This window comes from Dreissena polymorpha, chromosome 1 (assembly GCF_020536995.1).
Source record: "Dreissena polymorpha isolate Duluth1 chromosome 1, UMN_Dpol_1.0, whole genome shotgun sequence".
NCBI classification, from domain to species: Eukaryota; Metazoa; Mollusca; class Bivalvia; order Myida; family Dreissenidae; genus Dreissena; species Dreissena polymorpha.
Window position 1 is genome coordinate 202,605,087 of NC_068355.1, and position 72,089 is coordinate 202,677,175.

A 72,089-nucleotide genomic window follows, 5' to 3' on the forward strand; every position below is an offset into this window, starting at 1 on the left:
GCTAAAATATACCTTCGGCGCAGTGGCCATTTGTACTGTGTTACGGTGCCTTCAAAAGATGTCGGGAAAACCATTGATCTTATAATAAATGGTAATTAAATATAAATTCTTAATTCAAACCCATATTTGACCTTGACCTTATTTGGGCTTTGTTTCACAAAACTCACTAATAAACATCCAATCCAGATCATGTGCATTTACTGAATGCCTCGTCTTGATTTTTCTTTGTTTTTTTTATCAAAAATATTATATTATTTCCTGGTATGTGTAACCTTTAATTGGAAACTCGCTTTTTTAACATATATCAGTCTAATCAGTCAGAGGTAAATTACAACTAATTGTATCTTTAAGTTATTTGTTTACGATGACAGCTTTTCTATTGTAAAAATAATTTTGTTTGGCTTTCAGGTGAAGCTGTCCGCATAAGAGTGCCTGAAGATTGTAAAACTGACGAAGCAGAAGATGGTGTGTTTTCATACAGCCTTGGGATTGTCAGAGTTGCAATGGATTTTATCATGTTCAATGATGCAATAAAATCAGGTGATATAGACATGATTACAATTCTTATGAAACGATTCATTCCACTGTTTGTAGGATTGTCATCCTACAAATCAAAGTATGCTATTGAGTGTGTCAACTTCCTTACTAAAACGGAATGCCTGTTGTCAGACTTTGAAAGTGCTAGAGTGAAACTGGGATTGTTGGTCAACAGAAAAGGCCGACCAGGAAAAAACAAACAAGCAGACATGGAACAGGAGAATAATATTCGTCTTGTCAAACACGTAATTAGAGGACTTGGAGCCGGAAAAAGTGATAAAGCTATGCTAAGAATATCGAAGGCAGCACCTGTAATCAGTGCAATGGTAAATGGACTAGAAGGAAGCAAGACACATAAAGATAGACACTCCAGAAAGTCAATATCAGAAGATATTTCAAGATTAGGGGATGCAATTCGAAAAATAAGGCCTTTCAACTATCAGAAGGGTAGACAAATGAATCCTTTCAAGAAAATTTCATCAAATGTGATTGGTGCTGTGAACAAAGACAAATTAAAGGACTTTATAATCAGGCACAGCTCCAGAGCAGTTAATAAGCTTGCTTTTGATGACAATGAAGACTAATAAGGGATGCTGTTAATGCCAATAAGGACTCGTTAAATTGATTTTTGTAGTCAGATCTTCAACACTTATTTTTGCAAAATTGAAAAAAATGTGGGTTTTTTTGCTTTTTGCTATTTGCACTAAAGTTTTGTATCCTTCTTTAACTTAAGTGCACATGAAAATTAAATTGTGTAAAAAACAACATAAAAAAACACACCTGAAGTCTGAGAAATGGTTTATGGCGCTTAATATTAATGGAACATTAATATTGTTTTGTAACCTGTAAAATAAATCATGTGTAAATATTGAGCACAGACCATCAAAAGTTTGATTTTAGCAACCAGCAATTCCTTCTACCAGATGCACAATATTTTGATATTAATTGTTGAAGAAATATGTATCAATTGTCATACCATTTACAATTTTTACAGTCTGATTGCTAAAATATGTCAGAAAAAAAGTTTTATTGCATTTACTGAACCTATAACCATGGCATCACATAAGAATGCATGTTATTACATTTATGTAAAAAGACAAGAATTCTACTTTTCATCTAACTATATAACATCCATTTTTTCTCTACCCAAATATCAGAAGCAAAAACAGTGAGAACTTTCTATGAATAGTTGTCACCATATGAACTTACTCCACTGGATATTTTTACCCAAAATTGTTGGAAAACATTAGTTACTAGTATGGCATTTGTATTATCAGGTTAAGTATTTTAAAAGGAGAAATCTTTTTGTGAGGGCACATATGTGCAATGGAGAGTGGTCTACTTCACTCATAGTAATATGTGATTGATGAAGCATATGTCAGTCTTGTTCATGCAATCATTTTTATGTCCCCGGATCGAATGATCGGGGGTATATTGTTTTTAACCTGTCTGTCTGTCTGTCATTCTGTCCCAAAACTTTAACCTAAAACTTTAACGTAGGTTAAAGTTTTGCAATAACTTTTGCAATATTGAAGATACATGTAGCAACTTGATATTTGGCATGCATGTGTACATTTTGTATCTCATGGAGCTGCACATTTTGAGTGGTGAAAGGTCAAGGTCATCCTTCAAGGTCAAAGATATGGATTCAAAGCGGCGCAATAGGGGGCATTGTGTTTCTGACAAACACATCTCTTGTTTAGATATGAGAAATATGCAAACACTTCCTTATTTATTTTCAATTTGTGTTAACTATTAAAAATTGTGTAGCTTTTAACTTGTTTTGCATGATTTATTCATTATAATGTTTTAAAATAGCCACTGGTGACAAAAGTTGTGTGAGTCTTGGTTGTTCTGGTCATGAGTGACACGTTTATTTTCTTAGCCTAACTGTGAATAATATTTTAACGTAATATTATAAATAAATTTGTGTTGTACTTTTCCGTGTATATAAATATAAGTACATGTATATGATAAAACTGTTTTGATATTGATGAAATTGAGGTACAAATAGTGTTATTAGTAAAATTTCCTGTCTTATTTGAATTATTTAAGTGAAATTCAATATGTGTTACTTAGACTTTTGTCATTCAATCTTACAATTGTTGCTACCTCACCTCATGTCAACTTGTATTATTGAATGTTTTTTATTTGTGAAAGAAAAACATGACATAAAATGCACAGGATTGGAAATCAATTATCTGTCAGGTTAAATGAGCCAGAGACATAGGTCCATAATACTATCCCATGGTTTTGCTCTTTTCAGTATGAAAGATTTTCAGTGAAAAAAATATGGATAATGACCCTGTTTTAACTTATTTTAAAAACTGTGTAGTTCTTACAAGTGTCAATTCAGAGTTGTTGAGCAGAAAACTGTATGCAGTGTCTCAAATGATTGTCAGCTGACCATCATTGTCATAATCATAAACCATTATAAAAAAGTACAGCATTATTGATGTCATTATTGTGTTTATCATTATACCTCTTTTGGACTTATATATGTATTTTATGTATTAATAAACACATATTATTCAGTTGTGTGTGTTGTTTAAAAAAAAATGCATCCTGAAGTGATCACCTGGCCCCATGTTCACAAAGGATCAAGTGCCAAAAGTTATATCGGGATCAAGTACTATCGTAACTCAGTCATACTTCATTAAAGATTGTTCTTCATTAACCCTTTGAGCGCTGGAACCGGAATTTGAAGGCCTTTGCAAACAGTTTGGATCCAGATGAGACGCCACAAAACGTGGCGTCTCATCAGGATCCAAACTGTTTGCTATTCTGATAGTATTCTTTGAAAAAAAAATCGAAGAAAATGCTAATTTTAAAAATTTAGCAGACAACATTTTAGCAGACGACAAATTTCCCAGCATGCAAAGGGTTAATTGTTCAGAATATCAAACGGAATACACATGTAAATTTTCCAAGCATTTCAGTAGTTGAAATTGAAATTGGAATTAGTATGTGATCCAGGATCAGTTTGAGGATCAAATTTAAAATCAAGATAGGTGATATAACTGCCAAACTCTGGAGTATTTCACATATCTTACTCATTGAATATCTTCATATTTGCTTAGTGAATGGCTATAATCATGTAGGTGAAATTTTGTTGGTGAGGTGACTTGGAGACCTGGATCAGGGGTGGATTAGGTAACTGTTTAATCACCATTTTTCAAGTGTTAAATCTACCAGCCATGTGTATATGTATTAAACATCAGTATAAATAATAGAAACAATTACCATTCCAGAATCATGTGTGCCTCGTCTACAGCTATGCACGAAATTATTTTTTTATTCTCCAAATTTTGTATCAAGGATTTCCCCGTATCAGTGCTTAAAAGCGCCTCAGGGTGAGAATACACCAATGTGAACTTTCCATCAGCAATATCGGACATAGGGACCGTTAATATTACATCTCCATCTGATTTAGCACCCCCTTCATCACCATCATCATCAAACAATGCTTGACCACCCTGACAGTTATAGTCCACACAACAGGCTTGTACTCCAATCTTTTGCAGTGCAATGATCTGATCTTGCATAATACTGTTCAAAGGTGTCAACACGATGCAAACAGACTTCTGTAGATTATAATAATCTTTAAGGATAAGTGGTGCCAGCTGGTAAATCAGGCTTTTACCATAACCTGTTGGGAGTATAGCCATAATGTCACGTTTTTCAATGACACAAAGTAACGCTTCGATTTGCAGTTCCTTGAGTGGCATGGGAAATCCTCCCTTTTTAGCAACCTCAAGTATGATATCTCTTGGACTTGCCATGTTTACGATTGAATTGTGAAAGCGAAAGAAAGACAGATAAACATGTTTCTAATAATTGCAATTCTTCTTTATAGACATTTGAAATCACCCTTAAACATAATTTAATAAAATTTCTTTAAATAACATTCCATTTTAAACACATATTCAACACCGTTTTTCTCATTAAAAAAAAAATTCATTCCTACGCGGAACTATTTTGGCGGAATCACAAATCCCCTAACCAGGGGAATGTGATGCGTCCTAGCATAGAGGTGACAATAACGTAGTGACGTCACCATCTATGTATATAATGATATAATTCAATGTAAAAGCGACAACTTTGAGCGAAAATAAATGCAACATTTTGCACATAAAGACCCCCATAACCATACCTTTTCTTAAAGGCCATTCTAAGCGGAATTGATTTATGCAATAAAAAAGATATGTCATGTACAATGCAAGAAAGAACTTGACACAAATCAAAATCGACTGTTTTTGCAACTTTTTTTTCGGCCGTTTCTTAGTGGAATGTAACCTTTTCTAGTGCAATGGTTTACTATAGTCTTCAAGTGTATAATATTTCAGGGATTCAGTAGTGAACACCTTTTCATGCCCTACCATTATCTCCGCAAGATAACACCCGAATAATGGTAAAAAGTGTAAAACATGCCTTCCTGTCAACTATGATATTTTTTTTAGAGAGTACAGCCCTGCATGAAGCGATCATTTAGTGTAATGTAACCTATAAGACAACGTTTACTGTTAACATCGCGGAAAATAAGCACTTCTCGATACTTATAAACCTATTTTCTATGTGCATGCCAATTTTCAGACCGATCTTTCACGTAGAAATGCTTGAAAATGCATTTTATTATAATGCCTGATAAGCCATGTGGCTTTCGCGTTCGGAGCTTTGATTTATAACGGGCGTTCATGCGTAAAACGATTACCCTAAATAATTACAATCGGTCAAAATACTGGAATATTGTTACAAGCTATGTAGAAAAAAGAAGTAAACAACTATTCAAACGTGTTCATGAGCTCTTTCAGCACAAATTGTTGCGATTTGAGATGCTCAAGACGAGTTTTTGTACGTTTTTTTTTCTTATTTTCCTCTGAAAACGTATTTTTTTCTTAAAAACTCACGATGTTCCTTAAATTCGTGAAACAAACGCATTTATTCCGTGAAATTTGCCAAAACGCGTCATATCCCACTAAAAAAATGATGATTTTCTGTTAATACAGTGCCTTTGTGACTAGGCCTGGTTTTGCGTTTAGGTCATAATACACTTAATAGTTTTCCTATATAATTCAATGTAAAAGCGACAACTTTGAGCGAAAATAAATGCAACATTTTGCACATAGAGACCCCCATAACCATACCTTTTCTTAAAGGCCATTCTAAGCGGAATTGATTTATGCAATAAAAAAGATATGTCATGTACAATGCAAGAAAGAACTTGACACAAATCAAAATCGACTGTTTTTGCAACTTTTTTTTCGGCCGTTTCTTAGTGGAATGTAACCTTTTCTAGTGCAATGGTTTACTTTAGTCTTCAAGTGTATCATATTTCAGGGATTCAGTAGTGAACACCTATTTATGCCCTACCATTATCTCCGCAAGATAACACCCGAATAATGGTAAAAAATTGTAAAACATTCCTTCCTGTCAACTATGATATTTTTTTAGAGAGTACAGCCCTGCATGAAGCGATCATTTAGTGTATTGTAACCATCACGATTGGAACGTTGCTTACATCTTTAACAAGTAATAATTTTTACGTCGAGACGGCAAGTTGAGTCGGTCTCAACTGAAATGATATTTAAAGGGATCTTTTCACAGATTTTGGCATGTATTAAAGTTAATCATTAAATTCTTTATATTGATCAATTTAAACATTGGATCTAAAAAGCTGCAATAAAAAACAAGAATAAAATTAACAAGAAATATCTTTTAAAAAGATATACGGCGTTGATTGTGGTCGATGTTTATGAACGATCAAAAGTTATCTCTATGAGATAAAAAGTAGCGGATGCCTTTTTTCTGCGCAGTTCTTAGCTACATCATAAGCAAATCAATTACGGGGTGTTGCGCCAGATTTCGTGGCTTATTTTGCTTTATGTGATATTATTACTCAGATATCTATATTTACAGAATAGAAAAACACAAGAAACATGAAAATAATCGATTGCATATAGGTCAGCCGGCAATACTCGAATCTTATTTAATTGCATAATTATAGTATAATGAATTATTGTGCTCATGCTTAATAAACTGGTCTAAATGGATAAATATTTCTAATTATTTTTATCAAAATTGGTCCTTATCATGCAAATGTTAAAACCATATTAAAAATCGATGATTGACATACCACAATAATATCGCCGAATATCTTTATTTAGTATCTTTCTGATCAAAACAGACTTCAAGTGCACAAAGTTTACGAGACGGCGTTTATATAAAGATTTCTGCAACTGACCACAAACTGACCTTGATACCTTGCGGATTGGAATGCAATGCATTACAGTCAGTACGTTATTGTCAGTAAGACCGGTGTAACACAATGATCGCAACCCCTTCTGCGAACTCCGGTGATGAACTGTATATAAACTCTGACTTCCACAAATGGCCGCGAGTTGACCCGAAACCTCGCAGGTTGAAATGCAATGCAAGTAAGTACTAAATATGACAACATAGCTACTAGTATAAACGCTTTTGCGCTGGTAATTCTCTGAAAATAAAAGGTGAACGCACAAACTGTATTTATGTCGAAAATTGATTGTAAAACTGTTCTATCTATTGAGCCTTTTCATTAGAGATAAAATTGTTTCATGCAGTAAAACAGTGTTACAAAGACGCGGATATGTTTCCAATGTTATGGTGTTATACTCAAGTCAGCCAATGGAATAAATGAAGTGTATTCATTCGTACCTAGCCGCGGGAAATTTTATTTGAGTATTATTGGACACTTACAAAGGTCAAGTCAGGGTGAAAAGCTGGCTTATTCAGCTAACGCCGAAAAAAAAAGAAAAAGTAACCCTCAACAGGGCTCGAACCACTGACACCAGGAGTAAAAGTCTAAGGCTTAGACCACTCGGTCATCCGTGCTCATAAAAATGATGTATTTTATACTTCATATAGCAATCCTCGTAGTGTCACATAATATAACGACAACAACAGAACTATCCAAATCAGTAAATCGTTTCGCGTTGCAACGCTTTATTATTTTCATGTTTGTAAATCGTCAAAAGATGCAAATAATGAATTTTTAGAGCATGTAAAATGTTCAGTATTACAGTTTCCTCACAAATATCATAACTACAACGAACATTTGCGTATCTGCAACCATTTTTTGTAATTTGTCAAATAACCAAAACGTGAAAATGCCCCTTTAATAGTATAATACATGTATAGGTATGTTTAATTAAATGGTGACTGTTTATTACGCCACATTTGTCGTGTATTTACATCGTATATACTCATGTTCAGTGATACCTGCTATTCATCTTAAAATCGGTGTATGTTGAATTTTGCCTCGCTCTGGAAAAACTGGTCTTGATTCAAGTGCGAAAAGCGACGTCCCAGATTAGCCTGTGCAGTCGGTCTGTGATTAGCCTGTGCGGGATTATCTAGAACGAAACTTTACGCACATGCATTAAGCCCCGTTTACCCACAGCGCGGCGCAATTCTAATGGCCGTTTTCAAAAAAGTTTGGGACGTGCGGAATACGCAGCATACCGATTAAATGCAACGGCATTATGATGTAAGTACTCTAAAGGATATATGCTACAAATACACAACTATACCAAATCGTTATTTATTGTCCGATTTCCTATGCGGTTTGTTAGCATGTTGCTCGGTTAACATTTTCTGTTTCAAAGCTTATGTATAGTGTGTTCACGAGCTTGTAAACCGATTCTTAACACACACACACAAATAAAACATAAAAAAACTGGAAAACTGGACTTCAGTATCGTCCCGTGTAAGTACGTGTGGGCTTCCGTTTAATAGAATTTTTCGTTTAAATGAAGTCTCTTTTGAGCAAACATCCAATTTAGGAGGAAATTCGGAACGAGTCTCAAATAAACCCTTAATTACTCTGTCTTATAAAAACATAACGGCTAATATGAGGTGCAATTTTATATTTAGCCCACAACATGATGAAAACTTTCCTAAAAATAATGTACACGTGAGATATTGTTTTAATTCGTATTGAATTCCTGAAATAACATCATCATTTAGGTTGATTTGAAATGATTAAATCTTTTCAAAAATGTAACGTGCGTGTTTTGTGTAAATGTAATTTAAATGAGTTGTTAGAATAATAATTATTTTTATTTTACATAGCTTAATATTACATTGTTATAATTTGAATTTATTTGTGTTTAGACAATCGTCTACGTCTACGTCTACGCATTCGCCATCGTATGTATGAGAATAAATTGGTAGAAAGACGATTATTATTTTTGCGCGTGAACAAGCACTGACGATAAAGTTATATATATTAGGGCGAATTTTGATTTAAATTGAGTTCATACGATAAAAACAAAATGTTCAAAAGAGATATTGAGTAAAGATATGTTTTTAATCACACTGAATAGAAATGTTTGAGTATCAGGACGCAACAAACATGTTTTTAAATCCAATGAGCACGTGTTCTGTGTTGATAATAACGTGAATGTTCTTAGGATGTAAGGTTTTATTGTTATTTCAAAAGATGTTTATTTCAAGTTGGAACAGTGTATGCAGACCTTTCAAATATACCGATGGGTCGAGAATGTAGAATTATTTTTTGTGAATTAGAAGACAAGTTTTTAATTTACTTATTAAGTCAGTTTTTATTTTTATTGACATAGGCATTTATTTTTTAAACAATTCAGTAGACAATATTAAAATTCCGTCAATTATAAAAAATGATTTATGCAGTATGCCATCATCAAACATATAGAACGTAAACAAAACTGTTTTGCCTGTACATAGGGACCTTCTTACAGACTGATAATTTAATTGATAGATTTGCATGAAGCGTAGCGTAATTGTTAGCTGGTAGTTATTTTTTACCCATGAAGAGTTTTACCATTTTATTTTTTTATTACTAAAAATCATTTTGCAGTTTGTCAAAGTTATTGTCAAAGCTGTATTACATCATTTGAATAGTTAAATAACAAGTTAAAGAACTTTAAACACACAATAAACAACTAACACTTTTGTTCTGAAACTCAAAAGCAACTTGTTACTCTAAAGTACATTTAAGTTTAAACAAATAAAAATAAAAATGCATTATTACATGCGATGATTTTATTAGATTGTATAGAGTTTTGAAGTCAACAGATATTTTCTATGCGTGAAATGAAATTGAGCTGCGTTCTTGGAAAACGGGGCTTAATGCATTTGCGTAAGGGGGTCGCCCAAAATAAGCTTGTGTTGTCCGCGCAGGTTAATCAGGGACGACACGTTTTTGTTTCTACGTAGTTTTCGTTTAAAGGAAGTCTCTCCTAATTGAAAATCCAGTCATGATGTTATTGTCGTGTCTGATGAGACTGTGCGGACTACACAGGCTGATCTTGCATGAGACATTTCGCACATGCATTAAGAATAGTTGTCACACAACGAGGCTTAATTATTGATTCCATTTAAGATCACGTGTCTGCGAATAAAGACTCCGAAGAAAGCGTGAAATCTGTCCTGAAGTCACTGACAAAGTATAGTATATTCATTGTCACTCGTGTCTTTAATTGTCAACATTTATTAACAGTTAAGCTGCCTTGGTAAGTTATTCAACATAAAATGTGCGATTTTGTCCTAGAAATTTAATAAATATCATTAAGGCGATTTTTTGGATTCGCAGCGTATGAGACATATGTGTAAGCTATAACACGAAACAAAAATATATGCATACAGGTCGCAGTGGCGAAGTGAATAATGTGTCCGCGATCAGGTGGCCACGGGTTCGAGACCTACTGTGGGATCGTTCTTTAGATTTCCCCAATATACACCAAATATTGGTTCTAGTCCCTGGAAGCGGACTTGAGAGCGTTTCAATTAAGCCTTATGCTTTCTATGCAATCGAGCTAAAATGAATATTTTTAACTAATACATGCATACGCATATTCACACACATTTTTCCTTCATTCAAAAACACAAGAATCAGCAAAGGAACCTGGAAAGTTGTATTCCAGTTCGCTGCGAGACGGAGGTTCCCTTTATGCCGACGGTATGACTAGAGCCTTCTCCGGCGCCATTTCCGGCGGTGGCAGTAGACCGGATACGATTGCTCTCAATGCAGCGAATCGAATAATTGAGAACATTATGCCCAGTGGCGACACCAATAAACGTCTCGTGGAAACCCTCGAGAAGTTGATCAACCTCCGAGACGTCGTGAAAAATAGACAGCAGCGCAATGGAAGTCGGGCGAACGCGGAACTGAATTCAGAACGAGTCGGCATGGAAAATGAACGGTCACTAGCACAAGGCGAAAAATCGGGACCGGCTGTTGCTAAGCGCGACTTCCATAACAAAAACTGCTTCAAGCTTGGGCAGATCTGCGGCTTCTAACGAGACTCTTGCTCCGCGCGCGATACAAAATACTGCTCAAACGCACCGCTGTGCTGCATCGGGCTTTCCGGCGGCGGAAATTTCCTCCTGGGTGACAGTTACGGGAACTGCGTGCCGATCTACGACTCCTACACGTGCGAAGAGGATGCACATGATGTACAAAGATTGGCAGCATTAAGCGGTCGTTGCACCGGACATGACACCATTTATACGTGTAGGTGCCTGCTAGCGCGGTCGGTTGTGTTTGTATCATAAGCTCGTTTAACAACACTTTAAACGGTGTTCTTCGCGTGCGTTAGTTTGATCGGGGATATTTCAAGAAGAATACTGTACATGTATATGATTTGTGATCACTTACTATTTAATGTAGAATGTTCATTATGATTTTGTTGTTTGAACTATTATTAAATGAGTGCCTTAGTATTAGAACTACACATACGCAGGATGCATAGGTTTAGTACAATCGTCATTATTCTGTGACATCGTGATTACTCGTGTGACATCGTGATTACTCGTGTGACACCGTGATTACTTATGCGACATCGTGATTACTCGGGTGAAATCGTGATTTCTCGTTCTACATTGTGATTACTCTTGTGACATCGTGATTATTCTGTGTCATGAATTTTCATTAATTTCGTGGGTTAACCGATTCTCAAATTGAAGACCACAACGAACCCTCTTGTTAGTTTTTTTTTTAAGGAGGGGGGGGGGACACAGTTCAATGAATTTACACATGAGTCCACAAATTTGTAAGTTTTTCATCCACGAGTTTTATACCGCCGTATATCAATGATTCTATAGTATTTGCTCGTTGGTGAAATGGACGAGTGTTCTGAGGATATTCCTATAGTCGTGCTAAATTGAAATGAAGTTTAAAAATGCTGTCCTTCTGAGGTAAGAACGTACAAATCAGAGCCTCGCTCTGGGAAAACGGTGCTTAATGCATGCTCGACAAATATCGTCCTAGATTAGCCTGTGAAAATTGCACTTATCAGGGTGGATACTGTCCGCTTTTATGATATCGTTTGGTTAAAGGAAGTCTCTTCTTAGCGAAAATCCAGTTAAGGCGAAATTGTAGCCCTTAATTAGCATGGGAGAACTGTGCAGGCTTATTTGGGACGACACTGTTCACACATGCATTAAACCCCGTTTTCCCAAAGCGACGCTCATTTGATCAGTTTGTGAAACTCTCGTTTAAATATATCCGTAAAGATTTGATTTTTTATTTAATTTGCTTTAACGCTCTGCACGATTTCGAAACATCTCATTTAACAAAAGTGTAGAAAAAACAAACAGCCGATTAAAATGTGTATACTTAAATTCCCCTTTTAAAGCACATTTCATATACAAAAGTACTTTTTACGTCGCTTACAGTCATTTTTAATGTGTATTTTATATGATGTCATGTTTATTATTCCCATGTGTGTCGTATGTCACATTTAACTCCAATGTTTACACTTTAAGTCATGTACGTTGAGTGTCCATCTAGTTAATAAAATACTGTAACGAAAAAAAATTGTTTTATCCCGATACCTAAATAATATCACGACTATTATTGATGATATCCCGGTATCTAAACGACATCACGACTATTATTGATGATGCTGTTATGTAAATGAAATCACGACTATTATTGAGGATGCTGATATCTAAATGAAATCACGACTATCATTGATGATGCTAATATCTAAATGAAATCACGCCTATTATTGATGATGCTGATTCTGTAAAAAGTAAGCCTCGCTCTGAGAACACAGGATTTAATACATGTTCGTAAAGTGGACTGGGAACACAGGATTTAATGCATATTCGTAAAGTTTTCTGGGAACATGGGGTTTACTGAATGTTCGTAAAGTGTTCTGAGAACACAGGATTAATGCATGTTCGTAAAGTGTTCTAGGAACATGGGGATTAATACATCTTCGTATTGTGTTCTGGGAACACGGGGTTTACTGAATGTTCGTAAAGTGTTCTGGGAACACAGGATTAAATGCATGTTCGTAAAGTGGTATGGTAACACGGGGTTTACTGCATGTTCGTAGAGTGGTCTGGGAACACGGGGTTTAATGCATGTTCGTAAAGTGTTCTGGGAACACGGGGTATAATGCATGTTCGTAAAGTGTTCTGGCAACACGGGGTTTAACGCATGTTCGTTAAGTGTTCTGGGAACTCGGGGTTTACTGCATGTTCGTTAAGTGTTCTGGAAACACGGGGTATAATGCATGTTCGTAAAGTGGTCTGGGAACACGGGGTTTAAGGCATGCTCGTTAAGTGTTCTTGGAACACGGGTTTTAATGCATGTTCGTAAAGTGTTCTGGGAACACGGGGTATAATGCATGTTCGTAAAGTGTTCTGGCAACACGGGGTTTAACGCATGTTCGTTAAGTGTTCTGGGAACTCGGGGTTTACTGCATGTTCGTTAAGTGTTCTGGAAACACGGGGTATAATGCATGTTCGTAAAGTGGTCTGGGAACACGGGGTTTAAGGCATGCTCGTTAAGTGTTCTTGGAACACGGGTTTTAATGCATGTTCGTAAAGTGTTCTGGGAACACGGGGTATAATGCATGTTCGTAAAGTGTTCTGGCAACACGGGGTTTAACGCATGTTCGTTAAGTGTTCTGGAAACTCGGGGTTTACTGCATGTTCGTTAAGTGTTCTGGAAACACGGGGTATAATGCATGTTCGTAAAGTGGTCTGGGAACACGGGGTTTAAGGCATGCTCGTTAAGTGTTCTTGGAACACGGGGTTTACTGCATGTTCGTAAAGTGTTCTGGTAACACGGGGTTTACTGCATGTTCGTTAAGTGTTCTGGAAACAAGGGGGTTTGATGCATGTTCGTATAGTGGTCTGGAAACAAGGGGGTATAATGCATGTTTGTATAGTGGTCTGGGAACACGGGGTATAATGCATGTTTGTAGAGTGGTCTTGGAACACGGGGTATAATGCATGTTCGTAAAGTGGTCTGGGAACACGGGGTTTAAGGCATGTTCGTAAAGTGTTCTGGGAACTCGGGGTTTACTGCAAGTTCGTAAAGTGTTCTGGTAACACGGGGTTTAATGAATGTTCGTTAAGTGTTCTGGAAACAAGGGGGTTTGATGCATGTTTGCATAGTGGTCTGGGAACACGGGGTATAATGTATGTTTGTAAAGTGTCGTCAGAAGCAACACTTTCCGTTTTTAATGTTCTTTTCGTCCGAAGGAAGTCTTTTTTTAAACGAAGACCATGTATTAGGGGAAAGTGTCATCCCTGATAAGCGGATCTGACGTTAATAGACTAATTTAATACAAGTATAAAGTATATTTTATCCAAGCTCGGTTTCATTTGTTGAATATGAAGCAAGAACATGAAGCATATATGTACCAAGTAAATATTCTTTCCTTTATTATACTAATACATAGAACATTCATTCGAATATTAAAACATGCTGGTAAATAGGAAAAGGGTCCAGGATTCCGTATGTTAATTTTCCAGTGTATGTTGCATCACTTGACACGTTTAAAACCACATCTGAAAAGTAAAACAATCAACAAACATCCTCAGCTAATGGCAATATTGTCATTATAGTCCGCGTATCTAAATCACTTTGCTTTTCATTCGTTAAATGACGGCTAATAAACTAGTTAGGCGATAATGTTCAGCTCACCGGTGACGTCGGCTATCAAGCCGTAATAAGCTTGCACGGAAGCAGTGACGCAAGGGACAACATCGTGCAGGCAGTTTCCGAAACCGAAACGGATTATTTCTGTAGCTCCCAACTTCCAGTCCCCAGCCGACACAGCAGCGGACCGCCAGAATCACCCCGTATAGGTCAGACAGTTTGGTTTAGCATGTATTCATTAAAACAACAAAAATAGAAACAACAACAATATTTATTCCGTAAAAATAACAAACTCATAGCCTACAACCGAGCTACTATGTCGAAATCACAATCGTATTTTGCAATGTTTGGTGACATTTGCGTTCAGACTCTGATAATTATTAAATAGCCTGTTTTCATTGATCCGCATGCATACAATTCGTTTTTCATGATCTTATTTTTGATAATTTTAAAATGTGGTCCATTTTGATCTGATTCTTTACGAGAGTGTGTCATCACACCAGGATGTCGTTACACTGTAGAACGGCTTTACATTCATGTTATAGAAATTGTAAGTTGGAAATGAGCAGTCTCACTAATAATGACGAATATCCCCCCACACACCTAACAACCGCATTTAAAACGCGCCAGGATATTGAACGTTGTTACAACCATGTTAAACAAATTGTAATATACGAGATCGGCAGTCGCAATCATGAAGCAAATACTTTCCCAAATTTTCACATGCCAAGCTTACACGATAAAGCTTCGCAAAAAATGCGTCAAATAAACACTAGCCCCTTTTTTACATTTGAAGCTATTTCTGGTCTCAGTTTCACTTACAGACCTTACACGGAAAAGCATTAGGGATTGATAAACCACTAGCTCCAGTAAAAAAAGTGTCGTCCAAGATTAGCCTGTGCGGACAGTGTACGCAAACACATTAATCCTCGTTTTCACAGGGCGAGGCTCACATACATTCATCATAATCATACAAGTAAGTGTTACTTTAATGAAAATGTAAATATGGCACGTGTACAAGACTTGTCGCACCTTTATATATACATTTTTATGGTTTCAGCTGTTAAGTTTGAATGACTTAAATAAGTTCATTCCAAATGGCATAGTACATGTATTGTGAATCATCCAAACGTGAACAGTTATCAAGCCGTTTCGCAGAAGAAAATAACGCGAACATTTTAAACAAGTGTATCCGTTTCAAACTGAGAACGTTATGATGATGTTGATGATGATGGTGATGATGATGATGATGATGAAGCTGATTATGATGATGATGATGATGATGATGATGATGATGATGATGATGATGATGATGATGATGATGATGATGATGATGATGATGATCATGATGGTGATGATGATGATGATGATGATGATGATGATGATGATGATGATGATGATGATGATGATGATTATTATAATCATGGTATTCATAGTGCTGCTGATGATTATAATGATAATAAGCATCATAAAGAGTTCTATTTTGGCGATAATAACGCTGTTGTTTAAAATGTATGTTTTTCCTCAACGATAATTACGTTACGCCATCCTTAAATGAAACCAATTTACGATCTCACCATCAAGGATGTCTTCGGTCGCTCCGTGCCCAGTAACGTAAAATTCGGCATCAACGTAAGCATCATAAACGGTCGACACTGACGTCACATGCGCAACGCCGCTAACCGGAAGTAGCGGCGATGAAAAGGCACACCGGGCAGTTGTAGCTGGAGAGGAAGGCCGGATATTCCAGTCGCAGTATCGCGATTTCGTTCGCCGGGTAGGGTTCGCCTATGTATCCAGTCTCTTTAAACAATATAGATATGCGTGATAGTAGTAACGCGTGTACGAACGTAGTTTTATGAAAAGGCATTTACATAATGACTCTTATAAATGAAAGTTAAATAATAGCCATTTAGTTAAGCGCTTAGTTATAAAGCCCTTTTAGCTGTATTTATAAGACAGCTTTTTTGGTGATGTAGCGCTACAATACTTTATCGTATGTGTTGGTGACCCGAATCGTCTGCATCCAGTCATCGGAAGTGAGCAAAGAGTCGACGCTGAGGACTACCGAGTATTCTTTATCCGAAGGCAGCCTGTTTATTATACAATAAATAAGCGACTTACATTGCAAAATGTATCATTCACATTGTGTTTATATATTATACGTATTTTTTTTAATTACTTAACAACTCAATTTGTGCAGGCGTTTAATGATTAATTAATCAGGAAAATCTTCAACAAAAGCACACATTATTTTAAACTTTAGTCGACGCTTTTGATGTTTTTTATTTATTTAAAGGACATGAATATAATTAATACATTAATTTAATATAAATGAATCATTGCACAGTTAATGTATGATTGTCGTTTTCAATTTACTTGACTGTCATGAAATGTGAAGCGGATGCGTTATATCCCGTTATATCAAAATGGCGACGTCCATGCCGAGACATGTTTTTTCCGCCGTTTATACCCTTTATTTCGTTTGTTTAATTTTTTTAAATGACGCTCACTTTCCAGCTATATCAGTAAACATGTGTGTGTTTTGCATATCTACACTTCATGGGCATAGCATATTTTAAGTTCCAATTTAATCTACTGAGACATTTCCAGACCGAACTTATAACATTTCATGCGGAATAAAACTAATTGATATATAATCAGGTTGATTTTTGTTTACGCGTTTGCGTTTTGTGATAATTCTGGGCAAAGTATGGGGTGAATTCCTCAATCGTTTTAAACCACAAATGTATGTAGTGATTTTTCAAAAGCAGTCACATCCACTGTATTCATTCGTTTATGTTTAATGTATTGTATGCATTTCCTCTTCTTGTAAATAAGCAACCCGTTTGTAATAACGGGGCTTAATGCACGTGTGTAAAGTGATGTCCATATTAGCCGCCCACACAGTAGGACGGAACTTACCACTGAGTCTTGATTTTGGTTTAGAAGAGACTTCCTTTATATCGAACAATTCCATATTAAAGGAGAGTGTCGTCCCTGATTAGCCTGTAATCCCCTTTTTGCAATAGTGAGGATCATATGAATATGTCATTTGCATTAAATAAATGAATATCGCACAACTATATACTCATTATGATACTGGAGTTTCATTTCTCATATATATCTAATGGATGTTGCATTATATTGAGAACCTACGTCTCATAGATTTAAAGCCATACAACATATTTTATTACTTTATTACTTTGATATATTCCATTTCAGGTTTCAAAATTAATAAGCAATCCGGCATTCTGCATTCACAAGATATATGACCGATACAGGGAATCTAGATGAACAAATATGACTATCAAGAAACTTTGAATAATAACATATAGTATGCAAGATAATATAATGCAGGTGTGCGTTATGGCATGCAATTCTACAGCAGCTAGACGATTTATATTCTCTCATCTACCAGAAATGTTGCATTGAGTTTTAAGCTTTAGAACATTTGTGAACGGCTCATTAATATTACGTAAAGCAACATTAACACATTGAATCGCAAAGTAACAATTATGATTTGTCATTCGGATTAACATTACCGTTTGAGTTTATGAGATTGACACATGGGAAAATGCTAATATTTAAAATCATAAGATTTAAATTATAACAAACATTGACGAATACGTAATTCAGTTACAAGTCATGTACATAACTCTTCAAAGCGTTAAAATAACGGACACATAACATTTTAAAGGAGCTTTAACTTTTTAGTAATGAATCAAACAAGCCTTCTCATTACGTTAAACAATTGTTAACAAATCGTAAATATGTAATATATTATGAAACATTGTAAAGTATCAAATTCATTGGTCTAGCGTACTAGTAATAATGTTTTCCATCTTAAGCATATATACATTTCTGAAAAAAAAATTGCCTCAAAGAAAAGTTCTGATATATGCTTGCGCTATCAATAAATGTCATGGATATTAATAAACAAGATAAACGTTTTAGTAATATCACAACTAGATAGTTACCTGTTAATTTTGATAAGACATTTGTCATTGACAGATATTTGAATAATCCAGTGCTTCACTATTCTTTTCGGAACACCACAAGAAGCGGGAATGTATCGGCCGGCTAAGATTCGCATTCCGAGTGATAGACAAACAGTTTCCTTTCGTCGCAATAACGCCAGCAGAGAAGCCGACTACATTATTTAAAACCAAAGCGATGAAGGCACTGAATTTGTTCGCTGTTGTATAATCTTAAACGCAACTCAGTTTTCAAAATTATGTTATAGCTATTTATATCGCAAGTTTGAAATGAACACAACCCATTCACATTTATAAAGAGTGTGTCTTAAAGCACAGGTCGAGATGTGTTTTTTTCTAATCATAAATAAAAAGGTAATTTAAGCATCATTTTGGGAAAACAGGACTTAATGCATATGCATCAATTTTCATTCCAGTACCAGAGACTGTCTTTAAACGAAAAACACCATAAAATCAGAAAGAATCGTCTTTGATTAGCTTGTGCGCATTGCACAGGCTAATCAGTGTGCACAGGCTAATATTATTATTTTGACATGCATTATGCCCCGTTTTCCCTGAACGCAGCCAATATGTACAGATTTCAATGATAAACACTAGACTGACCAATGCCGTCTTACAAGCTGTTAAACACTATTGATAAAATGCACACTGCAATAGTAGAGCAGACGCTTCTCGCATTCGTCGTCTGCATAATTTTACTGCAAGTAGTGAAGACAGGCAGAGGTTATCGTTCATAGCTTAGCAAACAACAGACTGACTTGCAGTTATCGTTCCTAGCGTATTTAAAATCAAACTGGCTTGCATACTGCGTCTCTACATAAGTGTGAGCTAACGCTCATAACTAACAACAAGCAGCCGCGCTCTTGGAAAATGGGGCTTAATGTATGTGCAGACATTGTCGTCCAATATTAGCATGTGAAATCCGCACACGCTAATCAGAGAAGACGATTTCCGCTTTTATTGTAATTTTCGTTTAAATGAAGTCTCTATTTAGCGATAATACAGTTTAGACGGAGCGTGTCGTCCCTGATTAGCCACGCTTAAATGGGATGGCATTTTATGAACATTCATGAATCACAGTTTTCACAGAGCTCAATAAAAACAATGCAGCAACAGCATAACTCGTGCGCTATTGCCACAAAACAGCGGGGTAAATTATGACATAAAATACGCTATAAATGATATGATTTTTACGTGGCGTATAAATAATTTTGACAATCCATATTCTTATCAGAGATGCTTTTGGTTTTAAAATTTAAGCCTGAAACATTAGCCTAGGGTGCGACGGAGGTGTTGACTATCAGGACGTAGCGGTATTCGTCAGGGTCTAAACGAAACAGAGACTTCAGCGATATCCCCGGGGATCCGATTTCTATTGTCCAAATGGATTCCACAGGGATTCATTTGTCATTTGCAACTGATTGTATTTGTGCGGAATTTAGCTGCTGACCACTACGTTGTGATAGTTTTTTATTTGCAGAGTCGCTTCCCGTGTCAATGGCGGTGTCGACGTTTAGGATCCGATTGAGCCTCGTTCTGGGAAAACTGGATTGTATACATGTACATAAAGTGTCGTCCCAGATCAGCGTTAGCAGTCCGAATTTGGTAAACAGAAGGTTTTATACATGTACGTAAAGTGTCGTCCCAGATTAGCGTTGGCAGTCCGCAAAGGGTTAACAGAAAGTTGTATACATGTACGTTAAGTGTCGTACCAGATTAGCGTTAGCAGTCCGCATTGGGTAAACAGAAGGTGTTACACATGTACGTAAAGTGTCGTACCAGATTAGCGTTAGCAGTTCGCATAGGTTTAACAAAAGGTTTTATACATGTACGTAAAGAGCCCGCAAAGGGTAAACAGAAGATTTTATACATGTACGTAAAGTGTCGTCCCAGATTAGCTTAAGCAGTCCGCATAGGGTAAACAGAAGGTTTTACACATGTACTAAAAGTGTCATATCAGATAAGAGTAAGCAGTTCGCATATGATAAACATAAGGTTTTATACGCGTACGTAAAGTGTCGTCCCAGATTAGAGTTAACAGTTCGCATATGGTAAACAGCAGGGTTTACACGTGTACGTTAAGTGTCGTCCCAGATTAGCGTAAGCAGTTAACATATGGAAAACAGAAGGTTTTATACATGAACGTAAAGTGTCGTCCCAGATTAGCGTAAGCAGTTCGCTTATTGTAAACATAAGGTTTTATGCGTGACGTAAAGTGTCGTCCCAGATTAGCGTAAGCAGTCCGCATAGGGTAAACAGGAACGACACTTTCCGCCTAAGTTGGATTCTTCTTTAAAGGAGACTTTCCTCAAACTAAATATTCCATAAAAGCGAAAAGTGTCGTCCCTAATTATTAGGCCGTTCGGACATGCCTAAGCCCCGTTTCACAGAACGCGGCACAAGTGAATACAAATGTGTGGTCCGTGCAAGCAGTCAAATGTACACGTTTAATCATTTCAACGATTCGTGTTCTACTATAAAGTAATGGTAAAATTGCATAAAGAAAAACAACTATAATCAATTCAGGGCCACTTCGCGTTCAATTTACCGTTGGTTTTCTATCAACAAATAACTCGTATCGCTTTACCTCAACATCATGCAAACTTCGATTGTGTTTTCATGTAAACTGTTTAACAGTTTATCAGTTTATTTAAGACTAACCCACAATACATTATAACAATTATAACAATAAATGATGCTGACATGTATGAATGTAATATAAATGATATATGTGCATCAACCAAATAAATGCTCTTCCAAGTGGTGGGGGAACTATTGAGACGGCACTAATACACAGCCTGGTTCCTACAAACATATACGTGTTCGTATAAATCGTAGGTAAATTTAAGGTAAATTTAACTAGTTCTATCAAAACATCTTTCGGACTAATAATCTTTGGGAATATCGAATACCTATCTCACTAAGAATATGATTTCATGATGAAAATTCCCTGCACACAACTTTTAATTTTTGACACAATATACAAATTCAAAACATACAATAAGATAATTGATGAAAATAAATATGCCAGCAATACTTTTTACTCACGAATTAGGTAGTCATAAAGACAGCCCTTTGACCCGTACTTTGTTGTTAATGCATTACTCGTTCCCTAGCAGTTCACACGGTGTCAACAACTCTGACCTAAACATAGGTATAGAGCACTAATGCGCTTTTTCGGCATAGCTGTTTACCCATTTTTTTCACATTAAATGACTTTTACATAACGCCAGCAGACACGCATATATATTTTCGAATATTTCATAGGCTGATTCGAGATAAAACCTCTGAACTTTGGCTACATTACTATGTCTGTGCTCAGCGCAAAGGATGCAGCACTGTTCAATGTAAGGAATTCCGGACTACTGTATGTTCAAACGACACAAATTGTGGCCCAGTTACGCGTTAACATCTATCTCCCAGAATTTCAGTGTCAGTACTCGTTCACTAAATCGTCCGGTGAATATATAATTGACTATCGATAAACACAGTTTTGCTTTCAAGATGAGAAAACATACATTTGCGAAATAGTAAAGTGTCACGATAAGAGGAAAATCGTTTAATTATCCAACCACAATATTTGCCGTACTCGGTCAGCACGTGTGGAAATTGTTCCTGAACGCCTTGATAGGCCGCCATTATTTACAAGTTTGCTATTTTGAATTCAATTTTGTATCGAAAAGCATTGTGCTAAAATGTGCCATTTACAATTCGCAATGAGATTTTTAATAACCCTCGTCATGCAAAAATGGATCTTTATTTCGTATGCGCCAATCCTATATATAGCCTATTGAGTGAATTTATAGCCAATAGCATCGCCTTTGACCAGACTGCGAAAAACACACATGTTGGGTTTAAGATACCCTGAACAAAACGCATAAGACCCATTTTTGCATGACGCGGCTATGCAAGTGTGGTTTAAATGTGTCAAAGAAAACTGCGTTTATATCAAATATTAACATACGATTTATATTTTGATAGTGAAGAAATATACTCATAATAAGGCATGTGAGAACACATATGACTTGCGCTCCCGTAGTATAATTTTATCTACTGACACTAATGTGTGGTTTGACAATGATATCACACATTTCATGCGACAATTATGCGTCTTTCAAGTAAAAAAAAAACGTATGGTAATATACAAATGCATGCATTTTAGTGTTCTTTAGTGTAATTTTGTAATAATATTTTGGTTGCTTGTTAGATAAGAAGTAGTGCAACAACAACAGTAATATTGTTCACATGTGAATACGCATTTAAGAGTACGTGTAGTCGTGGTCAGAAGGTATTCATGTCATCGATCACGCCTCCCTAACTTTTTCTAACAAATTATTTTAAAACAGATGCGAATACGTCTCTCATGTTCGCTCTAGCCTGTTACGAAACATTTATGCCGGTTTGTACTTTGTAGCCATATACTTACAGTTACTGGTCACGCGATTTTCCAAAATGTTGCTATATTATTTGGTCAGCATTCTTTTCACAAAACATTGTTTTCGATTGTTTAGAGATTGAGAAATTCTTATGGTGTATAATGTACATCTCTTTTTGACCAACGTAAATACAGTGATTCATATTGTTTAACCATTTAACGACCTTGGACTAAAATATAATATAACTTATTAAAACAACATAATAAAAACATGTTTGATATAAGTTTGTATTCTGTTGAATATATATGTGTGACATTTCATCACTTCAGCAATTATACTTTACATTTCAACAGAATGACAGACAAGACCAAATCACTATAATCCCCTGACTTGGAAGATATGACATGTAAATATGTTTGATACGAAAAATAAAAATTCATATAAATGTGTACTAGATGTTAGCTTTAAGAACGAAAACAACTTTTCAGAACGAACACATGTTTCTCCCATTCATTTAGCCTGATTTCAGATAGTGGTCAACATTTGTCTTAAATAATCCTAAAGTGCCACATTGAATCAAGTACAAACTAAAAATCACATATTTTATAAAACGTTCTGCCTGACATACTTAACCTACTCTCAATAGGAGTGGGCTTTGTCTACTGAAAATACCAATCATGGCGTGAAATGTACGTGTGCACAGATTAACGTGTACGTTTTTAAGTTTGTCATTCCCATGAATTAGTGACTTGTTCCCATGATTAAGAACGTCATTCAATTGACTTACTTTCTCATTCCCATGGGTAAGCTTTTTCATTCTCAATACAAAGTTATCTCGTTCCCACTACCTTATTAATCGTGGGAACAACATAACAAGTCTTTGGAGCGACATACATAATATCTGCATGAAGAACAATCCCCAAGTGAAGATCTGTCAGAATAGAAATTAAGAATTTGAAAGGTATCCGAGTCTGACCAAAGAATGACGGGGGACAAACGAAAAAACGGAGAGACAGACTAAATCACAATATGCCATCGCCAAATGGGAAATTTATATAGAAGTGAGGAAACAATTAACATACATTTTTTATTTGCAATAACAACATTTTTTTCACAGTACAACAATATTCCTGCTCTATGCATGGCTATATACATTAAATGGAGTGAAACAACAAGAAATGGATCAGCAAATCACATACATTAACATGATTATATCCCTAAACATACCAAAACTACAATGATACTATTTTATATGACATGTGCTATGTCTTTAAAAAACAACAACAATTAATGTGCACCAAACTACAGAAATAATTCAATTCAATAACACAAACATTATAACCGTGCATAGGCAATTATTTATCCTGATTAAGTCCTGATCATTATTGATACACAATCAATGGTTAAAAGACCTGGTGGTATGTTGCATAAAGTTTTCTTTATTCAACAAGTTTATCTTTTGCAAAATTTTAATTTGGGATAATCGAACAAATTAAGACATGATTTTGAACCTTAAATCTACTTTTAACAATATAGTTTATTGCTTATAAATAGGTTGTTTATATATTATAGAAACAATTTTATTATAGCTAAGTATACATACAAATAAACAAAATATATTTTTGTTGGAAATAAAAAATCGAGAGCAAAAATTTGAAATATTACACAATTTTGTCCAATAAAAAGCTGTGTATAATTGTTCAACAACAAAGCAGACATGTTTAATGCAAAGCAAGCTGAGTATAAACAACCATGTGTGTATGGAATCAAATCATAGATTTGTTGGGAGTTTTACGGAACCTGGCCGCAGTGAATGCGCGTCAACGACATTTAATATGGAGAGGTCAACATGAAAACAGCTTTTACAAAACTTGTAAACAAGAACCTAAAAGCAACCATTCAAAACTGGAAAATAGTCACAATCAATTAACAGCTATAGTTCAAAATTAGACACCTTAACAAGCAACAACAAGTCAATAAATAAAAATTAATATATTAACACATATTGCTTCAGTGTTAAAATATACAATGTGATTTTGTATAAGAACATGCACTTATAATATTCAGAATACCAAACTTTAAGCACTGTATGGCCAATTTTGGCAATTAAAATATGATGAACTTAAATTGATGCCATACTGGTGAATTTGGTATAACGCATAGAAATAAACAATTATGCAAACCATATTTCTTTAATGATTATTGAATGAATATAATATAAAGTTTATAGTGTGGAATAATTAAAAAAAAAGATTCAATGTTCTTGTTACGTTGAGCGGTACAATTATACTCTAACAAGGGAGACGACTTTTATTTAGTATATCACAGTTGCTGTCCCTTGAATCGTTCTTCACTGTTTTCCAAATTTCCAGATAATAGTTGCTTATTATAATAACTGAAAAGCTTGACATAAAACAAGGTGTTTTTAATGCTTAAAGTATGTTAATGATCTGATATTCTGCATGTCTGAATTAACTATACAGGTTAATTTGCACAATTATCCGAAGCAATTCTTTTGTTCTATTGCCTGATATGTTAATGATGTTTAATATGAAACAATTTTGTACAAATGAATTCAAACAGTGAATGTATCTGTTTGAAATGGCAACATTTCATGAATAATGTACAGACAAAAACATTATCTTTGCAGTTGATCTATTTACAAATGACAAAATAAACTTATATACAGTGACACATAAATCTGTGTTACGTTATTCACTTATTACATTAGAAAAGCTGGTCGCAAATGTGTACATACAAATATTTAAAGCATAATGAACTTGTAATGCTAGAATGAAAATGTCAACACAAATGATGAGCCTGTCAGAATATGATACAACAAGAACAATCTACAACCATATCTAGGATCATTATTCATGAAAATACTCACTTTGAAACAAAATTACTTGTGGAGGAATTTCTTTTCAACAAAGAAAGCATCCTTTTTTTAATAATTAAACAAACTCTATTACAATTAAGATGCACTTCTAAATTCCACTTTCTTTAAATAGGTTTTCCATTAATGTGTGCATTAATTATCGCAATATTATGCATGTAAATTCACACAATTTTTATAATTATTGTTAATATTAAACAAATTATCTGTTTTCAATAACTAAATTGATAATTAACAGAAGGTTAATATAGTTTGAATAAATCAAATTATTATTTGATATTTTACTATTACATCACTACATGAAATGCTTGACAAAATACTTCCTCAAAAGAGCAAACTGATGAGAAATGTACACAGACAGAATGACAGACATATCAAAATAGAAACATCACAATTATGAACCGTTCTGATAAATTATTTTACCTAGCACATATTGCTATTTTATAGGTAAAAACTAAAAATAAATAAGTTAAATATTGTCAGGTGTTTTCCTGCCTTCCCAATATTTCAAGATGAGGAATTCCATCGTAAATGCTCAGGACTGCGAGTCTCTTAAGAAACCAACGCAGGCACTTATTGACTATCATGCTTAAATTGTATGTATACATGCTCTTCAAAGGCATGCATGGCGTCAATCTAATGACAAGTGCTGTACCAGGCTATCTTTTTGATTGGCCGGTTTAATTACAGCGATTGGAATCTGAAATAAAGACAGGTATGTTAATGTTAATTTCAGTTCATTATTCTGATTTTGATTCTTAGGAAAGCAGTGAAAAAGAACAAAACTGACATATGGTGCTAAAGCTTCTTTGATTTGAATTTATAGATAGGTGGTCCGAGATATATTCCTTAATTATAAATATTTACGGCAAAATAAAATGAACATGCAATGAAAAAAAGTTTTTTATCTCCAATTCCACTAATGCAAAAGGAAGCTGATATAACATACACAACAGTGTTTGGAGAGCTGCATAACAATATAAGAAATATGTTTTGACGTTATATATGCCACACAACCTGACAGGAGGAGAAACGTTTAGACGGACCAGCGTTCCCTTAAACTGTCTCTGAAAGTAGGTATTTACAAAAAGCCTACACACGTCTCACAAACTCACAAAGGTTCTATGTGCAGGATGTTCACAGGTAGCAGGTCAGATAACATGGAGAGGAGAGAATCTCAATACATTGACAGCTGCTGGCTTGAAAGCTGTGACTGTAACTGCATCCAGAAGAAACTTAACGCCTTGATATTCGGGTTGTCTGGAAAAAGTAGATTGTGTGTCAAACTTGACAGATAATTGTGCATATATATCAAGCATTTTTTGCATTAAAGAAATTGTCTTTGTCAACCATAAGCTTCCATATTGCTTAGCCAACAGATTTGAACAGAACCAATTTTGTGGCAACAACGTTTCAGAGATGGAAAGCTTCTGAAAATAATATAGACATGCAATTCAATCATTTTAAATCAACAGAGAATATGTGTTGAGTTAATTTCAGTATATTCTTAAACGTAATTTCACAGGTGGTTATAGAGAAACAAATATGTTCACCAGGTGCATAGAAATGGGGGAAAGGGACTTTCTCTTAATCCCCGAGTGTTATAAATATGATATCCTAATATTTCATCACTTTACATTGACACTACTTAAAAATACATGAAAATTGCTCAAATATCATGTTTTTGCGTAATACTGTATTAATGTGGGACCTTAGTCAAGTGGTGGGATGTTGGTCTAGGAATCGAACGGTCCCAAGGTAGAATTCTGCTCAGACCACAGAACTGTGCATATCAAATAATTAATCCCATTCTTGTTCTATTGGGTACCTGTGAGAAAAATAAGCAAATCTGCTGTGGTTGCATACTGTGCAGAATGTAAACGGACGACTTATATCCCAGTGATCTGGTGCCACAGTGTACGTTTTGCAATGGTTAGGGGACTTACCTACTGAGATGTAGTGGTTGAGTTGGAGTTGTTAGGATATTTCTCTGTGAACAGAAAACCAGCTCTTTGCGCATCACTGACATATGTCCCTGTAAACCAAATAATTAATGCATTCTGAAATAGCATCAGTTGTATTGGAGGTCAATCAATGTTATTTGATTAAATAATATAAGAAAGACATTATGTTTGAAGACTCTTGATACAAATGAGGTATACAATAAACATTTCACACACACAGCCTACTATATACTGTACACTTGAAACAATCATTTTTCATCCATATCTAACCAATCTGCATTAAGTTACGTGTAACTCCAAAAGAGTTGGACGGACATAAGGAAGAATGGAAGGACGGAGAGAATTCTACAATTCTATACAACCTCCCCCCTGCACCCTTTCAAGGCAATACAAAAAGGCAACTATTATGAATATTTACAATTACGTAATGAATTAAGTTTAAGTTACCAGCAACGATAGGGTATTACCAATGTATAACACGCACACACTATTGAAATAAAATTTTGAGTAGTAACACACTGCACATTATACAAGGTAAATTACAGGACCAATGTACCTTGTAATATCAGCCCACTTGACAGGAAAGTTTGGAGCCCCAGCTTTAGACTGGCTGCACCTATCCGGGCCCAGCTTACCAGACAGCCTGTTGTTCAGCTGGGTACCGATCTATGACTGCATGGGATCCTGTAGGAACCTCCTCTTAAAACAAAATTCAGGAACTTAAATAAATATTGAAGGGAATAATTGTATAATGTGCTGAAGTCGTTTAAATAAATGTTTTGCTAAAATTAAATAAAATTTAACAAGTTTATTATTACAGCAGATTTTGTATGCAAGGATAAACGCTTCGTTCAAGGGCTGAATTTCGGCCAAAACATAGACAAAACTATGCCTTGACCTTCTATGATTAAACCTGATATTAGATCAATTGCTATTTGCTATTTATTAACCAAGTTGATTAATTTTAAAAACACATACTTACCATTTGATGCTTGGACCTTTTTCTCAATCAGGCAGAACAAATACTGATGTTAAGTGAACTATATGAGCCTCATTCTGGAAACATAGGGCTTAATGTATGTGCAGTCTGCACAGGCTAATCTGGGATGACAATTTAATAGGACTTAATGTATGTGCAGTCTGCACAGGCTAATCTGGGATGACACTTTAATAGGACTTAATTTATGTGCAGTCCGCACAGGCTAATCTGGGATGACACTTTAATAGGACTTAATGTATGTGTAGTCTGCACAGGCTAATATGGGATGACACTTTAATAGGGCTTAATGTATGTGCAGTCTGCACAGGCTAATCTGGGATGACAGTTTAAGCACATACATGAAGCCCCATATCCCAGAACACCTCTAAGATACTACTTATTGTTCTTGTTGCTGCTGCTGCGACTGGGCCATGGACAGAGATGGAGTGAGTCCTGACGCTGAAGTCGCCACCCCAAACCTGAGAATTGCCAATAACAACTGTTGTTGAATGGCGTCAATCACATACTGCTCTCCAGGCCTAAGGTTCACATTATTCGAGAACAACATATCGAGGTCAGTCACATTAACGGACGTGTCACGCAACGCTTGCTCTACCTGTTGGATCAGATCGTTTCAGTTTGAGCGACTTGTCCGGCCTAATTTGTCGACGCCCATCATTCAATTGTTGCTAAGCGACATGGATGCTGAGACGGAAGTCAAACTCACCAAGGCTCTGCTGTTGGAAGTGTTGATGTAGCCAACATGGGAGGATATATTGATAGGAGGCTTGGTAGTCTGACGCAAGACGTCTTCATGCTGATTTTCTTAAGCAAGTTGTAGTATTTGTGCAAGAAGGGGGTTGTCATCGACTTTCATTTCAATGACGTTTGTCATGTTTGCTAGTAAAGTTCACTGAAAAGGAAATGGAAAGTAAACTAAAACCGGATTGTTTAGTGACACATGAATAAGCCTTTAAACACCTTACCTTACAGACCTGTTTTTTAAATGCCAAACATCGTGCCTATAATTGATATTTAAAATATTGCAATTAATTTTTCACCAATTAGAATTCAGAATAACGTAGTATCAATGTTTTACGCGCACCAACTTGAAATTGGAATTTTTGGGTTTGTAGCGAGGTGTTATATCTATTTTTTGTAAATCAAAAACAGGCATTACTTGAGCAATTTAGAATGTGAGACTGTACACCTTTAATTGTGTGACTAAAGAACTTTAAATTTGAGACTACATAATTTTAAATGAGATTCTCAGCAATTAAAAATGTGTGACAACACAACTTTAAATGTTACAATCTACATATTTAAGTGTGAGTCTGCACACCTTTAAATGTGACAGTTTATGACTTATACCTGAGACTTAACAACTTTCAATGTGAGACAATACAACTGTTTGGCATTTAATAAGAAACAATAGATGTGAGTTCAAAATAGTAATTAAACTTAGTGAAATAAGCAAACTAAAGCTTTGTCACAGATGTGACGAATACCCCCACATGCCGCATTGACACATAATATTTTGCATGTCGTCTTCACAAAAAAACAGCGGACACCATGCTCTATTCTTAAAACGCAATAGTGACCTCTTGACCTAGTTTTTCACACAGAAAGGCCCATGTTCTGACTTGGCCTTAAGATCATCTCCATAAAACTTCTGAACAAGTTTGGTGAAGATCGGATGTAAACTACTTGAATTAGAGAGCGGACACCTTGCTGAATGTTAAAAATGCACAAAGTGACCTGGTGACCTAGTTTTAGGCTTGGAATGGCCCATGTTCAAACTTGTCCTAGAGATCATTTAGAAAAAACTTGTGACCACGTTTGGTGCGGATTGGATGAAAACTACTTGAATTAGAGAGCGGACAACATGCTGAATGTTTAAAATGCACTAAGTGACACCGTGACCGAGTTTTTAACCCGACAAAGCCCATGTTTAAACTTGGCCTATACATCATGTGGTAAAGATCGGATGAAAACTACTTGAATTAGAGAACGGACACTAAATACGGATCGACACACAGACTGACAGACTAGTTCACTCCTATACTACCTATATACCCCCCTAAACTTCGTTTGTGCGGGTATAATTAAGCCAGTTATTCTGATAAAAAACTTTATAATGTGCTATAACTAGGGGCTAGCTCTATGCAGAGTTTATTGTAACCATTTTTGGATTGGGACAATTCGTAAAAAATCATAGTGTTTTGAATTAAATTGGGAAAATGGTTGTAGTTTTTGCTAAACATAATTTAAAAATTGAGAATAAGTGCTATCAAGATAAATTGCACTTAGGTTCAACTTATAGAGCTGCATAAGGAAACAAACTCAATTTGTAACCTATTAAAACATTGTTTCGGGTCAAACCTTGAATTGAGAACTTTAGCCAGTAATTATGGAAAAAATAAACTGTTTAAGATTACGACTGGGACTTAATTTTAGCCAAGATTTCGACAAAATGAATAACACTGTATGATCTCACCTGAAGCTCAAGAAGCTGAGCTGATATGCTGGCCTCGCTGATATTGCCAAGGGCTGAATTTGAGTTCTGATTAACTCAATGTTGCAACCTATCAAAACATTCTTTTTCTTTCGGGGAAACCATGAATTGAGAACTTAAGCCAGTAATCATTGATATAGACTTTTTGAGATAAGAATTAGGCCCCAATTTCAACAAAATAATTAACACTGTAAGGTCTCACCTGTGCTCAAGAAGCTAAGATGGCATGCTGATCTTGCTGATATTGCTAAGAGCTGAGTTTGAGTTCTGCTTTATTCAGGTTGCAAGTCAAAGGGCGTACTGGACCTCACAACAAAACTGCTGTTATTTTTCAAAGCCTTTTCTTGCATCAATTCAATGCGAGGCCTTTTGGGCTCGGAGTGCTAAGTGCTCATAACAAAACCAAACATGTTCAATTTAAGCACCTTGTTCACAATAGTGGGCGTAATTTGTGTCTGTGGCACACCCCATGGATATATGGATCTCTTAGTGTTTACAACAAAGTCTTTACTGCCTTTCTGTGTCAGCATGGATGTATTGTGCTCTGGGTATTTACATCCAAGTCATAACTGCCTTTCTGTGTCAGCATGGATGTATCGTGCTCTGAGTTCACAGCAAAGTCATAACTACCTTTCTGTGTCAACAAGGATGTATTGTGCTCTGTGTTCACAACCAAGTCATAACTACCTTTCTGTGTCAACAAGGATGTATTGTGCTCTGTGTTCACAACCAAGTCATAACTGCCTTTCTGTGTCAGCATGGATGTATTGTGGTCTGTGTTCACAGCCAAGTCATTACTGCCTTTCTGTGTCCGCATGGATGTATTGTGTTCTGTGTTCACAGCCAAGTCATTACTGCCTTTCTGTGTCAGCATGGGTGTATCGTGTTCTGTGTTCACAGCCAAGTCATCACTGCCTTTCTGTGTCAGCATGGGTGTATCGTGTTCTGTGTTCACAGCCAATCATTACTGCCTTTCTGTGTCAGCATGGATATATCTTGCTCTGGGTGTTCACAACCAAGTCATTACTGCCTTTCTGTGTCAGCATGGATGTTGTGTGGTCTGGTTGTTCACAGCATAGTCATTACTGCCTTTCTGTGTCAGCATGGATATATCTTGCTCTGGGTGTTCACTGCATAGTCATTAATGCCTTTCTGTGTCAGCATGGATATATCTTGCTCTGGGTGTTCACAGCATAATCATTACTGCTTTTCTGCGTCAGCATCAATATATCGTTCTCTGGGTGTTCACAGCATAGTCCTTACAAACTTTCTGTGTCAGCATGGATATATCTTGCTCTGGGTGTTCACAGCATAGTCCTTACTTCCTTTCTGTGTCTGCATAGATATATCTTGCTCTGGGTGTTCACAACCAAGTCATTACTGCCTTTCTGCGTCAGCATGGATGTATTGTGCTGTGGGTGTTCACAGCATAGTCATTACTGCCTTTCTGTGTCAGCATGGATATATCTTGCTCTGGGTGTTCACAGCATAGTTATTACTGCCTTTCTGTGTCAGCATGGATATATCTTGATCTGGGTGTTCACAACCAAGTCATTACTTCCTTTCTGTGTCAGCATGGATGTATTGTGCTCTGGGTGTTCACAACCAAGTCATTACTGCCTTTCTGTGTCAGCACGGATGTATCGTGCTCTGGGTGTTCACAACCAAGTCATTACTGCCTTTATGTGTCAGCATGGATGTATCGCGCTCTGCGTATTCACAACCAAGTCATTACCGCCTTTCTTTGTCAGCATGGATGTATCGTGCTCTGGGTATTCACAACCAAGTCATTATTGCCTTTCTTTGTTAGTAACATTGCCAAAAGTCCGTTCTATTATGATATTTTGGCCGCTGAGAGGACAATCTGGGGCAGTCCGTAACCCTACTGTTGTCCAAACTATCAACAGCAGTCGAAGTATCCCATAGGAAAGCTTATGCTTTTATTGTTCCTTGATTTTCTCCTGTTCAATTTCTTTTTGTCCCATAAAGATTGGAACAAGTTATTGAACTTTTTATTCTTCATGATATTTGTTGTGATGTCCAACAGCAACCACCGACTGTTAGCGTAACCATAACTACCGCTATTTTTTTCTTTAACTTTTCGTGTCTGTAACACTCGTCCCTTTCAGGCCCACGCGGAACTCTAGCTTAACAAAACTACCCAGGCTTATGTGTGGACACCTTGATGTGGGCATTGCGTTTGTTCAGAACAGAATTGTGCTCAGAATTTCCTGCAGAATGGAGTTGTTCAACGCTGCTGACTTTTTGAGTCAGGAGGTCAAGGGGGATGAGTTAGAAGTCAGGGGCGGGGAAGGGTGGTTCTGGACTGGGTCTCTTGCAGGCGGGACTTGTGCGGTTGCTGGGTCAACTTGATATCAATGCTGGTGCTCTGCTGAAAACAACAACAACACAGTGGGTGATAGGAACTTGTAACAAATTATATTACAATCTATAACAAACTATGCCTCTTGACAGGTTGTGAAGGTTTTCAACAACATGAATTTCTAATCTGGCATTTTATTGGTTCCTTGTCCTTAATAGCATGAACGTAAAAACAATTAAGTCATTTTGTATTAAAACAAGAAAAGTGTTGGCTAATGCTTTACTTATCTGTAAATTTATATCTTTAATCTTTACTCCATTTCCAGAAATGTATTTTCATAAGCCAATATGCGTATAACTGATGTTAGAAAGTGTCGTCCCAGATTAGCATGTGAAATTCACATAAGCTAATAAGGGAGGGTACTTTCTGACTAGACTGGATTTTCATAAAGAGGATTATTTGTTCAATGAAAAATACCTTTAAGAGGAAAGTGTTGTCCGTGATTAGCCTGTGTGGACTGCACAGGCTAATCTGTGACAACAATTTAAGCACATGCATTAGGCCCCATTTTTCAACATCACAGCTTATTTATCTATTAGACAATTTTTTGCTGCATAACACAAAGAAGGAAAACCATCTGGTTAAAAATTTAATATTTTTTAATTGTACTTATTCTATTAATCACATTACTTTTAAAATGCCATTAGATATGTTTTATTGTTAATATAGGTTTCAATAAATGGGAGGCAACAATATTAATATTTAATAATAATATTTATGTCTCACCAATGTTGAAAAAAAACACACACACATATTATCTTACCATGCCTTTACAGATCTTTGATGGTTAAAATCTGTTTAAATTCACACTAGAATTTTTTTTTTAAGTCAATCAACAAGTAAGTTGTAAGGCATAATAAAAATAAATAAAACTTTAAACAACTTAAGGGCAACAACTCACTGCTGGTGCAGATCTACAGTTCTCTCCCTTGTTAGTTTCAGCTAAAATGTCCTTCATGTTGCAATACGAGGACATGGTAAGGCTGTCTCACCCTCACATCGCTGGACTTTGATTTGGCTGAGCCTTTCACTACTCCTTTGTCTTCTATGCTTAGCAGGTGCTGTAACATTGAGAAAACCAATATGAAGTCTTTTGAACTAGTAAATTAGTAATACACAGCAATTGTTTTGCCAAATTGAAAAAAGTATCTATACCACACCAATGAGGAAAATTAGCATAATAATATCAAACATCGAGAAAATTCTATCTTTTAAATTGGGAATTATATGTATTTTTAATTGCATGGAACTTAATTGCACAAATCCGATTAAAATATATTCTTTGACATGCGTTTTTGTTGAAATGTTCAGTTTCAGTGCTCATTTTATTAGTCCACATGCATATAAGAAAGTGCCTATTACGTGTACTTTATAAAGATGGAAAGAAAAGGCTTTTTTTCACATACACCTTGGAGTAAAAATTATGTTACAGGCCATTTGTGCTAAATAACTATCATATCACAATACTAGTTTGTCTGTACTTTGTTAATGCCCATTAATCTATATTATCACAGTTACCAATAACAAAACAATATTTTGTCCAAGTTATTTTAAACATTTACTGTGTTTGATATGATATTTTATGAACAAAATACGGATCGAAGTTTTCAATTTTGTGAAAAAATGAGTAGCCAACTCTTTAAAAATGGCAAACTACGTTAAATTGGGAAATTGGGAGCTACTATTAGAATTGCTCAATGTGTATGTTAAATTTGCATTTATATGTACACCGATGTCGCAATTACCAGTTTTTAATCATAGTGGTTTTTATACCATATTTGTTCTAATCAGAATTTACAAATACCAACAGACTGAAAGCAGACTAAACTTGAGCCATATTCAGGACAACTGGGCTTAATGAATATGTACAGTACCACATTAGCCTGTGAAGTCCACACAGGCTAACTTGAGACGACACTTTCCACCAAGACATGATTTTTGTTTAGAAATAATTTCTTTAAAGCGAAAATTTCCTCAAAAATGGAAAGCATTATCCCTGATAATTCAGAGTGCGCACTGCACAGGCTAATCTGTGGATGGTACATAACATGCATTAAGCACCCTTTTCCCATAACAAGGATCACCTGGTATCATCTTGTACAACTCTGTAACAGACTGTAGGGGGATTTACTTTGAGCCTCATACCGAGAAAACAGGGCTTTATAAATTGTGCACAAAGTGTCTGCCCAAATAAGCCTACGTAACAACTTAAAATGAAAGACTACATAATTTTTAATTTGATACTCGGCAACTTTAACTGTAAAACAATACAACTTTTAACATGACACTGAACAACTTAAAATATGAGACTGTACATATTTAAATGTGCACAACTTATTACGGGAGACTAAACAACTTGCAATAGACAATACAACAAGTCATAAGACACAATACTGTAAGTATATGAGTACTTGATCAAACACGTATTGCCTATGGATTAGACAGAAATGCAAAAACAGATGAAAGTCTATGGTGAATTAAGTATATGATACTCCGTCTTGCTACCAGGGGCCATTATACTAGTAATTATAGCCTATTATGGTTAAATCTATTATATGTACGTGATATTGAATCGATACTAGTTGATGTCTACATTTATGCCATTGTTTTTGTAAGACAGACCTTAGATGTAAAGTTTAGTCACTGGCGTTGAAAGTGTGTGCATAAAGATATGAAAGCAGTATAGTGATTTTGTCTTTGCAAACATCCGGTTTCTAATTTAAATAAAAATCATATTAGATCATAATCAATTATACGTGAACACAAATACTTAACAATTTAGAATTTTTTATTTGTATTTTAATTGTACTAAGTTTCAACTTATACAGCTTAATAAGGCAAGTAAATCATTGTTGCAACCTATCAAACACTTTTTTTGGCAAATATTGCATTGTAAATTTTAACCAGTATTAAATATTAATTTTTTTATAGAGTTTTTGAGGGATGGGGCTGAATTTAGGCCCAATCTTTGACAAAATTAATAACACTGTAAGGTCTCACCTGAAGCTCAGAAGCTGAGCTGATATGCTGGCTTCGCAGATATTGTTAAGGGCCAAGTTTGAGTTCTGATAAACTTCGGGTTGAGAGTCGAAGGGCGTAACTTACAACAAAACTGGTGTCATGTTTTTAAGCCTCCTTTAGTCTCAATTCAATGCGATGCCGTTTGGGCTCGGAGTGCAAAACCGGACGTGTTTACTTTTAGCAACTTGTTTTTAATAATGGGGGGAATTTGCGTCTGAGGTGCACCACATGAATAAATTGTGCGCTGAGGACAGTCCGTAACGCTACTACTGTCCTAACTATCTACAGCAGATATTCTTCTGAATGAATCGTCTCGATTGTTCCTTGATTTGCTCCCGTTCCTCGCTGAATATATAGCTGTCTTATAAAGAATTAAACAAATTATTCAACGTTTCATTCTTCGTGAGATTTTTCGTGATGTCCACAGCGAGAACTAACTGTTAGCGTTAACTGTTAGCGTTACCATAAGTACTGCTATAACGTCTCGCTTCTGTAACACTCATCCTAGTCCGGCACTAGAGCTAAACAAAACTACTCGGGCTTGCTTGGGGAAATCTCGACACAGACATTTCGGTTGTTCATAACAGCGCGTGAAAACTTGACGTGCTGATGATTTATTGCAGAACAGACTTGTGTAACGATGCTGACCATTTGAAGCCGGAGGTCCAGTGGGAGGAGCTAAGGATCAGGGGAGGGAAAGGATCGTTTTGTATTGGGGCTCCTGCAGGCCGGACTGGTGCTGTTGGTTGGCCAACTCGATATCAATGCTGGTGCTCTCCTGAAAACAACAACACTAGAGTGGGGGATATGAACTTGTAACACATTTTTATATTACAATGTATAATACACTACATATATGCCTCTTGATTGGATGTGAAGGTTTTCAACAGCAAAACATAATTATCTGAATTTCTAATTTGGCATTCATTGGTGCCTTGTCCTAAATAGCAATTAATGAAAATTAATGCAATTAAATCTAAATTAAATTAAAGCATCTTTTCTCTCCCTTCCAATATATCCAAGAGATAAAGCAAGAACACCAGTCTAAAGTGTTAATCATGGCTTCGAGTAAAATATTATTTTTTGTGTGAGTATAGCCCTACATGAAACGATTATTTAGTATAATGTAACCTATAAGGCAACCTGAACTGTTTAAAATGCAAAAAATATGCACTTCCTTATCATTTTTCATCTATCCTCAATGTGCATGCCAAATTGCAGATCAATCCTTCACGTAGAAATGTTTGAACAATGAAAATTATTATAATAATGCCTGATAAGACATATGGCTTCCATTGTCGGTGCTTAGATTTATAAAGGGCTTTCAAGAGCAAATAACATTAACTTATATAACAGAATACAGTAAATATACTGTAAACTTCTTATATGCTATATCGTAGAAGAAATATAATATTATTAAAACGTGTTTGGGCTTCTTTCAGTGCGAAATTGTGAGTTTAGAGGTGCTCAATACGAGTTTCTTTACTTATTATTATCCCCCACCATAGGCGGAGAGATATTGTTTTGGCATTGTCTGTCAGTCCTTCTGTCCGTCTGTCCGGAGCCATATCTTGTAAGTGCTTTGGCGGATTTCATTGAAACTTGGTATGAGTATGCATATGGATAAGAGGATGATGCATGCCAAATGGCATTGTACACCATCAGTTAATAATAGAGATATGGCCATTTGTTTCTTGAAAAATGCTTTTTGTGTGTCCGGAGCCATATTTTTAAAGTGCTTTGGCAGATTTTATTGAAACATGAAATGAGTATATATATGGATAAGAGGATGATGCACGCCAAATGACATTGTACACCATCTGTTAATAACGGAGTTATGGCCCTTTGTATCTTGAAACCATGTTGTTTTGAGTGTCAAATATAATACTTTTGTGTCCAGAAGCATATTGGCGTGGGCAGCAATTCAACGAAATGCTTGCTTTAATTATTTTCCCATACAAATTTTCCCATTTAATTATTTTTCTTTACACTTTTCAATACTCGTTAACTCCATAAAACAAAACACATTTATTCCATGAAACTAACAAGATCGCATAATATCCCGTGAAAAAATGGTGGTTTTATGTAAATCATGCTCCTTTGTGACGGGGCCTGTTTTGACAAAAAAAAACAACACTGTATACACAATGAAAACTTAACACCTCCTCGCAAACATACTCTATACGGCATTAGATGGAATAGATTCCAATCAAATAGGCATAATTGAATATTTCACAGCTTTATAAAAACTCAAAGCCTGCATGGGGATGAAAGAAATTATTGTGGTGTTGTGTTTCTGAGGTGTCTGTATCGGTAAGTTGGAAAGCATCAAGCTGGAGAAGGGTTTGAGTTATTGATCATCAAGCAAAATAAGTTGTACTGTAAACACGATATACACAAAAATAGACGCCATTTTACCTTCTGTGAAATCATATCATATCATTCTCGTCCACTTAACTTTTTTATACACTGCAAAAAAAAAATTATTTGCGGGACATTATTTTTTATTGATTTTAAGGGTTGAACAATCCACAAATTAAATACAAATATACTGGAAAATAACTGACACAAATTCCATATTTATTGTTTCCGAACTGAGAAAGACACGCATTAACTACCACGTCCATGAGTCTTTTTTAACCACGAAATAACATGCGGACGAGTATATATGATTTTACAAAAAACAAACAATTTAAAAGGATATTTTACCTTATGTAAACTCATACCATTATTTTCCACTTCATCTTAATAAACAGGAAATACACAAGCAGGGCTTTTCCTTGAGTATTTATGGGTCTGTTAAACGGACCCATACCCAAAGCGTGTTATATGCTGTTCCTTATGAAAATTATATCTCAATTATGTTTCAATTAGATCTAACAAAGTTTATAACTATTATAATAGGATTTTATTCCTATCATTTGAAGTATTATTAATACTTATATTAAATGTGTTTTTCCCAAATCAATGGACTTTTAGTATGAAACAAATTCAAAATCCCAAAATTGCATTTTTTCCCAAAGTGGAGAAGAAAGGGCCTGACAAAGCGTCTCTTTTACCTTCTGCTTCATGCTTGTCCCCCACATCCTCAACATCGTTGTCTCGACCCAGCAGCAACTGGAGCAGCAGAGTAGCTCGATGTATTTCTTGTATGTATATTTAGGACTCACACACATTTACATAAATGTAATAAAAAAAGTATAAGACATGTTCAACATCATAAAATATGGCAAATTAATCAATCTCACATCAAGTGTTACCTTTCTGTAAACATTGCTTAAAATATCAATATACACTCCTCCAAAGATAACTTAAACAATGTCATACTTTATTAAAAAAGTATTCATCCATATACATTTCTTACATGGCATGGTGTTTATAGAAATGAAAGTCTAAAAATAGCCTCAGTTGCTATGTACATGTACATGTGCATATATGTAGAAATATGAAATTTTCAGTTGAAATGCTTTGTTTTTTTCATGCAAAGTTTACAAGAACTAAATGTTAGGACCATAATGACACAAACGTTATGACAACATAACATAATATGCATTACATCTAATGTTCCAACAAAAACAACCCTCACATTGTGTAATCAGATAACAATATGTGCACATAAATTATTTGTATCTTTAACTACACACTAATGTTGTATTGTAACATCACACACTACTATGTTCGTATGCTAAACAACACATTGTCATTGAAATACTAATCACTAATAACAACAACTAATACATACATGTTTACTATTCCACTCTGAACACCAGGATGTTGTCCCCCAGCTGTCCCACAATGATGGATGATGTTGTGCTGCTGTAGCAGACTGACCGTGGCCACCTCACTCCATCCTTCTGAGTAGCAAGATTAGCCAGCTTACTCTCTCCCTCCCAGCCCACCTGTAGTACAGTGTCGGACAGGTATCCACAGACCAGCACCTGGCCTGCAGGGGTCACATGTAGACCACGTGGCCACCCTAGTGCTGGGTCTGAGCATGTAGCCAGGAGTGTGCCATCCCTGGCCAGGGTGAGAAGCTTGTTGTGTATGGAGCTGGTGATGTACAGCATGTCTCCTGTGGGACTCACAGCACACTTCCTTACTGCAAAACAGAGTAACATCAAGATATTGAATTACTGTCAATGTTAAATAATCTTATTAAACATACTGCAGTGATATTGTATTACGCATATGTTGCTATAAAGAGGCCTTTACACATCTAAAATATATGCATACATTTCAATAATTTAATAGTTAAGCGTGACAATAAACTTCAGTAGCAGAGTTTTTTAGTTAACGTTTGACATGTTGAAATGCGACTGTTGAGTAAGATATGAATTGAAGCAAAACAAGTACACAGATGGAAACAATTACACATACTGAAACAATTGAACAGTTCTATCAACAGGTAAACATATTGTACATGTACAATCATTTTACAACCACAAAATTAAGACAGGGTCAGAAAGTGTCTCTCTCCCAGGAACACAGTTTCTATTTATAGACATGTCATGTAGTTACTGTCAAAATATTTCATTACTCATGTTTATAATCAATATTTCTGAATCTTGTTTTGGCTACAATGTACTGTAGCATTCAAAGGGCACATATGAATTAAAGAACAATTTTTTTATAATACATCAGCAGGTTTTTTGCTATTACATCTGAATTTTATTTTATTATCATCTCACAAAGTATGTAACTATAATTTATATTATTTTTTCAAAATAACAAGATAAAGGCCTAATGGGTCAATATTTGTTGATTAAAAAAATAAATCCCAACTCGGTTCATTTAGTCAATAAAAATTCCCAAATTTGTCATTGTATGAATTTAAAATAACACAATTTGACTAGACTCCTTTTCCAACAATGGCTAGACAAATCCCTGTACATAATACACATGTTATCAGGATGGATTCACCATGATTCTTACCTGTCCAATCAGCTGATCTATCTTGGTAGAGTCTGCAGAGCTGTTTGCCATTCAGCGTGTATTTGTACAATTCTTTACCAGAGGTGACAAAAAAGTCTCCTTGGTGATGGGTAATACATGTACATTCATGTTGTAACTGAAACTTCCTGCCGGAGACAAGCTTTCCCTGGTTGACAGTGATAAACTGGACCTCATGTATCTTGCTATCATGGTCATTCACAGCCACTGCAACCTCACTGGGTGTGATCAAACAAATGTCAACTGGCTGAGCATTCACATCCCAGTGACTCACCACCTGGTACTGCTGGTTCAGCAGCTTGACTCTCTTATTATAATAGTCTGCAACCAGCACCTGCCCATCAGTCAGAACACATATGCCTGCAATACTCCATTCATATGAATCACTTGGTATTCTCACATTGTGCACAGACTTCCGCTGGACGTTAAACGCCTTGCCTGACTTTCCTAGCAGAGTCAATGCCTGCTGTATTATATGCTTACATTTTATGCTGGCTATAAGACAGAGCTCCTTATTATCTCCAATTTTCTGAACAAGTTCATGGAATTGTGACAAGTCATTGTGAAGAGTGGTGCATTTATGAATAGAACTTGTAACTGACCCTTTAATGCTTATAACTTCATCTTTCATCTCGTTAAGTTCCTTCGCAGTAATATTATCAAATTCATTCACGATAGAGAGAACACTCCTACACATCTCTTCTTTTAAATATTGTTCATTTCCGCCTGATGTACCCACAGAACTATTATCACATTCATCTATATAAGTATTTAAATTGCCACGCATTTGCTCTATCATAACTGCACTATGTTCCTTGTATGTTTTCTGCAATGACTGAATGCTGGCCTTCTGTCTGATCTGCAGGGTTTTAATTTCCCCCAGGACAGTTTCCAGCTCCACTGACATCCCCTCCAGGCCAGTGGGCTGCGAGTTGGTCAGCTCCGAAATCTGGGTCACTTTACTGCACTGGCTGAAATAAACATGTACCAGCAAGAAATAGTCAGTGATATTATGTAATGCTTCAAACAAGTATAAAGTGTTAAATAAAAACATACATGGACAATAAATTAACGCTTCTTGGGCTGAATATGGGGGTATATAGATTTGCACTTTTCCATCCATCTGTGTGACTTTTCTGTCATATATAACTCAACATGTATCCCTGCAACTTTACAAGTACAGTAACCAGGCATGTGAGCTAATGCTCACCTCTATATGTTGTTTCTGTTGTTTTCATCATAATTGTAGTAATGTCTTATATTTATACAAAAATGACATTTTAACATATGTGCAGTGTAAAATAAACAGTATTGCTTGCTACAAGAGGACTATCACTTTACATAAATATTTATCATTGTGTAATTTTACCCACATGCATAGTTTGATATGTCTTTTTCAACATACCCAGAGTTATGGCCCTGTTTAGCAAAGAAATCACATTTAAAATTGTGTTGTGAGTAACTCAAAGAGTACAGCTGATAGAGGGATGAACTATTCTTAAAGTATAGCCCACCATGTGAAATTATGCACCTTGATATTTTTTTTAAGTTTTTTTTTACATAAGAAGAGTTATGTGACAATCCCTTTAACCAAACAATAATATTTTTTCAATTGTGAGAAGCGTTACTCAAATAGAGGGATACTTCTACAGTAACATAGTAATTGTCAGGTTAACTTGTGCAACTCCATGTTTGTTCATAATTTAAAGACATTTGTGCAGTTGTGGGACAAATTGGATTGTAGAGGTATCAATGTACTAAGAATACATTTTTAGTAGTTAATATTGTTTTCAGTTTTAGTATCATTGTACACCTTGACCACACTATCCATAATAACACATGCAAGAAAAGATCATTAATGCTCTTCCATCCCACAAAAAACAAGCATGACGTATATTTCATGTCTATTCCCAAACTCAGTATGTACAGTCTAGCCTGTGATGAGCGACATATGACATGCAAACTGGTCTACTATCTCCCAATATTTGTTGTTATTTAACCTCTTGTGATTATTTTGCTTTTGTTGTTGTCATGTGATCTATTTGTGGAAAAGTAAAGACGCCATTGTTAAATGTTTGAATGGTCAGGTTAGCGTGTGCAACTCCACATGTTTGTTCAAAATGTTCCTAATTATTCTTGAGTAATCATCAGGAAACCATTTTACTGTTTCGAGTCACTGTGACCTTGACCTTTGATCTAGTTACCTGAAAATCAATAGGGGTCATCTGCCAGTGATGATCAATGTACCTATGAAGTTTCATGATCCTAGGCGTAAGCATTCTTGAGTTATCATCCGAATACCATTTTTCTAAGTTGAGTCACCGTGACATTTTAATTGTCAGGTAAACTCGTGCAACTCCATATGTTTCTTCATATTTTTTTGACATTAATGCAGTTGTCTTAAATGGGTTAAAATTCAATGATTAAATGCATTTAATAATAGCAGTACTGTAATATAACTTTTATCATCATTGAAAATCTGCTTATAATATTATGGGTATAACAGGAACTAAAACTGCAGTGCTCCAGCTAGGCCTAAATCGAAGGGCGCCGCGCCGCACCCTCCCGAACCTCCGCCCTGCCCCCCCCCCCGAACCCCCGCCCTGCCCCCCCCCTCTAAAAAAAAAAAATTTTTTTTTTTTTTTAATATATTTTTTTTTACATATGATAATTCATAAATCTCTTATTTCATTGTATTTTTTTTAATCCTCATTGTAGACATTGTATTTGAATGGTTTAATAATAATGGGAATAATACAATTATTTATAACATATAAATTAACATGCAATAGGAAGCATTCCTACGCGCGCTCGAACGTGCCCTTTTCACAAAATACTGCGTGTCGAAAGTGCCCATTTGACAATATACTGCGCGTCGAAAGTGCCCTTTTGACAAAAAAGCCCCCCTGCCCTTTTCAAATCCTAGCTGGAGCACTGAACTGACTACTAAGTCTTTATAATTTCATGTTATAATCTTCTGTGACCTTTGACCTATTGACCTTAAAATGGATTGACCTCTTAATTTTCCTCAATGTATACACAAAACATGTTGCCTGGCTGTAGGTCAAAGCATTCCCTAGATATACTGTGGAACACAATTGGTCTACGGACCAACGGACTAAAGAACAGATGCAAAGCAAAATAACCCTGCTTCTTACAAAAGGGTCCTCTATTTCTAAATATAGTCTGAGTATTAACATTCTAGCCTGTGATAAGCATCTTATGACATGCAACCCAGCGATTTTTTTTCTTCCTTATAAAGTACCTGTAAAGGTATACTTTCCCAATTGAAGAAAAACTACGAAATTCCAAATTGCTGTCTGAAAATTTCCAAAAAGAAAGACAAATTCATTCTTTTTTTTTTGAAGAAGTGCATTTTCTGCAAGTTAACAAACAAGTACAAGAGGTCCATGATGGCCCTGTATCGCTCTACTGCTGAAAATATTCTTGGCGTGTGCAAATACTTAAATATAGGCCCTATTTAAGCACATGTACACTTTTGTGACACCCGGGGCAGGGTCAAATTTGACCCCAGGGGCTTAATTTGAGCAAACTTTGAAGAGGACTACTGTATCTCACTACATACAAAATGTGGTAGCCCTAGGTCCTAGAGTTAAGGACAAGAAATTTTGAAAGTTTTCACAAAATAAGCAAGATATAAGCATACACTACGGTGGTCGGTGATTTAGGCAAAAATCGCGGGGCGCGTAGTGTATTATAATCTGTCTATTCCAAATTAACATTGACCAACTCTAAAATATATTTGACCTCTGACCTTGAAGGATGACCTTGACCTTGAACTTTCACCACTCAAAATGTGCAGCTTCATGAGATGCACATGCATGCCAAATATGAAGTTGCTATCTTCAATATAACAAAAGTAATTGCAAAATGTTAAAGTTGGCGCAAACTAGTGATGCAACAATATACCGGTATATCGGTATATATCGCAATACGCAATCCGCATATTGTATTGCGATATGATTTTCATCATACCGGTACAAAAATTTTACAAAAATTCATTCACATTTCGTCCAGAAAAGCCATCCGAAATAATGATAAAAAGGTAAACAAAACAAAGCAGGGTAAATTATTTTTTACGTAAAAAAAGCATTCTAAAAAGTGTATTATACGGAGTAGCGTTGTTACATGGGAGCATTCATTCGATGCTTTTGAACAGATTATCGTTGAATTAATTGCGCACAGCTGTAAATGTTTCGTTCGATTCTGATTTGAGCATTTTTTGTAATCCGAATTTCGGAAATACGCTTCCAAATTTGAATGCTAACGCGACAATAAAAAATTCTAGCGTCAAATAAAAAGTGCTTTATCCTTTGTCTCAATAAAAAGCGCGCGAAAATTATACAGACATGTAGAACGTCGCATGGAAAGTATGGGTGTATTTTGTGTTGTATAAAAACGGGAACATCACGTCAGCTGAATTACGCGTGTTCAGTGGGAAAAACGCCCAGGTTGGACGTTATTTCATCACATCTTTAAATAGTAACAATTGCAAAAATGTATTTGATACTTAAGAAAATTTGCAAATGTTTGTGTTTCTTATTATTCTTGAGCACATTTATAGTAAATATTTACCAGAATTTGCTTTAAAATTGGAATTTATGGGATTATTGGGTAATTGGCAAGTTATAATTTTGGTACAAGTTAGCAATATATTGCGATATATTGCAATACGGGTTTTTGAACTGACAATATATTGCAATACAGTTTTTGGCGTATTGCTGCAGCACTAATACTATCGACTGATAAAATCCAAACAAGGGCTGTTTGTAAAACACACATGCCCCCAAATGGGCTGTCATTTGCAGTGGCAGCAATTGTGTGATTACGTTAGAAACCATTTTACTACTTCAGGTCACTGTGACTTGACCTTTGACCTAGTGACCTGAAAACCAAAAAGGGTCATCTGCCATCTGTCATAATCAATGTACCTATGATCCTAGGCATAAGCGTTCTTGAGTTCTCATCCAGAAACCATTTTACTATTTCGGGTCACCGTGACCTTGACCTTTGACCTAGTGACCTGAAAGTTGCTTATCCACCGATAATTACGAGTAACGCCCATATAATATAAACTGGAATGGTCTAGTATACATCAGATTCGGGCTAGTAGATTTTAAGAGGAGCTGGTCCGATGGTCTTGCTGTAAAAAAGTTAATGTCAAACCCTGTAAAGTTAAACTACTACTGGTAAGGCATTCTTAAGTGTATATATTTCGGACATGTATAGTAATCGGATAAACAGTAATAGATATACAAGATGTTCCATGCATTAAGATAGTGTTTTTGTACAAAAGCTATCATAGGGATGATGATAATATAACGAGGATAAATATGTGATGGAACGGTGCTACTGGTACATATCTTAAATTACTTAAATGTGTTAAAGACTTAAATGTGTTATGATGAAGTAGATTTTAATGAGCATTTATTGTTTTTACAAATAAACATAGTATAGTGATAAAAATAATAAAAAGTTGTAAAATGAACATGTTTTGTTTTTGAAAAGTCGATATTGTTCACACATATTCTTGATATTGTGTCCTTATCTTTGTGTACCAATTCATTAAAATATGTTGTGTTATTTATCATGGAATTTTTATTTTAATTTAATGAAGCAGCATAACTTTTTAAGATATTGTGTTGCTCTTAGAGCATATTTTTATTTAAAAAAAAAAGAATAATACAGACAAAAACACAATAAACGCGCTTCAAAATTGACCCCAGTATTTTTCAATTTGATTCCTCAAAATTTCAGCCCTGGGGTCATTGACTGCTGGTTTTTAAAATCTATTGAAATCCCTCATGATCGGTCCTCGAAGTGATTTTTTACAATTTTTCTTATCCGAGTCCTGGGACTGCATAACCTGCAAATCTACGGCTCCCTGAATCGAAAAAACGAGTCAGGGGTTTTCCTCGCTTCATTGGAAAGAGACCCTTACCTATGGATTTTGGGAAGAATTCTCGCTAAAATTACTGCTTTGGGAAATGAAAAAGCTGGTGTAAGTAAGGATCTTTGGAAAACTGCATGATTCTAATGAAATTTTCAATTGGGAAGGGGTCTTTAATAGGCTCCTGATATATAAGGCGGAAAACCGCTGCTACTGCGAGCCCAAGTATTAAACTTTATTATTTTTTTCTGAAAATTCTATACATTTTTGGGACTCCCATTACTCAAAACTTTGCATCCCCAGATATTTTTGTGAGTCCAGGACGCAGGACTCACGGTTAAAAAAATTCACTGTCCTCGATGCTCTCAAATTGCGTCACCTGATTCACACATGTTCAATGGGAATTCCCCCATCCCATAAATAAATTTGTAAATGCACTCGTGTAAAATGGCGGACATTTGAGTTTATGAAATTCTTTGACATATTCATTGGCCGTATTTTGGTTTTGAAAATATAAATCGTAATAATACTGGATTATCCGGTAATGGATAGAGTTGGAACATGCAAAGATCTATCAATAGTATATGTGTATTTACAGCTACATTCCGAAATACCGTCGGTCCTCGGATTTTTCCGATAATAATATGGAAAATCCGGTAATGATTCTAATATTGCCGGACCTCATGTCCGGTAATAAAATTGTGGCGAAATATGGAATTCAACAAGCTTTTTCCAGAAAAGTTACAAGGCAAAAGTAAGGAATTTACAGAGTTATTTATGAATACTCCAATCATGAAAAACATTTTTTTTATTGGTTGCATTTCTTGAATTACGTACATGCATATACGGTATCCGAAGATTTTTGCTGCGTCTTCAATGCAAATTACAATGTTAAAAATGTCATCTTCGTCTTTCGTCGTCATTTTTTACTTTTTGGGCCTGAAATAATCAGTCTGGGCCGGAAATGGCTGCATGAGTATAGGACCTCATTGCCGGCAATTAATTATAATTTTGGGAAGGAATGTTACAGATTTAAGGAGCATGTTTGTATCCATCAAAATCACAATCGGTAAGGTCTATTAAAATTATGAAATAAAAGTGGGACTTCAAAATTTATGTTTGGGACGTCCAAGATTTATGGTTTGGAAGTCAGGACTTCCAACTTTTAAAAGCTAGCGAAAGCGCTGTTAATTATTAATAGCTAAAGGAATATAAATGTGTGAGATACCTGTGAATTGTTCCAACACATGCAGAGCAGCACAGCTGACTGTGGTAATGGCAAAACTGTGTCAGTGTTTCATCCTCATGCACCTCACACTTCCTGAGAAAATCTTCCACTGCCTTAGAAACTGGCCATTTCTTAATATCCTCCCTTCCACATGTCATATGTTTTGTAAAAAATTGACTATGCAGGATAACACATTTTTTACAATAAAACCCTTCACATTTTTCACAATAAATGTCTGCAGATTCCGTAAGATTCTGCTCTAAACAACGTGTGCAAGAAAAGTCTTCAACCATACGCAAACATTTTGGAACCGAAGACAATAAACCTGTTGCCATTTTGTTACTGTATATAATGTTAAAACCTTTTTGTTCAAATCGTTCCAAGTTTATTTCTTGTGAAATATGAAAAAAATAAAGCTAGTTCCAAAAGTTTATCAACCTTAGACGTTAAAATTAACACTGAAACACAGATAAATTCAAACACAAGATATGCAAAAAAACTTTTCAACCATAGGCCAACGTTTCACAACATTAGACAATGAACGTGTTGCCAATTTTGATATTCTAGTGTATGAAGTTTTACATGTGAAAGTACATGTAGTTAAAGAATAATTCTGTTAAAATAGTCTATAATACTGTAAACCGGATGGTTATGGCTGTGTTGTATCCCAATAAACAAGACATCATAAATAAGATAGTTCACAGTTCACTTCTTTTAATAATGTAGCAATGCTTTTCAGTCCATAATGAAAAACATGCAGACGAGAATTCAAATAGCAGTTAATCCTACAGTATAAATCAGGATCTGAAATATATAAAACAATAAAATACTAAACAATTAAACAATAGTTCTGTTCTAGTGGCCTTAACATTTATTTTATTTGACTCAACTACTCATATAAGATTTAGGTACAACAATGACAACAATAATCATAAATACACAAAATGCAGCATCAAAAACCTTATAAACAAGGGCTATTTGTAAAACATGCATGCCCCCCATATGAGCTGTCAGTTGTAGTGGCAGCCATTGTGTGAATCTTTCTTTGGCACTGTGACCTAATGACCTGAAAATCAATAGGGGTCATCTGCTTGTCATGATCAATGTACCTCAGAGCTCCAGATAAAAGTTTGGTCAAATTCTTATTTACTCCCTGTTTTAAAAATTAATTCTTATTTTACCCCCTATTTATAAAATTAATTCTTAACAATATATTACCAAATAATTTTGAGTGCTTCAGATTCGCAGTCATTTACGCAAGAGCTTATAAGTTCATCAATTATTGACGAACCCATGCTTTGGGTATTTGAATCTAATTGAAAAATGCATGCAGCGAGGACTTTTGACACTGAAATGGTTTTTTTGCCTTCCACGCTTCAATACACCGTTTCAGTCGGCCATTTAGATTTTTCTGTAAAACGGTCACTCACACTTCGGCTTTATATAATTCATAATGGCCTTTTGGTCTCCGTTAAAGTCATATCAAAAACTATATTTTACATTTAATTTTAATGGCATTTTGAATAGGTATACCGTATATTACTTGTGTATAAAAATTACGATAAGTGTAATTAAATAGGTACAATAAACAGTAATGACTCGCCTGCAAATCAAGGAGAACAGAATCGAGACCGTTTGGCCTTTCGACCGTTCTTAGGTGTGGGTTTTCCTCACAGCAAACGCTTGAGTGCCGTTGATTTAAAGTTGTAGTTTTAATTGAGCGCCTAGACGAGCCAGAACCGGGATGAAATGTTTACCATACTTAATTTGCTACTGGAAGTTTTACGCACGTTCGAAAATTTCGATTTCGTGTTTTATTTTTTTAATGCGTAACTTTACGCAAAGATTTACAATCTAAATCGTTATTTAAGAAATTTAATTCGTTTTTACGCCTTTACACATGTTATCTGTAGCACTGGTACCTTTGAAGTTTCGTGATCCTAGGCGTAAGCTTTCTTGAGTTATCATCCGGAAACCATTTTACTGTGTCAAGTCACCGTGACCTTTGACCCAGCGCTTCCGTTAGCTTTTAAAAGTTGGAAGTCCTGACTTCTAAGCCTAAAATTTTGGACGTCCCACTTTTATTTTAGAATTTTAATATATGTAAATGTTCCAACTCTACCCATTACCCGATAATCCAGTTTTATTACCATTTCTATTTTCAAAACCAAAATACGGACAATATTGATGTCCGCTACTGTTCACTTTACGCAAGTTGAATTGTGCGATGGGGGAATTCCCATTGAACATTTGTCAATCACGTGACGCGATTTGAGAGCATAGAGTTGAGCACTGTTCATAATTAGTTATTATGACAAATCAACGACTGATTTTAAAATGTAACATGTAAATTATGATCGACGACTTATACTGTTCCGAAAACGACTGTCCGAAAAAAGTACGTGTTTTGCACAAGAAATAATATGTGCATATCGTTTGACTGCAGAAAATGAAAACCAATTACTCATTAAATACGTAATCAATATATAATTTGGTTAAAATGACAATATGCTTTTGCACTACTTTTCTTTGCTAATAGACACTTAAAATATTTCAAGATGGCGGACATTTGACTTGTAAGATATTTGGAAACTAGTGAAGATATTCCGTCAATTGCAGTTCATGTCCGTACCATCTGCTAATAACTCGGAAATGAATAAATAAAATAACGGGGAAAATCGGTACCGAACGAACATTTCTGAAATGCCGAATTCGTTCTCAAATGATCGACACACAACGAATTTTCTTGAAATGATTATTTTTCGGCTAATTTCCAAACAGTCTATTCAGATTTTTGCTATCGTCAGAGCCGAGATTTCATCGCATTGGCGATCAGGCGATGGGTTAATTTTGCAGACTGCTTATTTTCAAATGCATATAATCAAACATGTTATCCGAAAAATCAGGATTTTACTATTCACGGAATGTACCTATGAAGTTTCGTGATCCTAGGCGTAAGCTTTCTTGAGTTATCATCCGGAAACCATTTTACTGTGTCAAGTCACCGTGACCTTTGACCTAGTGACCTGAAAGTCAATAGGGGTCATCTGCGAGTCATGATCAAGGTACCTATGAAGTTTCATGATCAATGTACCTATGACGTTTTGTGATCCTAGGTGCAAGGGTCCTTGAAATATCATCCGGAAACCATTTTTCTAAGTTGAGTCACCGTGACCTTGACCGTGTGACCTAAAAATCAATAGGGGTCACCTGCGAGTCATGATCAATGTACCTATGAAGTTTCATGATCCTAGGCATAAGTGTTCTTGAGTTATCATCCGGAAACCATTTTACTATTTCGGGTCACTGTGACCTTGACCTTTGACCTAAAAATCAATAGGGGTCATCTGCGAGTCATGCTCAATGTACCTATGAAGTTTCATGATCCTAGGCCTAAGCGTTCTTGATTTATCATCCGGAAACCATCTGGTGGACGGACAGACATACTGACAGACCGTCATGTGCAAAACAATACACCCCCTCTTCTTCAAAGGGGGGCATAATAATGAGATAAAAATATATTATTCAACACATGGATGCAATTTCTACAATTCTTACCAATTTATGGAATGGAGTCCCTTTCTCTTTCACTTCAGTCTCTCCTCTTTTAACCTGCCAGTGCTGTAAATTCGAACATGCAAACAGATACTAGTATTATGGTGTTTCAACTGAGTGTATAAGTTGCTTTCTAAAAGTGAATTTATTAATTTGCTGCCATTCCCGAAATCATGTGATTCGAACATTAAAAAAGTGCAAACCATAGGCGCTCGATGTCAATGACAATGTTGTTTTTTTTTAATTTATTTTTTTTTTAGTTACCTGTTGTTTATTATAATGCATACACATACTAAATTAATAACAAGGGACAAAATTGTCACAAAACCAGGTTTTCATTGTGAAAAAAAAATCTGATAAAGGGAGAAAACTCAAACTGAACTTTTGAAATGACCAAAAAAAATTAACCCCCTTTGTAAGTTTTTTTTTTTATATCTATTTTTAGTCGTGGCGACCTTGACATTGGAGATATTGACGTGATTCTTTCGTGGGACACACCGTCCCATGATGGTGAACAAATGTGCCAAATGATTTTAAAATCTCACAATGAATGACATAGTTATGGCCAGGACAAGCTCATTTATGGCCATTTTTGACCTTTGAACTCAAAGTGTGACCTTGACCTTGGAGATATCGACGTAATTATTTCGCGCGACACACCGTCCAATGATGGTGAACAAATGTGCCAAATGATTTTAAAATCTGACGATGAACGACATAGTTATGGCTCGGACAAGCTCATTTATGGCCATTTTTGACCTTTGAACTCAAAGTGTGACCTTGACCTTGGAGATATCGACGTAATTATTTCGCGCGACACACCGTCCAATGATGGTGAACAAATGTGCCAAATGATTTTAAAATCTGACAATGAACGACATAGTTATGGCCCGGACAAGCTTATTCCGCCAGCCCGCCAGCCAGCCCGCCCGCATTCGCCAATCTAATAACCAGTTTTTTCCTTTGGAAAACCTGGTTAAAAACCTGGTTAAAAATCTTCCGACAAAACGTCTTCTTAAAAAATAAAGATAGTTGGGCTATATACATAGATATTGACAAGGTAAATCACTCGCCATTTTCTAAAGCAACGGAAGAGCATCATTATGCATAATTAAATCGCTGTCACCCCGCTCGCTTATTGAAATGCGCGAGCAGGCCGGGAACCTCGCTCTTTCTCTATCTACTTTCAGTTTCAACAGAAACATCCACAGAAGATGTGATAAATCCCTGTACTATTGTTTCTCTCAATTAATGGGGCAATCAACAAAAGATATTGTAAATTGCATACACATGAATCATTCCTTACCAATTCGTCTGCCATGGAGATTTCCAGAAAAAAAACAGCACGTCAAAAAACAAATCTGGCGCCCACAGTTTTAAGTGGCTGTTATTGTGTATAAAGAGCGAGGTTCCCGGTCTGCACCCGCATATCAATAAGCGAGCGGGGCGACAGCAATTTAAGGTTCATATCAGGGCCCTCACACTACTTTGGGGGAAGGGGTCGGCAGCCTTTAGAAGGGGGAATTTTCGCGGCGTTTCCCTTTTTGGGGGAATTTTTTACTTACTCTCTCATTATTTCATTTGTACATGTTTGCACTATATTCATTGCATTTTCCATAATTATATATGTTTGAAAAGATTAAATTGAAATAGAATTGAGATATAATAATCATGAGACACATCTTTCTATTAAAAAAAAAAAAAAATTTTTTTTTTTTTTTTTTTTTAGGGGGAATTTTTCCCCCCAAAAGGTGAAAAAAGTATACTTTTCAGGTGGGTGACTGCCGCCGAAATTCGGCGGCAGATTTGATAGATTGAGGGCCCTGCATGTTAAGTGCCAAAATGACCCCACATTGAAGAAATTTAAAAATATAACAAGGGACAATTTTCATTGTGAAAAAAATCTGATAAAGGGAGACAACTCAAACTGAACTTTTGAAATGAACAAACAAAATTAACCCCCTTTGTAAGTTTGTTTTAAAATAAATCTATTTTTAGTCGTGGCGACCTTGACATTGGAGATATTGACGTGATTCTTTCGTGCGACACACCGTCCCATGATGGTGAACAAATGTGCCAAATGATTTTAGAATCTCATAATGAATGACATAGTTATAGCCCAGACAAGCTCATTTATGGCTATTGTTTACCTTTTAACTCAAAGTGTGACCTTGACCTTGGAGATATTGTCGTAATTTTTTCGCGCGACACACCGTCTAATGATGGTTAACAAATGTGCCAAATGATTTTAAAATCTCACAATGAACGACAAAGTTATGGCCCGGACAAGCTTGTTCCGCCCGCCCACAAGCCAGCCAGCCAGCCCGCATTCGCCAATCTAATAACCAGTTTTTTCCTTCGGAAAACCTGGTTAAAAATGATCAGTAATACCCAAAATAAATAAATGAAATTAACATATGGTTTAAATTATTATATATTATTTCTACATATGTATACATTTTCAAGAAAAAAAATCACAAATCTTTGTTATTATGTCATTATTAGCAAAAATTATCCAATATATGGCAAATTCTCAAATCCATTAAAATGAACACACATGAACCAAATAAAACCACCAACAGTATTGGCCAGTTATATTTAAGGTACAACTACCATTGAATTTCGTCAATAAAGCCCCACAACGACACTATGCGATTTTCAAAATGAACATGTTTATACCATGAGTTGCTATTTATAGATTTTGGAAAAAGTCTAAGTTTCCAATTGCATAGCATGCGATCAAGAGGAGTTATGATGTTATGAAATATATTTCATGAAACTATATCATTTTCCTATTATCTCCATAACAATGACGCTTACATGAAATTCACTAATTCAATAGAATCTTGATACATTTAAGTCTCCTCACTATTTAATTTCATCTCTCGTCCATCTTTGTCAGCAGTTTGTATTGATCCGCATTTACGAATTTATTAAATATTGTTTACATATTATATTTATTTGATTAGATAACTTGAAAATGTCTCATAAACAAATTATATAAACTTAAGAACAAATGGATCGGTAATATTTTATAAATTGTCGAAATTGAAAAGAAATATTTTTCTAATATACTACCGGCAAATAATGGCTAGCTGAACAGGTAAACATGACAAGACAATAACAAATGCATTTTTTTATCAATGACAAGGTTTTTATAGAAAGGTAAATGTTCACTTGGTTCAATATGTACGGTGTGCCCAAGATTTGTATAATTCATTTCTCTGATCCCATAAATATTATGCCTAGATCGTTAATTGAAATATTGTTATGTCCACTTCCTTTAAACCGGATGTTTTATGCCCCACATGTTTGACGAACGGGTATGGTATTCAAGCAGTGACATAAACATGGTGAATTTTGTTTTAAGGTAGCAAACTAGTCGTCTCTCCGAGTCTTATATATTTCAAATTAACAATACACGTTTATGCCTTTTGGTGATATACATGTAGTTTATTTTTTGTTTTAGTGTCATTTCGTGACTATAATGAGTACTGTATTGCGAGTAAATAAGCAAATTTGACAATAAAGGTTCACTGGAAAGTCCACCATACTAAAAGTAGTTTCCCAATTATTTTGTTAACTTTTGACATTCTTTGATGTTTTTCTTTTGGATATTTTAGGATTGTTGGTGTGTGTTGTGTGGACTTTTCATTTGTAGTACCTAACATTAAGTGTATACAATATTTTGACCAAAGGAATTTGTTCAATTTAACTCCGTTTGTTATTTTGATAATTTCATGCATGCACTGTATATTTCTTCAAAAGCAACATTTTGCATAACATTTTTTTTATTAGCATTTACTTATCTGTTCTACAAGTATTTACAAGCCTGTTGACATATAAATTGAAGTATTTGCCATAGGGCTGCAACAATATACCGGTATATCGGTATATATCGCAATACGCAATCCGCATATTGTATTGCGATATGATTTTCATCATACCGGTACGAAAATTTTACAAAAATTCATTCACATTTCGTCCAGAAAAGCCATCCAAAATAATGATAAAAAGGTAAACAAAACAAAGCAGTGTAAATTATTTTTTACGTAAAAAAAGCATTCTAAAAAGTGTATTATACGGAGTAGCGTTGTTACATGGGAGCATTCATTTGATGCTTTTAAACAGATTATCGTTGAATTAATTGCGCACAGCTGTCAATGTTTCGTTCGATTCTGATTTCAGCATTATTTGTAATCCGAATTTTGGAAACACGCTTCCAAATTTGAATGCTAACGCGACAATAAAAAATTATAGCGTCAAATAAAAAGTGCTTTATCCTTTGTCTCAATAAAAAGCACGCGAAAATTATACAGACATGTAGAACGTCGCATGGAAAGTATGGATGTATTTTGTGTAGTATAAAAACGGGAACATCACGTCAGCTGAATTACGCGTGTTCAGTGGGAAAAAACGCCCCGGTTGGACGTTATTTCATCACATCTTTAAATAATAATTGCAAAAATGTATTTGATACTTAAGAAAATTTGCAAATGTTTGTGTTTCTTATTATTCTTGAGCACATTTATAGTAAATATTTACCAGAATTTGTTTTAAAATTGGAATTTATGGGATTATTGGGTAATTGGCAAGTTATAATTTTGGTACAAGTTAGCAATATATTGCGATATATTGCAATACGGGTTTTTGAACTTACAATATATTGCAATACGGTTTTTGGCGTATTGTTGCAGCACTAATTTGCCATAATATTTATTGAACTATTTCTATGTGAAAAATAAGCCTTTTTACACTTTACTGTTTACATAGTTCTGGCTACCATAACTTTAAATGTCGCTTTTTATGATTTTTGACTGGCACGACTTTATAGTTATGGACCAACCCCATTAGGAAAGTCAACCAGAAATTCCAGAAAAGTTGACAGTTAACAAAGACCGGTTCAAAACAGCTTTTAAATGCAGTTGTTGGTCAAAATCAACCACTTGATCGGAATGATTGACATTCTTCACATTTAAATTATACATTCTTTCCCAAAATACTATCTTAAACATTTAAAATTTATCTATTTTGCTCTTACATATCGAGAAAAACAGCGATGTAACGTATTCATTGAAATGCGAATCTCCCGAGATTTCACGGTCATATGACGTTATTTCTATTTTTAGTAACATACCATGTGCTCAGGTGTTTTCAAATTCAGAATGACATTTTTCGGTATTTAAGATTATTCTTGCTTGTTTTGTAAACAAATTGTGGTGTAAATACAAACTCAACGTGAATATTATTTTAAAGTACCTGATTCACAATGAAATCAGTGTTATAATCCACCAGAAGTAATTTGTTAATCACAAATAATAGATTTCAGAAACGAAAGTCTGTTTACCATTTCAGCATAAAATGTCAAGGTCGATCCGAAAGTATCCAAATGAAAACTCGTCACGTGACAAAGCGACAATGGCGTCAAAATTGTGAATTTCAGACTGATGAGAGTTATTTTATTCTATTGTAAGATGCATTCGAAACATTTGAACCTTAAGATATTCCTCGATGCAGTAATTTATATTCATTCACAAATATATCTAGAAATGTATCCAAGAAAATGAGCTTTCTTTGAGTTATAGCGTGACATAAATATGTTACGACTCTGGTTGACTTTCGATACAGGGTTAGCTTCAGCGTACAGGTCTGTTAATACTATATAAACTGTATGCTATAGTCTGGTTGAGTCGTGGGTAATTTTCATTAAGTTGTTACATTACAAATATTTTATAAATATATGACCATGGCTCATTATGATAATAATAATTTACCTTTCTTCTTTAAGAATTGTTGCTTTTTTCCAAATGTTTATCGTCTTTTATCATCAAAATAATCGACTGTGTTGATAGTGTCAAACTACCATCATGAAAATAAGCTTCCAGTTAATTCGTGGGTTCTGATTGGCTGCCAGAATTTCAAGATTTGCATACTATAAATAGCCTTTAAACTGACCTTGCAGGACAGGTTAATTTCTTGTGAAAAAATGTCAACAGACGATGTAGCATGGTAAATACTTCTAAATAAACGATTTTGTGTTACTTTGAAACACTATATGAACAATACATATCGTGTAAGTACCTGTTATCGAACAGCACCTATTATCGGACGTTTTGTTTTGGTTCTGTATGCACATGCACAAAAGTGCGCATGACGTCACATTGATAAACAAATGGTCGCACATGAAGCCCATGACCTACTTGCCTACTTAGCTTGAAACAAATGCGCCTAAAACAGGTTAAAGGGATGCATTTATAGTTATTTACACCGTTTTATGTGTTTTTTGCTATTACTTTTTGAATGCATTTATCAAAACGTGCATTTACACACCAAAAAGCATATTTCCGTTTGCAATTTTGATTGCAGCAGACGCAGATTTTTTCGCCAAGTCCGGGTCACGTGAAAGTCATGTGACTTTGTATATACTGGAGTAGTATTTATGAAGTGTCAGGTAAAAGGCCATGATTACATCGGCCGCCATTTTGTTTTGTCTGCTAGAGGTGACAATAACCAGGGAATCATTGTTATAAATTCTTGAAGGAAGTTTGCTTGAAAACTTTACAGATAAATCATTCAATGATTGAACTGTTAGTCATTTGTTAAAACAAAATGTTTTTGTCATTTTAAGTGTTTCAATTTTAAGAAAATTTAACGTAATTTCTAAGCTGTTCGATAACTGGTTCGTCCACCATAAATGGGGAAATATTTCATACCGATCTATCAAGTTATGATGAATTACACTATTTACTTGTTTTTGACGCATTTTTGATCGGAAAAAATGGTGACCGTGTCAAAACATTTTTCCGTAACGAACTGCATCATGTGCGAACATTCTATCGCGAGATTTCAGGCGATTTCTTTACCCACGAATCAAACAGAACCCACGACTCAACCAGAAACAACAAAGTTTCTTTAGCTATGTTTACATAAACCTTAACAAAACATGGTCATTGACATCGAGCGCCTATGGTTCAAACCTCAAACGAAATACAAAGAAAACAATGCATTGCAACCGTTTTCAATTACATACAATAAAATCCAAACACAAGAACCAATACTGACCACTAGAGTGAACTTGGACTCGTTTTTTAGAGAACAGGCAAATGGCTGCCAGCTTTTCCCTCCGATTTGATCATGTGACTACACTCACAAAAATATCATGTTAAAACAATAAGTACGGGTTATAAAACACTAAACAAATCGGGAGAAAGTCGACCCGGTCACAAATAATAATGGCATATGTATAATATATAAAACAAAGATTTCACTGCGGATTTATAAATAATAATGCCGACGTACCACATTGATATAAACTAGATTGTTTACTGGTAAAAAAGGAAGAACAAAATGATGATTTCACAACCAATCAATGATGTACACAAAAGATGTTTTCCATTGACAGTGAGGTATCATAATTTTAGAAGAGAATATATCAAAACAGCGAAACCCATGTATCAGTTATTGAATGTATGTAATTAGAGCTCATTGTGTCATTGTCGACCTGAAAAGGCCCACAAGTCAACCGGGGGTGACTAAAAGCCGATTCATGTCACCCTGCGGTGACTTCAAGCCGACGGTAGTCACCCTTTGTGACTACAATCGGCTTTATCAAGTTTATGTCACCCCAGGGTGACATGAATCGGATTCTAGTCATCCCCGGATGATAAGAATCGGCTTCTAGTCAACCGTGTATTTTTTATCAAACGGCACCGCATCCACAAATAATTTCCGCAATTAATTAATTAAGTTTTTTTTTTAGACATTTAGCTCTTCTTTCGTTTTTGTAGTATTGTGCGTTCCGTGGTACTATAAATTCACAACGCAATTCCGATACGAAATGTTCAACGGGTTTATTCACAATAAACGGTTATAACTGAGTACTGATAAACAAAATGCATACTTCCGATACATTCAATAAAACTTAATATTCATCGGATTTAACAGTCTTGACAAAGTAGCGTAGTCAAATAATAGAAAACAATGGATGTCAAAAATTCAATGATGCTCCTCTAAACGTAATACGGTAGTTAAAGTTAGATTTAATAGTTGAATTACTCCATATTTAAAAGAACTTAGTATAAGCTATTACTTATGTCTCAAAATTCAATGGTTCAATACCAAAGTTACTATTGCTAATGTTAATCTTACTTTTTTAGACCAAAATTTGGTCACTTTATATAGCCGCGGCGTTCCACTTGTGACCAGAAATTGGTCACTGTGACCAAATATTGGAGAGAGTGCACAGAATGGGGCCTAAGCGTGAAGGTGAAAGTAGACCCAGGAGTATTGTGGCAAAGTTTACTCTGTTTAAGGAGAGAGAGCTTGTACGACACCAGGGGAGCGAGCTCAAGGGTACCCCGTTCTACGTGAACGAGCAGTTCCCAAAGGAAGTGTCCGACAAACGCAGAAAGTTGGTGCCACGAATGAAGGAAGCCCGCAGCCAAGGTAAAAAGGCATGGATTGCGTACGACACACTGTTTGTCGACGGGAAACCAGTTCGGGACTAGGAGTGCGTCGGGGATGAGCTGCGCGTACTATCACGGAACGTACATGGACCTACTGCTTTGAAACGAGACAGCGTTGATTTTATTAATATTGTTGCTAAACATGACATAATTTTTCTATACGAAACGTGAACTTCCGACTCTAGTGTCGTTGATATACCCGGCTATAAATCTTTTAATTTCTACAGAAAATTCTAGCATCGAAACGCGAAGCGCGCGAGTGGTGGAACTGTTATCTATATAAAAGATTCTATTTCTAATGGTGTTAAAATTATTCGTAAATATTTGGACACTGTTATATGGATTAAATTGGAAGAAAATGTTTTTCATATGGACAAAGATGCTTATGTTTGTGGTGTTTACGTATGGGGTGAAGATTCCCCAACGTACAATATTTTTAATGTTGATATATTTGACGTTTTAGAATCAGATATTAATTTATACGACTCATTGGGATATGTTTATATAGTTGGTGATTTTAATAGTCGTGTAGGCTCTAAATGTGATTATATTATGCCTTGTAATCTACATGCATAGGTCATTGGGTTTATATCGTTCCATTTTATTTATATTTTCTCTCTGATAGGCGTTTCTTGTTTGATTTAATTATTTTTAATTTGTTTAGCAGTCACATAAACAACCAAGCTATGTAATATGGAATTTTTACACCCATTATTGCTGCTTCTTCCTGTATTTGCGCTATGATTATCTGAGATATTAACTATATGATTCTATATTCTCAAATATTTTCTATAAAGAAGGAATGTAGTTGACAATTGTTAATAGTTTTATTTAATCGTTCGTCAAAAAGTTGTAATTCTGTTACTCTTGTATCTTCAATGCAATTGAGTAATTAAATAGTAATTAAATTGAATGCGTTTTAATTCCCTTTTATTATTGTTTAATTTGAGTTACAATGCTATGACGTTAAATTTTATTTACACTTAAATGTATTATGAATATTGCTGGGCCAAGTGTGAGGTTGAGCGCTCTATAACCAGGTTTAAACCCCCAATGCTTTGCATTGACCGTTCCAAGGCGGTGACCCCAGCTTTATTCATATTTTGTGTTTATGTTGGTTTGTATTGTGCTGTATTGTGCTGTTTTGTACTGTTTGGGCAATCGGTCACTTGCCTTAAATAAAGGACCAACTAATTGTTTTAATGAAAATTCAATACTGCTCCAGCAGCTGGAGTTTCACTTCTTTATAATGATAGAATGACTGATTGCATTGATGATTACGATTATATTCAAGATGAACCACTGTACCGGGGCTCACCCGATATAATATTGTAAACAGTCATGGTGTTAAACTTATTGATCTTTGTCAATTTACGCATTCTTAACGGTAGATTGCCCGACACTGACAAGTTTACATTTATAACGCAACAAGGCGCGTCGCTAATTGATTATCTGCTCACAAAAGAAAGCAATTTTTCACGAATCAATAGTTTTACGGTTGAAGATCTTAACGTTTATAGCGACCATACACCAATTAGTTTTTCGCTACATGCCAATTTTGATTATCCGGAAGGGATAAGTGAAAATTATGTGAAAATACAATGGGATGTATCTAAACGGGATAAATTCAGAAGTGCTATTATTAGTCGACTAACCGAACTTAATAACTTGACATGTAGTCATAGTAGTAATCTACAAAACAGGGAGTATATAAATACCCTGCATAACTCTTTTACAATAATTATACGTGAAGTAGCCGATCCGTTGTTTTTAAACCATTCCTCGCATAAGAATGTTTCTTATAATGATGCAGCACATGTTAAGCATGCTGACTGGTTCGATAATGAATGTTTTCAAGCTAAAAATATATATTTACAAGCGCAAAACAACAGAGAGTAGGCATTTACTTTGCGCACAAAAAGCAAATTACAAATCTTTAATAAATAAAAAGAAACGGTTGTTTGAAAATAATTAGCTTTGCGAGTTAGAGAAATTAAAGCACGCTAAACCTCGAGAGTTTTGGAAGCATTTTAAAAACAATAAGAGTAGAAAGAGTAACAACATTTCTAATGATGATTTCTTTAAATATTTCTCTACACTAAGTAATGATATTTCGCAATGCTCAAATGACGAGGCTGAGCAATTTTGTCGCACAAATGATTTTAATAACTGTGATGTCCCGTTTCCGGAACTTGATAAACCAATCACCACTGACGAAATTGTAAATGCCGTTATGTTTTTGAAATCGCGCAAATCATGTGGATATGATAATTTACTTAACGAGTATTTCATGGAAAGCGTTGATATCATAGGATCACATTTGTGTGATATATTTAATGCTTTTTTAAACTCTGGGTATTTTCCCGATAAGTGGACCGAGGGGGTAATTGTACCTATACATAAAAAAGGGGGATACGGAAAATGCTAGTAACTACCGAGGTGTAACACTTGTAAGCTGTTTGGCTAAATTATTTACATCTGTAATAAACAAGCGCGTTGAATCTTTTTGTAACGAAAATAATAGTATTTCGGACGCTCAGTTCGGATTTCGGAAGGGAAGATCAACAGTTGATGCCGTTTTTATACTCTTGTCGGTCATTCAAAAATATCTTAACCAAAATAAACGTCTTTATGTTATTTTTGTCGATATGTTTAAATGCTTTGACTCAATCTACCGGAATGCCGTTTGGTTAAAAATGTACAAATCCGGAATTCAAGGTAAATTGTTAAGAATCATACGAGATATGTATCAGAAAGTAAAATCTTGTGTAAAATCATGTAGCACCTATTCCGATTTTTTTGAATATGCAGTTGGCCTGAGGCAAGGTGAGGTACTCTCGTCGATTTTGTTTTCATTCTTTGTTAATGACCTTGAACTTTATTTACAAAATGAACCTAATTCTGGTGTATAAATAGACGATATTGTGTTAATGCTTTTACTTTTTTCAGATGATATGGCAATTTTTGCGAAATCGCCTGAGGAATTACAAACCAATATAAATCTTTTGCACTCATATTGTAAAACATGGGGACTTATTGTAAACACAGACAAAACAAAAATTATGGTTTTCAGAAAGAGGGGCAGACTGTTAGCAAATGAAAAATGGAGCTTCGATGGGAAAGAATTGATGGTTGTAGACGATTTTAATTATCTTGGTACTGTTTTCAACTACACTGGGAATTTTAAGCTGAATCAAGAATATCTAGCAGTTAAATCTATTAAGGCATTGAATATACTACTGCAACATTGTAAAAAGTACGAACTGATGCCAAAGATATTGTGCCAACTCTTTGATTCATTTGTTGGTTCTATACTTAACTATTCAGCAGAGGTATGGGGATTTAAACAATCAAAAGAACTAGAGAGAATTCACCTTAAATTTTGCAAACGTATTTTAAAACTTAAAACTAATACATCTAATGCGGGCGTATATGGGGAATTAGGTCGGTACCCTCTGTTCATTTCTAGGTATCTAAAAATTATTAAATACTGGAGTAAAATTATACATACGGATACTATTATTATTAAAAAGGTTTATGAGCAAGCCAAGGAAGATTGTAACAATGGTTTTACAAATTGGGTTTCTAATGTAAAGTTATTGCTGAATAATTATGGTTTCTCTTAGATCTTCGAAGATGCTGACAATGTCGATTTTAAATCTTTTATCATCATTTTCAAACAACGTGTCATAGACAATTTCATTCAGGAATGGTCCCAGAACATGCAGACAAACCATGTTCTTACTAATTATGTCCTCTTTAAAAACATTTTCAACTACGAATCATACCTAGATTTACTACCAAGCAGCCTTAGAATGTTCTTTTGTAGACTAAGACTGTCGGTCCACCCCCTAAGAATACAAACGAGTTGATATGGTAGAAATAGAATTGATAGGGATCAGCGTTACTGTTTATTTTGAAATTCACAAGATATTGAAGATGAATATCATTTCATGCTTATATGTCCATTCTTAGATGAGATTCGCAAAAATATGTACCAAAGTACTATTACAAACGCCCATGGATGTTTAAATTTTCGGAAATGTTGGGCATTAATAACAAGACCAAATTAATTAAAATTTCTATTTTTATTAAATACGCATTAAATAAAAGAAACACGTTGTTAAATGTAAGTTCATCCTCTTAAATAATGAAACTTAAAAATTCTGAACTAACACAATTTATTTGATTAAAATATTCAAATGTTATATTTTTATAGTAAAGACCAGGTATACCGTATGTACTTTGCTACACACCGTATGTGCTGAAATAATATATTATATGAAGTAATGTACTTTATTGTATACCGTATGCACTAAAACTATGTATTATATGAGTAACGTGACATGAATCTAAATCATGATTTGTTTTTGTTATACTGACGATGTACATTGTGCAAGTCAAAATAAAACATATGTTCTGTTCTGTTCTGTTCCTAATAGAAACTGAAAGTACAGACGCTTTACAAATACATGCACAATGAGCGACGAATTATGTCAGATTGAAAACGCATGTATGTCTTCGTCAATTATATGGTCAGACTCTTTATTTAACTGTGAAATCTAGTCCGCAGAGCGTTTTAATAATTTTGACTGCTCCGTTATCCGTGCGCTTGCTGAATGAAAGCGTCGCCGTGTTACGATAATAATTCCAAAGTTAAGAGAAAATTCCGACTAGGGATGTGCCACACTTCCAACACATCAGCCCCGTTATGTATAATTTCTTGAGTGCCAATTGCATCTTACACATATCAAAAACATTCACGGCAGTCAATGCGTTTGTGTAGGCCTACTGGTCTTCATGGCAATAGTAAACGTATTTAGTTTAATGGAGATTATATAACAAAGGGAACTAATTCAGCTTATTCAGTTAACTTATCAAAATGATTCAAATGTTTTCGCTTTTTTCTGAAAAGTAATTTATTCAACATTAGGTAAAAAAATGCGCGCCACCTGTTGTCATAATTTAGTAACTTGTATTCTGCATAGTTGCATTCTGCTTACTGCCTGTTGCTAATTGCCGTTGTTAATGACGCTTAGTGGCAAAACCGATTATGACTGGTTTCAGGAACAATGAACACACAAACATTGGATAGTCACCAAGCATGTTGCAACAATCATCAAGTATAACCGATAGAGAACAAGCATGTTGGAACTCTCATGAAGCATGTTAGAAAAAACATCACGCATAATGTAAATTTTTATCATGAATGATGTAATGTTGCAGCAATCATCAAGTATAAACAAAATGACAACAAGCAGGTTGGAATTGTCATAAAACATATTAGAATAAGCATCATTCATAATGTAAATATTCACCAGGAATGATGTAATGTTTACCTAAATACACTTCCATATATTCATGACAACATATAAACAAAACGCATCCCAGTAAACAGACGCTTTTATTGCATCTAGTATGCCATTTTCAATAAAAGCGCCTGTTTGAATCGATTATTGTACATTCGGATACTTTTTCTGGGTAACGGCTTTTATCGTTATAAAACAATTGCATAGTGCACTACTTCTCAACTGTCCAATATGGAACAAATACAGACTTATTGGATGCAATACCGGAATATATTGGACGGTCACGTAGTACATATGAAGAATGCCCATTGGATGAATTTATTTGATATGGAATAATATTAAAATTATCAATTAATGGTACAAAACATTTATTGTGATCATCTGACTTGCGATATTGGTGTTTCATGTGAGCAATATGCGCCAAGTGTCGACGTCCGCACGGGCTAATCAGGGATGACACTTGTCACCTAGACTGGATTTTAGTTTAGAAGAGAATTTCTTTAAACGATAATCCCATAAGAGCCGAGTCGCCCTTTAATAGCCTGTACGGACTGCGCAGTCATTAAACCCCGTTTTCCCAGAGCGCGGCTCAATTATGTACTTTGTCTTATAACGTCATCAATGCAAACTTTATTGCAATATGAAATTAAGATAATCTTGGTAATTCAGATGTTAGAACTTCAGAGGAATTAGTGGTGTCAAAATTGAGTTGAAGCTATTTTTTATTTATTCTGCGCCCATATATGTTCCGCAACTATAGTCTCCATTATCCTGTATATCCTCCTCCTCCCCCCCCCCTTCCACCGATTCCGACTCCTCCGACTCCGACTCCTCCTCCCCCTCATCATCACCAACACCATCATCATCATCATCATCATCATCATCATCATCATCATCATCATCATCATCATCATCATCATCATCATCATCATCACCATCATCATCATCATCATCATCATCATCATCATTATAATTAGCATCATTAGCAATCGAGGCAGTATACCAGTAGTTGATGTAGCAGTAGTAATATATCTAAAGTGATTTTGCTCTTATTTATTAACTTGTGCATTTCAGGCAACGGAATCGTCCGAGCGGAAGAGGAACGCCAGCGTCCCTTTGACGTTACGTGTTTTCCACGAGTTTCCCACGTCGCCGCCGACTTTCCCATCGACAACAGCCCAAGCGAAGGAGAATGACGACAACGATAATTCGTTGATTTTGGTTATTGAAATTACCGTACCATGCGTTGTCGCTGTTGTCGTCTGTGTTTGTCTTATCGTGTTTCTCGTACGACATAGGTTAGCCAAAGCGGCGCAAACGAAGTACGCGATAAAAGAGGTCGAGAAATCTCGGTCATCGACGATCCATCAGCATGTTATCGTCAACGCCAATAAATCCGTACGATCTGGCGAGAGCTTACGCGAAGTTATCAATCGACGTAATCATCGGAGAAACGGAGAAACCACTAAACGACGACTATTCCAAGTTGCGTTATTCGTTGAACGACTACGCTGACGTCACCGATACTTTGACGCCGACGCCGATTAGCTCAGGAATGGTTGCGTCGCAGGAAATCTCGTCGGAAAACGGCGGCGACGTCATGGAATCCACGACCGCTTCGTTTGGTCAGCTTTATTCTGTGGTAGACAAACGAAAGCAGCGTAAGCGAATAATCGGAGCTACATGCGCTAACGCTGCTGACTTCGTTGACTCAACCACGGCCGGTGTCGTTGATTGTGACGTCACCAATGACGTCACTGGGTATGAAGATGTGGGCGTCGGGCGTTACGTCGTGGATGGCGTCAACGCTGTTGTAGAGCGTGACGGCACTTGTAATGTCGTTACGGACGTCGAGAGTGGCGTCGCGGACGACTTCAATAATGACGTTGAGAGTGACGTCAACAATGAAGACGTCGCTGATGACGTCAACAATGACGATGCGATGTCTGAAGAACATAACGTTGGTCACAAAAGAATGGCGTGGCACGAAGATAGTAATTACAATCACGATTTCGGTGACGATGGCAATGACTTGTATTAAAAGCCAATTCGTATAAAATTATGTAAATAAAGTAGAACATTGAAGATTGAAATAGTGAATCAATGTGTGTAAAAAATGTCTTAGCAAGTACTATATTCATAGTTCATTATTTGACATAGTTGAATTAAATAGATAGATACTTTGATGAGACATGGGCGTGTCTAATTATTATTATTATTTTATCTTATTATTATTATTATTATTATTATTATTATTATTATTATTATTATCATTATTTATAATAATTATTATTATTATTTTTATTATTATTTATTTATTATTATTATTATTATTATTATTATTATTATTATTATTATTATTATTATTATTATTATTATTATTATTATTATTATTATTAGTAGTAGTAGTAGTAGTAGTATCATTATTATCATCATTATTATTACAACTGTTTTTATTATTATCATTATTATTATTATTAGTAGTAGAAGTAGTAGTAGTAGTAGTAGTAGTAGTAGTAGTAGTAGTAGTATTAATGCAACACTTATCAAAGAAATCAAAAGTCAAACAATCGATTGGATTAATAAGAAAGTTTGCACTGTCTGAATTAAACTGTGAAAACATCGAGTCACGTCTATGATTTTCTCAAAAATTTCTTGGTCCCCTTATATGCTTGAGAGTTCGGTGTTGAGAAAATAATTTGTTTTCCGAGATACATACAAGTATTTTAACTAAAAAATTCTGACAACTATCAATATTTAACAAATAATACCATTTCGACGGATACAGTTACAGAACAGTTGATGCACTGATAAATACGTGATTATTTTTACCATGGTAAAGCGATACTGAAACCAGCTGTTTCATTTATTTCATACGCAACTTTCCAGATTTTATGTTTTGCATTTTTGCCCATGCTGTAACAGATTTGGATTTCGTAATGGTGAGGTAAGATTGTTTCTGTTAATAACAATAATAAAAATTAAATCACTATGATGATGATGATGATGATGATGATGATGATGATGATGATGATGATGATGATGATGATGATGATGATGACGACGACGACGACGATGATGATGATGATGATGTTGATGCTGCTGCTGCTGCTGCTGCTGACGATGATGATGATGATGATGATGATGATGATGATGATGATGATGATGATGATGATGATGATGATGATGATGATGATGATGATGATGATGATGATGATGATGATAAAATAATAATAATAATGATAATAATAATTGTAATGATAATAATAATTATTTTAAATAAATTATAATAATAATTATTATTATTATTATGTTTATTAGTAGTTAATTTCGACTATTTGGTTCGTATGTCACTTGCGCATGTTTAGTTTGAGGCAACTAATTATATTTACTGTCTGATACCATACAGCGAGTATAAATCTAACATACAAATCGCGCATTGGGAAAACGGGGCTTAATGCATATGCGTAAAATCGCGTCCAATATTGACCAGGTAGGACTTCACAGGCTAATCCAGAACGACACTTCATGCATTTACAGTATTTTTCTTGTAAAGGAAGTGTCTTGTAAGAGAAAATTCAGTTAAGACGGAATGTGTCGCCCCTGATTAGCATGTGCGGCTAACTTAACGCAATTGCATTTAACCCCGTTTTCACAGAGAGTGTAATATATTTACTGTCTGATAATATACTGTGTGTATATAAATCGTACACTATCTTTCCTGTTTGAGCTGGTTAACGCAATGGTCTTAGCACTAGTATATACGTATATATTACTTTTTTCTGTACATAGGTCTTTCTTATATAAATTGACCTACTATGAGAACACGCCTGCATGTTTCAGCTCCGTAATTACGCCTATTCTGTTAGGCAGTTCTGTCATAGTATTTACATCGAAATGTCACGCATTAGTCACACAACTTTGATGCTGTCGCCATTTTGCACTTTTCAGAAAACAATGAAATATCGTAAAATCATTAGTATTCGTAAAGTATTAATTTTCGTTGGTTCCGAGGGTTGACCGATCATCCACGCATTTATTAAAAATAAATAGGAAATGGACGACGCGATTCCCTCATGTTTTTTTTTCTCCGAACAAACAGCACACATAACAGAAATAAACGATGTTACATGTCCATGAAAAATGCTAAATTTCACGCTTACCAATATAAACGAGTTTACAGTACACGTATAACATAAGTGTGGCGTAGTGCAACACAATATAATAATGGGACAAGTTTGTTCCAATTTCGGTGATCACTTAAAACTGACTTTTTAAGTTTTAGATTCCATTCAACCGGGCGTGTGTTTCAAATTTTCACGCTCTCTTTTGCTCAATAGGCGTTTGTTATCATACGAAAGGTGGACTTGCTCGGTATAATAGGAAAATGTTCTTCAATATGGACAAATCGTGATAGAATTACGATAGAAATACCAATTAAGATATGAATAGAATAAGTACGATATGTATGGCGTGATATTGAAATTTAACTTCGATGAAATACTTAAAGGCAGTCAAAATCATGGCTGTCTTGTATGTATTGCGATTTTTATAGTTGAAATTTGGATTTTAAAATCAATATATAGATATCTTTGGTCGATATTGAGAATTGAATGCTGTGGGCGGAATAAAAACAGTTCGGATTTATGCGATCGTAAGTACTTTTGTTAAAATATTAAGCGATTACTGAATTATAAATTAAATACATAAATAAAAAAAACTATACGTTTATCTATTTTAAACAAACAATGAAGTAATGCATGAAAGTAATAAAAATAAAAAAAAGATTCATTAATTTCCTGGTTCCTATTTTTTGGTAAATTGACAAACTAAAAAAAATATGTATAAGATTTGCATTTTTTTGTTGTAGTCATAATATTTGCGAGGAAACAGTAATATTGACATTTACCGTGATCTGAAAAATCCTTTATATGCATCTCTTGACGATGAAAAAAAAACTGAAAAAAAATCAAGCGTTACAAATGCGAAGCGATTTAATAATTTGGAGAGTTCTGTTGATATCGTTAGATATTGTGATATAACAAGGATTGCTTATACTAGTATGTAGTATTTACTACGTCAAAGACTATGTTAGGAAGGATGGCCGAGTGGTTAAAGCGGGTATATACGTTTTTGTCAAATAATTATGAATTTATATAAACTGTGTAAAAAACTTATTATATATATATTTCAATATAAATTAAAATAAAAGTTAAGAAGAACATATGTCGAAAAATGCGAAATAAGCCAGATATTTAATTCTGAAATTGAAAACGGCTGTACAGCCGAATTCGCCAACATGTATACCATACATGTACGATGTGCATCTAAACTTAGTTTAACGGTTTATTTGAATTCCTGCAACGATATCTATTCATACGACACACGAACACTATCTCCGATCCTAATGCATAGACGAATGCTTCGGTTATTGTAGGAAAATATGTACGTCACTATCGGCTCAGGGCGCTAATTTGTCTTTGCTGCATTTTATGAAATTCGGCTTTAATGTATAATTTTTCTTGCCTATTTTGTGTTATTGTAACATATTTTATCAATATATTACAATTAAACACATATAAAAAATCGTATATACCCGCTTTAAAGCGCTAGACTTTTACACCAAGGGTCAATGGTTTGAGCCCAGTTGTGGGTTACCTTTGTTCTTTCTTTAATTTTATTCTTGTTTGTACTTAAGCTATTTATTAATCAAAGTGCTGGCAGTACTGGTGTGACGATGCTTTTGAAGAGGATGGATATAAAACATCAATTTAAGTTGATCTATATCACCACAATTGTGTATGTTGATACGAACATTTGGGTACGATACAAAATTTGGGTACGAAAATTGTGGGTACGAAAAAAATTTGCGTACGAAACATTTTTGGTACGAAAAAAAGTTTAGGGGTACGGGTAAGTAGTACCCGTTGGTAACTTGACCCATTGAGCGAAACTGGGAGGCGGGTCACATTCTTGTTCATTAAGTATGGCAATACATTCATGATGATTCTCGAAAGTAGGTATGAGCACATAGCCGGACCATGTGAGCTCACTCGTATGAGCACTTGACTATCCGAGTTCGCC

The 72,089-nt window shown here is 35.3% G+C and overlaps 3 protein-coding genes and 2 long non-coding RNA genes across 5 annotated transcripts in view; 2 read left to right on the top strand and 3 right to left on the bottom strand.

Annotated features, from left to right (window-relative positions):
• The window catches only part of LOC127865916 (uncharacterized), an 8,419-nt gene extending 7,298 nt beyond the window's left edge, over window positions 1–1,121 (top strand). The window contains exons 8-9 of the mRNA XM_052406003.1: window positions 1–91; window positions 409–1,121. The exon at window positions 1–91 is cut by the window's left edge and continues 178 nt beyond it. Coding sequence (XP_052261963.1) covers window positions 1–91; window positions 409–1,121 — 804 coding nt within the window. The remainder of the gene's footprint in view (window positions 92–408) is intronic.
• A 2,655-nt stretch (window positions 1,122–3,776) lies between these two features.
• LOC127865921 (bifunctional 3'-5' exonuclease/ATP-dependent helicase WRN-like) lies at window positions 3,777–4,319 on the bottom strand. The gene has a single exon (XM_052406017.1). It carries the CDS (start codon window positions 4,317–4,319, stop codon window positions 3,777–3,779), a length of 543 nt encoding a protein of 180 aa, XP_052261977.1.
• Window positions 4,320–26,840: 22,521 nt separating this feature from the next.
• Window positions 26,841–39,938, bottom strand: LOC127864669 (uncharacterized). Its single transcript, XR_008042196.1, has 9 exons — window positions 39,647–39,938; window positions 37,123–37,365; window positions 36,567–37,024; window positions 34,468–34,627; window positions 31,386–33,575; window positions 29,066–29,581; window positions 28,325–28,388; window positions 27,672–27,760; window positions 26,841–26,985 (listed from the first exon to the last, which is right to left on the bottom strand). It is a non-coding gene; the product is annotated as an uncharacterized LOC127864669 (long non-coding RNA).
• Window positions 39,939–40,563: 625 nt separating this feature from the next.
• Window positions 40,564–59,386, bottom strand: LOC127865922 (uncharacterized). The gene is made up of 5 exons (XM_052406033.1): window positions 59,294–59,386; window positions 52,235–52,297; window positions 48,677–49,480; window positions 41,520–42,508; window positions 40,564–40,637 (listed from the first exon to the last, which is right to left on the bottom strand). Exons 3-5 carry the CDS (start codon window positions 49,009–49,011, stop codon window positions 40,564–40,566), a joined length of 1,398 nt encoding a protein of 465 aa, XP_052261993.1. The 5' UTR covers window positions 49,012–49,480; window positions 52,235–52,297; window positions 59,294–59,386.
• Window positions 59,387–70,563: 11,177 nt separating this feature from the next.
• The window catches only part of LOC127864676 (uncharacterized), a 6,833-nt gene continuing 5,307 nt past the window's right edge, over window positions 70,564–72,089 (top strand). The window contains exon 1 of the long non-coding RNA XR_008042204.1: window positions 70,564–70,659. This is a non-coding gene — a long non-coding RNA (uncharacterized LOC127864676). The remainder of the gene's footprint in view (window positions 70,660–72,089) is intronic.

Excerpts from the sequence above, each read along its gene's own strand:
- LOC127865921 (XM_052406017.1), bottom strand. The coding sequence starts at position 4,319 with ATGGCAAGTCCAAGAGATATCATACTTGAGGTTGCTAAAAAGGGAGGA.
- LOC127865922 (XM_052406033.1), bottom strand. The coding sequence starts at position 49,011 with ATGGCAACAGGTTTATTGTCTTCGGTTCCAAAATGTTTGCGTATGGTT. Across the intron at positions 42,509-48,676 it reads TGTGTTGGAACAATTCACAG|CCAGTGCAGTAAAGTGACCC; the intron begins GTATCTCACACA and ends TGTTTATTTCAG. Across the intron at positions 40,638-41,519 it reads TAGATCAGCTGATTGGACAG|CTCCATACACAACAAGCTTC; the intron begins GTAAGAATCATG and ends GTACATCACCAG.